Source organism: Toxotes jaculatrix, chromosome 7, assembly GCF_017976425.1.
Source record: "Toxotes jaculatrix isolate fToxJac2 chromosome 7, fToxJac2.pri, whole genome shotgun sequence".
NCBI classification, from domain to species: Eukaryota; Metazoa; Chordata; class Actinopteri; family Toxotidae; genus Toxotes; species Toxotes jaculatrix.
Window position 1 is genome coordinate 24,742,777 of NC_054400.1, and position 60,804 is coordinate 24,803,580.

At 40.5% G+C, this 60,804-nt stretch overlaps 2 protein-coding genes across 2 annotated transcripts; one reads left to right on the plus strand and one right to left on the minus strand.

Moving 5' to 3' along the window:
* Positions 1-3,487: 3,487 nt before the first annotated feature.
* tacr1a (tachykinin receptor 1a) lies at positions 3,488-33,248 on the minus strand. Its single transcript, XM_041042223.1, has 5 exons — positions 32,694-33,248; positions 20,665-20,859; positions 8,793-8,943; positions 7,137-7,333; positions 3,488-4,331 (listed from the first exon to the last, which is right to left on the minus strand). The coding sequence occupies exons 1-5, from the start codon at positions 33,095-33,097 to the stop codon at positions 3,986-3,988; spliced, it is 1,293 nt and encodes a 430-aa protein (XP_040898157.1). The 5' UTR covers positions 33,098-33,248; the 3' UTR covers positions 3,488-3,985.
* Positions 33,249-45,556: 12,308 nt separating this feature from the next.
* Positions 45,557-58,295, plus strand: zgc:110329 (uncharacterized protein LOC550500 homolog). The gene is made up of 8 exons (XM_041043334.1): positions 45,557-45,856; positions 50,740-50,925; positions 52,636-52,710; positions 52,891-52,986; positions 54,358-54,474; positions 55,817-55,867; positions 56,020-56,136; positions 57,235-58,295. The coding sequence occupies exons 1-8, from the start codon at positions 45,770-45,772 to the stop codon at positions 57,568-57,570; spliced, it is 1,065 nt and encodes a 354-aa protein (XP_040899268.1). The 5' UTR covers positions 45,557-45,769; the 3' UTR covers positions 57,571-58,295.
* Positions 58,296-60,804: the final 2,509 nt, after the last annotated feature.

Here is a 60,804-nt window from a genome sequence, read left to right on the forward strand (position 1 = left end):
TTTTATCCTTCATCTTCATATAGCTTTGCAATCTATAATAATTGTGTTACCTTGATTGTCCACAGTGTAACTTTACTCTGTTGCTCTATTCTGTATACATGGCACATATCACGTCTGTCCATCTCTGTTGATTGTAGTGACTAGTTTTTTGTGTTGATTCGAGGGTCTGAGGACAGATTGTGTTGTTTGCTGTGTAGACCTCAAAGCTCCATGAGGCAAATTTGAAGCACACAAGTTTTTTTGCAACCTTCAGTGTCACTCTATGGCAGGCCAATCAGTTGTTTAACTGTGCATTCAGTCCTTGTTAGAAGGCAGAACTGGGGCCAGCATAAAGTAGAGAAATAACATAATGCACAGCAAACCACATGACTGATAGATTCTGGCTGCCTTTCATATCATTTGCATAAAGCCCACTGAGCTTAAATCACTTCCTGATGCCGTAACTGTTTGGCTTAGGTGTCTCGAGAAACTCGGGCAAAGTCCCTGCTGTGCCCCAACTGCTGCTAAGAAACAAGTCCGGTTACTGATGCATTGCCTACATTATGCAGCTGTTTCATTTTCATCTCAGTATCCTTAAATATGTGATAATAAGCTGCTTATTGGTGAAACCTGTGATTTCAGGTCATCAAAGGAACAGCATACTGATATGGCTTCTTTCTTGAAATACTGTCACTTTTCTCTTAAATTTATAACTTTATTCTGGTCACGGGAGATTTTTTTTTCCTTACCAGTCCATAATACTCAGCTGTACTGTGTCAAATGATAAAGTTGATGTCACAACCAGTAAACTCGCTCCAATTTACCACTGGTATTCACCAATTTGTTGATCTGTGACGTCCTTGGGTAAAATGTTTGGCCTTTTCATTTCTTCTTATAGTTTGTACAGTCTGCTGTCACTGTATTCCATATCCTCGTGTTCCCATCCTAACGATAAACCTGGTAATGCATGCTTTTGGTAAAACTGATGTACTGACTTTTAGATGGAAGTTATCACTCAAGACAGTGTATGATAATGTGTTAGCAAGCAGCATCAAAGCCAGTGATCTATGATCTATGAAGTCCAGTAGTTCATCTCCAGCAACCGAGTCATCACTGAACTGATGAGCTGGCCAAGACATTAATCTCCCTATAGCTCTGTGGGATGTATTACTTTTATATTCAAGCCTCGATGAAAAAGTGGAATGTCAACGATGGTGATGACAAGTAGATTTTTTTTTAATGCTGTCTAATGTCTGTTGAATGTCATTCATTTTCAGTCCTCACTGAATGTGTCCTCCTGTTGTTCCTGTTCATACTTAGTGTTGCTGGTATGTTTCCATGTCAGCAAGACAGTTAGTAAGTCCTGCTCTTGGTGAATAAACTGCTATAATACCGATCATCGTTGTAATGCCAGTAAAGTCATGTTGCTTCACATCTGCTTCTCAGTTTCATGTCAGCTGACAGTGGAATTTATAACAACAGGCTTTATGTGCTGAGAATAGACCAGGCGACAGGAGGGTGAATGTGGTGTGTGTGTGCGTGTAAGTGGAATGATGGGTGTCAGGTGATCATTCTCTGCATGTGTGTGCATGTGTTGTGCATGCACACTGCAAAGAATAACTATCCTGAAATATGATTTAATCTAGTCAGTCTCAAACATGTCTCATATCACGTCTCATCATACCTGATAAGGACGTGAGACTACTGAAGTGATTTCAAACGCAAAACAAGAACAGGGAACAGTTGTAAAAAACTTGTTTCTCTTTTTTCAGGAAAAACAGGATTTTTAGACTTAAATGCTTCACTCACACATACTAAAATGGATCATTTTGTTCTCTGTATGAATCATTGTCTGATAAATTACAGCTTTGCTGTTTGAAGTAAATGAGCCTGTGTGTTTGTTCTGTCCTCAGCAAATATGTAAATCTTGTGGATTTAGTTCTTAAGCTCACTGCAGGATATTTGTAGAAAAATATTCTGGCTTTCAATAATTAACTCTTAATTTAATTTAAAGAAAACTATGCTTGAAGTATGTGGCAAGTGACTATCTTGAATAGCTTGAAATAAGTTTCATTATCATGTTATAAAGTTAGAATTGTTGAAACTATTCAAACTATTTGCCACAGTATTAAGGCAGTTTGACTGAGAGTCCTGCCAAGCGTGTCATTTGTTACAGTGGTAGTGTGTTCCTGTGCATGTGTGAGTGTTTACCACTGTAGGAGGGTCAAGACATTTTGTCCCAGTGGGCTTCTGTACCCCCTGTTATCTAACCGTCCTTTTCCTGGACCCCCACCTCACCCTTTTACAGACGTTGTGTTTTAGCAGCAAGGCACATCACTGCACATTAACATGCACCTTGCATAGCTGGATTACATTTTTTATGGAGCGACAGAATATAAAATGTGAATATCTGAAAGGACTGAAGAAGTGATCACCTAAACCATCCGCAGAGGAGGTCAGAGGTGAGTTGTTAACAAGAGTGAAAATACCAAGAAAATGCACACAAATAAAACAGTGTGGACTGACTACACATTAATGTGAGGTACAAATGTAATCCAGCTGAGTCGCATCGAGGCACAGAGTGCATGCTGCTGCCAGGTGGAAGGCTGGAGCAGCTAATGAGAGCCACATGAATGTTTCACATTTTGAAAGTGGTGCCTTGCATTCAGATCACGACCTGATGTCCTGTGTCTGATACAGGTGGAGCTGCTTGGACAGACAGACAGGCAGCGGATGGGGCAGCTATTATTGTGAAACTGAACGGACTCTGTAGTAAACTGAAACATTTCATCAGCTCTCGTTTGCAGATCAATCTGAGAGCTGCCCCCCAGTGTTGTTTGGGTTTAGTGGTGTCATGGAGGACTACATCTGGGATTCATGTCTTATATTGGGCAGTTTAGCTTTTCGTAAAATGCTTGCATTCACTTGAGGTCTTCTGTTGCCTCTTCAGTATTTGAAGCACCTCTGCGTTTCAGAGATGATACTCCCAGCTGTTGAAGTCAGTGTTTAGACAGATGACAGCTGAGCCAAACACTGCTGGCGTTTCAGGTGATTGCCAGAACTTTTCAGCAGTGCCTGCAGGGGATCCTTAGAGCACTCTTTCAGCCACACAGGCACTCATTTTTCACATTGGATTGCTGAGGAACTCCTGCTCAGGGACATGGAGCTGGCATTCTGATCAGCTCTCACACACACACACACACATGCGAGTGTGCAACACACTAGCACATACAGAGTTCAGGGTTTATACTTTGTTGTTTTGTGTCTCCATCACCTCTTCTGGGGAAGCCTTTCAACTGAAACAACACATCTGTCTGTGTTTCCAACATGTATCTTCTGGGGAGAGAGAGAGCTCCTGTAAAATCCTGGTTTTCTCCACTAGAGGTGTGGAGAACTTTCAGAAAAGCTGGGGTCTCCGAGTTCCGACTTTTTGCAGAGAACACCCCTGTTAAAACCAGAAGCTGCTGTGTTCACAGCATGCTGGTCTCATGTTATGGCTCCTCTCTAAAATAGATTGTGTGAAGTCACACAGCTTGTGCGATTGAGGATGTGTGAACCTTCGCTCTGCGCTGAGAGAGGGCTGGTGTGACAAGCAGAAGCTGTGAAGCTTGGAGGTGCTAGCGTCTGCTTCAGTCTAGCTTTTGAACCTCAGTGTGCTCATGCTGTCGGAGTGTTCACCGTCACTTTTTGGCACAGAGCAAACTTTTGTAATGAGTTAATGATCATTAACCGTGAGGAGCATGAGTATTTTATACAGAGGGCATCGTGGGTGAAGACAGTGCTCAGTGAACTGGGATTTAGTCTCACATGCAAATGATCTAACGTGACTTTTTCTAGTGAACTCACTGGAAATGTATTCATCAAACACTCAGTCACAGTCACTTGCAGACAAACTCACACTTTCACACTGTACTTGTGTGAACACAGGCAGGCAAAAGCAGCAATCTGAACAGTCAACTCACACTCTCTCCCTGCTGTCCAGCAAACCACCGCCTCTGTTCGAGATCTATTCCTGCAGGTTGTTACTGGAGTAGAAACTAGACGTCTCTGATACCGTTTTGGAGACGCTCCAGGATGACGACCCATTCGAGGTCAGGTCCAGGGAGGAGCTATGTGGCCTGGCTGCGACCGCAGCCCCACTGGGCACTGCACCTGCTGTTGCCTTGACCTTGGGCTGCTCCATGTCATCCCCAACCTGGAGAACAGTCGACACAGTGGTCTCCATCCGGCTGGTCTTGTAAACGCTGGTCTGGGTCTGAAGGTAGCGTGTAGACTTGAGTTCCAGGCCTTCATAAGAGCCTTGAGGGACGCAGGGGCAACAGCGGAAGGCTTGTTTAAAACCAGCACGAAACCTGTGCAAGAAAAGTGGCTCAGATTAGTCTTATTTAGTTTGGTGCACATTTACTGCTGTGGCTAAAAGAAATCCTTGCAACAACCATAACCTACAAGGGTTTGCTCATATGAAAGCTCCTCTTTCATGCTGATGAACTTCCTTTACATCCCTGTATGTTTCATGTGCTGCCATGTGCAACACGCATCAGATCTACTGGTTAACTTGACTGTATCTCCCATACATTTGTACAAGTCATTAGGTAAGTGCTTGTTCAAATGGGCTGTAACAAACCCACATGTGATTATCACCAGAATCTGTAGTTCTCCTTCAGCTCACTGTTCTGGTTTTACAGCCCTCAACTTCAGTGTTTTGATTCAGTTCCCAGGTGCAGCAGGCAGCTGTTTTCAGTCAAAAAGCTGATAAGCAGCAGCAGATCACACCTGGGTGTTTTATCTTGTCATTTGATACACTGATATTATAAAAAAAACTATCAATAGCTGCTTTAACAACCAAACACAACCAGCATGCATCCGATGCTGTTCAAATCCTCTAGATATTATAGATGCAAAAAAAAAAAAAAAAAAAATTCATGGGAGGATTGATTACTTTCAAAGAGAAAGAAAACCCATAATATTAACTCTTCTTTTCCTGTTCAAAGTAGTTCTTCACCAAAGAGAATACAACATTATGGACCTCTATAACCCACATCACTATCTGTCAGTGCCGTGCAGTGGATGAAGATCACAGATGAGGTCACATTCATGGACATACCACATGTCTTTTATAAACCGGCCTAGGACTGAATACAGGTAATAAAAACAGAGAGGGAGAGAGAGAGAGTACCTAAAAATGCTATTGTAGGTGCAATGTCATTGTGTTAGGTGATCATGAAATGTAGTTCACATAAATCACAGATAATTAAAATCCCATGACAGTAAAGTGATCCCGAACCAAATCAGTGTTTAAATCAGTATTTACATCTTCGGCTGACAACGTTTTTTTTTCACACAATCAAAAGCAGCCAGTTTGGAAATCTTCCCAATCTCACAAGACTGTTTACTATATGCTACAGCTTAACATAGAAGCACAGGAACAGACAGTGTGGGAGACCGAGTGGTAGTATTTATGTTCTGATTAAGGAGGATAACAGAGATATATACTGTGAAAAAATAGTCAGAGAGCAAAGAATGTGTGTGAGTGAAGCATTCTAATGTTAATTAACACAACATGGTGCATGTGGCATTTAGTGGCGACCTTTATTGGCAGAATAATTTCAGACATTTCGCATAGAATTGACAAACGCCACAGAAGGAAGAGATGAAAGAAATAAGCATTTTGAGTCTGAAATGTAGAAATCAGGAAGGGCTGGCAACTGATAGGAAACACCTCACCTCAGTAAACACACAAACACACATGAAGCCCAGACAGAGAAGTGAGGAAGGGGGGAAAAGGGAAAATGTCAATCGTTAAGCGCAAGGGAGAGATGAGAAGACTGATGGAAAATAAGAGGAGGGGCCCGTCATCGGTCATGCATTTGAATTTAAATCGGCTGAACTGAACTGAGACAAAAGCCAGTCAATATCCCGTACAGAATGATGACTAAACCTCAGCTCACCGTGGTCCAACCCACATATTTTCATTTTTAGAACTTTTAGAAGCGAAAACACCCAAGTGTGAAACCTCATTTCTCTGACAGCACAAAGACAATTAACAGGTGGCTGCGATGCAGAGACAATGGGAGATGATTGATTACAGACAATAAGCTGTGCTGACCGTCTGCCTTTACTCTGCCAAATAACCATCTTTAAATTCAATGACATTTTAGTTGACGTGTACCTGTGTGTGTGTGTGTGTGTCTGTCTGTCTGTGTGAGAGAGAGAGAGAAAGAGAGAGTGATTGGCTACGGTCCTGAAGGACAATATGATTGCTGCTAAACAAGAAAAAGCCTTTTCCCCTCTTTGGAGATTTTCTGTCTTTTCTTAAAAAAAAAAAAAAAAAAAAGTGGACACATGGACATACATGCACTACTTCATCTTGTCTAAGGACAGAAAATACAGTGGACATTTTTTTTATCCTATAGTGATGACTCAGAAATTGGTAAATGGTCTTTTGAAGATCTTTTCTTTTAAGTCTACTCAAGAACAGGATTGCCAGTAAGGGATCCATAGTGGAACTGTAGTGAATAAATGACAATAGTTAATTTCATGATGTTGTGAATCAGGGTGGCATGTGAGAAATTAGTAAGTTTCATCATGTATTTCATGTATATGAAGAGACAGAAGAAATTTAAATATAGTGTGTTTTGAAAAAAAAGATAAAATTTTTCTTTGAATTAGAAAAAGGAAATTCAACCTTAAAATAAATAAAAAAGAAGAAAGAAAAGAACAGAACTTTGAATTCCAACTCGTCCTTTCAGACTTAATGGACATTTAATAGATATTTTCTCCCATATTTGAGTTGTAGCTCCAAATTACTCTGAATTTATAAAGACAGCAGGAAGACATGATACGATTGTGGAGTATACATTCACAGCAAACAGCAGCAATAGAAAACCAAAATCAGATAATATATTTTCTTTCCTCTGGTCTCACATTGTGCCTACACAGGAGGCACAGTATTGCGTGTAGGTCACTTGTGCTCAGAGCCCAACACACAATCACTGTACTTAAGCACATAAAACATACACCCTGGGCTGTGTATATGAAATTTGAATCCATTTTCAAATAAAGACCTGGTTCATCTTGCTAAGTTTCTGAATATTTGAGAATTTGCTGTAAGTGAGCAGTGCATCTACATATTTGTGCATGTGCGTGTGCTGACTGACCTGTCGTTGAGGCAGCAGTAGATGATGGGGTTGTACATGGTGGAGCTCATGGCTAGCCACATGATGGCCAGGTAGACCTGCTGGATGAACCTTTCCTCAAACATTTCAGGGAAGAACTGGTGCAGCAGGAAGTAAACATGGTAGGGCAGCCAGCAGATGGCAAACGTACACACCACCACGATCATCATCTTCACCACCTGTTGGACACATGACAGCATGATTTTTATTTCATTCTGGATTTGACTAATTAATACTGCACCAGAAAGGCTAAAGGGTGAGAGATGTTGCAGATTGCTGCTCATTATAAAAAGACATCAGTACAATGAACCTGACCTAAAATGCATAACATGTACTTGCTTCATAAATAATCTATAATATATATAGAACCAATGCAGGAATACCACCAGTCACGTCAAAGTTACAGCTTGTATTGTCAGTGCTCTGCTTGTTTTTGGTAATCTTTAGATGATGAGACATGCTGCACTGCATTGATCGTCTCCTCTGAGGACTCAGCATTCATCCTCTCTTTCTTTTTAAGCCTCTCTGCTGGACAAACAAATGGCAACAAATCTGTCTGCCCAGAAAAATGCTCAGCTGCTTTGAACTTTCCGTCTGTCAAAATGGAAATCTAATGCAAACAGACACATTATTGACATTGTCAGTAACAGACGGTGAGCACTGAGCATGGATTAAAAAATAATGTACATGGACAGATGTAACAGATTTATGAGGCTGTGTCATCAGAGTGGGAGGTGGACTGGTGTCCTTCATAGGTATCCTGATGAAATTTGTATGATCAATTCAGCACTCTGAATAAATGAAAATGAAAACAATCGTGGCTTTGGCTCTTTTGGTGTTTTTGCAGCATGTTTGTTCTGAAATGTTGAATGTCTGTACATATGTCTGCAATCCATCCAGTAACTGAAATTTCATTCTGTACAAAAAGTGCCATCCATGGGACCATGTTACTTGTATAGTTTTAAAAAAAAAAGATTAATAAACATATTAATCAAAGCAAGACATAAAGTGAAGGAGCAATCGAAAATACAGAAAACTACAGTAAAATAGCGTTAAATCAAGTTAGTGAAGATAATGCTATAAAAAAACTATCAAAGTAAATGTTCACAAACTAACCTGCAGGGCCTGATCTCATCAGTGCAGAGACACCCTAGTAAATATGTCTGTGTAAAGCTTCACAGGATTCTCATTTTATGGTCCAGTGTCAAAAAGACAAGCCTCTGCAAGTGTCTGCATTAGGAGAGTATTTTCTAAGGAACTGCAACCCTGAAACTGTGAACACACCTGACAAGCATGGGCCATGAAAGATAACTGAAAAAAGTGAGAAACAGGTAGAGGAGGAAGAGGAGGAGAGCTGATGGTGAAAACAGGAGATGAAGAGACTATGGTGGGCTCAAAAGACAACAGGTGGGCTGGAAAACCACCAAAGAAGAGAGGATGAAAAGGAGAGAAGCCTGGGATTCAGGTTCACGCTTTGATGATTATTTCATCACCAGAGGAAAAATGAAGAGAGAAAAATTAGGAAAGTGCAGCCACGTCCTGTTCAGTCCTGCAGTGTACAAAAGTGCAAATGACAAGGCTGGGGTAATCTGACTGGTAATCTGAAAGCCGTGGCCTGCCATCGAAAGTGCGCGTTACCTTGCGTTTGGCGGTCAGCTGCTCCTTGTAGCGATCAGAAGAGTCTCCGGGGATCTCACTGGCCCAGAGGGTCAGTCCCACCACCAGATAAGCACAACCCATCACCAACAGAGGAAGGAAGTAGATCAGGATGGCCACACACACATAGTACCTACAATGACACATGCATCCCATAACACATGTAAATCACATAAATGGGTTGCCAGTTGGAAAAACAAGGGCAGAGCTGTGGATTATTCCTGGAGAACACAGATCTCTTGGCCATATATACACATAACCAGATTTCTAGTCCACTGGTAACACATATGCGTGTGCGTGGGTAGAACCTTTTTAGAGGAAGTCGTAACCATTGGATGTAGAATTACGAGCAGCAGCGGGGGCACACACTGTGTCTCACATTGTGAAATCCTATTTTGTATTTGGATGAGAGCAAGCGCTGCAGCAGAGACATTTTTAAGAAGCTGTTCCAACACTTGCTGCAGGAGGGCTACAGAAGGACCATCGGACAGACTCAGTGGTGTTGGAAAGGTTTGAAGCAATACTACCACAGCATGAAGAAACACACTGGAGCCAGTGGCTGAGGCCTGCCTAGAAGTCACGACGCTAATTAGAGCAGTGAACCACAACAGTGAAGCTGTGGGCAGGAAAACCAAAATAATTAGCTGAAAGATGCTAAACCACTCTGAAGAGGTATGGGGAACAGTAGAACTGGGTGTTCGTTCTCAGTGAGCAAGAGTAGATTAATGACTATAGATGCTATAAATAAGGATTTAGAGATATGGTGAACACCAAATATAAGCACTGTCCTTCATGCAGCACTCAGCAATGCAGTTTAATATTTAAGAGCATTTCCTAGTTAATAGAAGACCTGTGAATCTATTTTCCATCCTCCCCACTAACCCTGAAGCACTGACGCAGCAAGTAATCAGACAAAAAGTTGCTCATTTGAGTCGAGGGCTGACCCTATCGTCATTAGTGCGTTTGCCAGAGGAATGTACACATAGTCTTACTTTTAACACAGTTTAAGATGTGACAGGCAGCAGTACGACCTCTGCTCCAAGAACTGTCCAGTGAATTTAAACCCTTTATGAAATAATTAAATATGACAGTTTCAGTATCTAGCTAATGATTTGCTAATCTATCACAGACACAGTGTTTGATCTTGTTAACTCCCTGTAAAGTATGTGTGCAGTAATATGCAGTTAATATACTGAATGTATGTCTGTGTGTGTGTGTGTGTGTGTGTGTGCATTAATGTCAATTAAAACGTGGCAAATTGTATTATATCACTTTGAGCTGTGTAGATTTAGTGTGTGTATATTGTGTTCAGAGGGGGATGACCCCCTGACTCCAGCATCCGCAGAGGGACAATCTGTTTTCCCCTCTGTGAAAGCTGCAGATGAGCCTCACAGGCCATTTCCTTGGCAATTAACTACAATTATGTTAATCCCACTGAATACCCAGAAGCACAGGAGCTTTCATCAGAGTAAAGATGACCACATGCTGACACACGCTGACACACACTGACACACACACACACACACAGCAAAGAAGGTGTATTACCCAATCAAAGGAGGACATTGTGTGGACGACTGATATCATGTTTAGTGTGTAGCCTCAAGGGATCTCATGTGCAGTTAAAACTTATGAGATACTCATCTGCTTTAAAAGTCTAGCAGTGTGGTGCACTTTTAAAATTGAGCCTTAACTGCAGTGAAAGAGTAAGCTGAAACAACAGTCATGTATGAAGGTCCTATATGGGAAATCTACAGTGTTGTATGGCTACTATCGATGATTTGATTTATGCTAGTTACAGTTACAACATGCATGGTATCATAAAATAAAACCATGGATCTAATTAAAAAAAAACAACAACAAATATACCAGTTAATCCCTCTCTGTGGGAAAATTGTTTTTGCCAGTCTTTTTTCTCTTTTAAAGTATGTTTGTCCTCAACTCAGCCTCTTCTTCTGAACTCTTTCATCCAAGTCCAGTAATTACTATTGGCCTGTTGTAAAATAAGGAAAACCTGTTAAGTCAATTGAGTATCCTCCAAAGTTCTTATTAGATTGTCCTTTAGGAAGATTTTTCTTTAACATCATAAGGAACGTGTACAGTCTACAGTACTCTACAGGCTATATTCAATAAAAACACAGCTGTGATATGTGATGGAGCTGTCTTATCCCTTAGAAACTGGTCATAACCTCACAGATGTCTGAAGATGGCTATTGGTTTAGAGACACTGCCCTGAAAATCTCCTCTGTTCGAATCAGGTTTTAGTCTTTATTGGGAACTTCAAGGAATCATAAAGAAAATCAAATTAGATACTACAGAACTGCCTGATCTTGTTAGATGGTAAAGGGTCTGAAATGGTCTCACAGGTGTTTTCAATTACTGTGGCTGATTAAAGCTGTGCTCAGGATGAATTTGAACAACCATGCTGAGGATCACAGGATGTCCAGTCATTGTACCAGTTAGAATGATAAAGGTGTAAGCTGTCCTGCCGGGAAAAGGAAAGGTACATCAGGACTGAGTTCAAGTTTGACAAGCAAATTGGACAAGGAGAATTAAACTTCAGCAATGAAATGTGTGCTGTCAGCTGTCTGAGCTGATGTTTCAGAGAATGGAGGGCTGGAGTTCACAACAGAGGAAGAAGTGTTGTGTTGTTCGCAAACGTTAGGTTCAAAAGGACTAATCTTTTAGGTGGTGTGTGTTCAAGACACGGCTGATTCAGGTTGCTGATATTTATCTGCAGGGATTCAACAACATTGGTCTTGAACTGCAATGCAGATATATGACCTTAGCTAGACTGATATTCTTTGCATAGGCAAACATTTAATTAACAGACACACTTAAAGATACTGTCTTGAAAAGAGGACAGCTATATACACTCACTGAATGGAGTGTGTGTGTGTGTGTGTGTACGGCACATTTACAGAATACAAGGCTGTCTCGGACACAGCCAATTTCAATACAGTCTTTTTCTGCTTTAAGCTAAGTGAGCTCATCACCCTGTGGTGAATGTAACCTTAAGATGAGGTGGAAGCTTACAGGTGTGGTAGGTAGGTAGGTAGTCGACAGTGGCTGAGTTGCTCAAGCTTTTCCCCTGTCCCTCTCCCTTCCACTCATGTCTTGAAGTCTCAAAGTTTTATTTAATAATGTGGTGTTGCAAAAATATACATGCTGCACATAACAGGGTAGGGCTTTGTCAGAGCATGGGCTTATTCTTCACGAACGACCGTTATCAGTTCACTATTTAGCGAGCTGAACTGAATGTCCGACCATGTTTCAGTTCAGTAAGTGGGATTACGCAGTCAGAGCTATCACTGCATGATTTGGTGAATTAATGTTTTGAATTAAAACTTTGAATGAACTGATTCTTATGATTCATTGCACTGAAAATAACTGCTTGGCCCATCACTAAGAGGAGGCTATTGTTGCCTGATAACTGTGTGGTGCCTTCTGCTTTTATTTAACCTCCTCTGTAAAAAGCATAGTTGCTCCACAAATGAGGGAAGCTCTGCAGACTGAGACAGGAGCTGATGGTAAAAATGGGTCTTTTGAATTAACTGTGTGAACCCGTTCTTTGATAAGTGTCTGAAAGCTCAGCTGTTGCTCTGTGGAGTAAACTGTCATACAGGTAGTCATAGGTGAGTAGCATTAGCCTGCTCCTGGCTGGATAGCCTCTTAGCTGTTAGCTCAACAGCTACATTACTTAACGGCCCTACGAGTGGTCTCTACATTACCAGACTACTAACTGCTTGTTTTTGTTAAGATGTCAAATGATGCAACAAACTAACAGCAGACAGAGAGATGCTGCAGTCTGTACACTCCCACACAGACCTGAGAAAAGGTCTAATCAGGTAAACTAAGTGAAAACACCTGTGTGGGTTAACCATGGCTGTGCAGGGGCTCCTACAGTTTGTAGATAAATTCTTTAAATGTGTGTAGAGATTTGATCACAGTGATGGTAATGTAAGGGTGGACACTGACAGTGGACAGGTGAAGGTATATATAAATATGTCAGTTAAACTTCACAAAGAGAAAACATGTCTTTGCAAAGGTTTAATGCTTTTTTAAAATGTTTTTCTTGAGCTGTTTCACCACCATCCATTTATTTTAGTAATTTTCAGCTGGGAGCAGCATTCCATTTGCTTTTTGCATTGAAAAGCTCACTCAGAAATCAAGCGGGCATTCTGACTTTTATTTTTTTTTTTGTATACTTCGACCATGGCTGTGCTCAGGGGCACAAATAAATCCAACAGAGCTGTTGTTAATATTATTGGTGACACCTGTGCTTTTTTTTCACACACTTTTATTTTTTTTTTTGTTTGTTTAAGTGAGTGGAGAAGAGAAATGCAGTTAAACCTAATCTTGTCATTAATTAAACCAAGCGATGTCAAGCAATTTGCCTCACCTGTGTAATGAAACACTACTTAAAGTGCTAACTAAAGCAGGAGGGCACACAAGCAGCACAGAGAGCGCTTACCATGAGGCTGAGGAAAATCAATTCAGAGAAAACGGAAGCTACAGCAATCCACTCAGTAGCAGAAATGTGATTTGTATGCACACAAGTGCCCATAGGAGTAATGAGCTTAGAGGAAAACTCTTAAGTAAATCCTTTTGTCTATGAGTGTGTTTGTGTGGGTGTGTTTGAGTGTTGTTCTCAAGAGTTCAGATTTGAGCAGAAGAGACAAGAAACTGTGTATCACCGTTATTTGCTGAATACAATTTAATTTCGGGTAGAAAAAGCAATAGTAACCAGATTAATTTTATCTTTTGCTCTCTCTTTGGCATCCTTCATTGGATTTGTTGTCAGAGAGGTGTGAAATTGGCTGCAACAGCTTACTAATACCCTAACATGAAAAAAGATAGAGTGGAAGAGAGCTTAATATAAAGGAGAACAGGTAGTCAGCATTTGTAATTCATCAGCATTGCCTAAGATAAATTTCTTTAATGTTTGCACAATTGCTCACACAACAGCCTCAAGGAGGAGAAATGCAGGGCTGGTTAATATATTCTGGTCTTGTAAAAGCTAAAAGAATGTTAAAAAGAAGAAAAGGCATTGGGCCCCATATTTCCATTCTTGGCTCTTCTGTTATATGTGTGTCATTTTTCAGCTCTCAGACTTTTTTTTTTTTTTTTTTTTTTGCAGCTAGGACACAGAGTTTCTTTCCTGGAAAAAAATCAGGTGTCAGTGTGACTTGCCAGGATCAGGCTGTGGGTAAAGATATTGTCACAGTCAGTTCTCTGAGACTCAGAGAGGTCCTCATCACGGTAATGCTGAAAATGACACACTCATGACACCAGATGTCATGTCCATCTAAATGGCATATGGACTCTTTCTGAAGTGCTCCTTCCTTCTAACTCCTCCAGACAGTGAATCATGAAGCACAAGTGTAAATCATGCATAAAGCTGATGGATTGATTTTCGGATCCTACTGATTTGCATGATTAAAGTGGCTTTGTAGGTGGTATGATGGTTGGTACCAGATCCAGAATCACAGAAAAAACAGCCTTTGCTAGGATTAATAAAATAATAGTGCCAAAAAAAAAGAAGAAAAGATTGAAAGAAGAAAAGAGATGATTGAAAACAACATACTTTCAGTGTTTTATTTGTCCGTTTTATTCTACAAGTTGACTCACACGTCTTTATGCCTTTAATAATTCCACAAACACAATGCTGCTGAAAGTGTAGAGGTATTTTGATAATCACTTTATAGTTCAGAAAACATGTCCAGTATTTGGAGGTAAAGTAATCATCTGGATAATGTGGAATTCTGACGGCTGAAGCAAGACTTCCCAACCTCACAGAGACTTCTTAACATGGTTTACTTCAGCAGTGTTTTTCGTCTGATGTTAGGACTCACTGTGTGTGTGTTTCAAAAACAAAAAAAGCACAGGGAATTCAGTGTACTTGCGTGGCTTCTTCTGCTCAGTTTGTCAAAGAGATGAAAATCATGTCTCTGCCAACATTTTCTTGACAGACACACTCTCACAAGTGTAAAGACATTTACTATGCGGCTGCCTGCAAACAGACGCCATGAGCTACAATTCACGAAAAGTGTCTAAAGACGTCTTTGCTGATGTATGTTGCAGCGCTCTGGGTATAACTGATGTAATAGCAGAAATGTATTTTTAAGTATCAATCCTATGGTCACTCGGCAGAATCTTGCTGCAGGGAGCTGCTAGGATTGAACAGTCTTCACAAATAGTATGCAGACTGTCTCAGACTGGTAATGCATGCTCTTTTTGGCATATTATGTTGCTGGTTCAACACTGATACAAAATATATACAATTACATTTTTTTCATTAATGTGTAAGCTGTGTTTTACTGTTGTACTTGAGGTGGAGCTAGCGAGTTTCGTAATGCTTTATTTTCCTGTAATTTCCCAGAAAGGTACAGAACTGTAAATTAATCAGGAGGTTCCTGGAAAGAACTGTGCAGTTTGGCATTTATACTATAATGACATGAACAGAGTTTTCAGAATTAATTGGTTCCAGTGAATTGTTAGTGTAGCCCAGTTTCGTATTGTATATTCTCTTTGTAGTTCTCTCTGAATTGTGGTGAACTAGAAGTATGAAGTGGCATGAAATGGAAATAGTCAAGTAAAGTACAGGTACTTTAGTACACTACTTGAGTAAATGTACAATGTGCCTAGTTAAATTCCATCACTGTTTATTTATGACCCTATTTGAAGTCTCGGTTTCCTCATTTTCAGTGAACCGACTATAGCTGAAGTATCACCCTGTAAGAGCAGAGTGACTCCCTGACAGAGTCTCCCTAGGGGCCCCCAGCAGACCCTTAGCTCCCACTGATGGATGACGCTTTGGGGAATAGACACTGTACTATGTCACCTTGCTGTCATACAAGCTGAATCAATAAAGCCACAGTCAGTAAAGGCCACAGAAGCTCTAACAAGTTATTTGCAGTAACCTATGTTGTTTTAATATTTCGGGCTCCTGCCTTTTCTCTTCCCCCAGTGTGTGTGTGTGTGTGTGTGTGTGTGTGTGTGTGTGTGTGTGAATATGCTAGTGTGAACATGAATACAAATGCAAACGTGGTGAGCAAATATTTAATGCATGGCAGCAAACAGGGCTGGCTGAGCTCACCTTCAGTTCAGTACCATATCACAAAATGAATTGTATGAACACCGACTCTACAGTAGCATTAAAGTGCAGATTACATGAAGGAAATGCATCTTTATGTGCATAATCAAACTGTACAAGCTCCAGCTTATTTAAACATGTGGGTGTTTGTTAGTATACATAATTAATGAATGTGTGTGTGTGTTGGGAGGAAGGGCGGCTGTTCTTTTGACTTTGCCTGCCAGCAGAGGCAAAAGAATAGCGGAGGTAACAGGACGCCTCGCTCCATGCTGCCTTACCGGCACTAATCACAGGCTCATGTCGCGCAAAGCCCAATTTAGTGGAGAGGAATCACAGAGGACAAGGTGTGCTCAGTCTAAGTACATGTGTGTGTGTTGGAGTGTGTGTTTAATACCACATACTATGCATATCCACATGTGTGAGTCATTCTGTTTTGTGAGGTGTTCTTGTATTTCTTTTCTTACGGGAAGCAAACAGTCTCACAAGGATAAAAAGGTGAGGAAGTTTCTCTGAGATGAGAACATTTTGTTAATTCTCACTAACTTCATGGAGTTATCTGGTGTGTGTTTACTGTTAAAATTAGAACTAAGATCAAGGTTTATTTTAGAGTGAAAGTTAGAGGTCGGGGTGTAGAGCACAGTCAGTCAGTTAGTCAGTGGAAACCCCATTTAACCAGCTGCCACACACAATGGCAGTGACTCAACAAGGAACCTGTAGCATCCTGGTGTTGAAGCTTCAATAGCACAAAAGGCTATGTCTTTAGACCTTGGTTGCCAAGTCATTCAGTTTCATCCTCTGATGTTGTTCCTCTGATCATTCCTGGGTGATTCTTTCACACTGACAGGGAGTGTTAAAAGAGCCCAACCCCTCAGGGCAGCACGAATGAGGTTAGGTGCTTTTAATAAAGAAAGTCTGATCTCATGTTAAGGATCAGATCTAGAATCAAGAGGCTAATCAAGGTATCAGAGGACCTTGTGGGACACCACCCAAGCCATTAGCACCTCCTCCACTGTGGAGCTGTAACCTGGAAGATGAGTCCATCATCTGGGGCCACAGTAGGAACAAGGATTACCCAGCTCAGACGACCTTTTTCCACTTCAGATGGTGCAGATGATGAAATCTCAATGGCCCACTCAGAAACCATGAATTGGCCTTTACCCCTTGTGAAGGTCTGCTATTACATGCCACTCCAGGGACAGAGGAATTATTACGATTCTGAGTAAAAATTGCATGCCATGGTTTAAAAACTCCATTATAAGTAAGTATACTTAAGTAAAATAAATATTTACAGAAGTTTAAGAAGCAGGAAAATGTATCAGAAATACTCATTGTGCTTTGTACTTATGACACCATCCAGTGTTATATTTATCATATTTGATATATAAGTCCAATAACATGCAAGCATTATTTTACTTTTGTCAAATGAAGCTAAATTTTTAACTTTATATACCATTGGCTAGTTTGAGCTACAACAATGCATCATATTTTATAAGCTGATCATGTTCTGCTTATCAATAAGCTGATCAATTCTTATTCTCACCATTGACCAGTGACTATAACTGAAATATATGTAGTGGAGTGAAATGTTTAACATTTGCCTCTGAAATATTATAAAGTAGAAGTATAATGTATCATAAAATATTGGCTTGAAATGTGGATTGTGTGGTCTGGAGGTAGCTGTTGTACCTCACAGCCGGACTGTGACTTGGTTCTGCAGATTGGTGATTACTTGTTACGCTCCCACATAGCAATTTTTTTGTTAGTCTTCTTGTCTTGAAAAAGTCCAACAACACTCAGGCCCTAAGTGACCCATGATTATGTCATTTTCAGAGTTTGTTGCATCAGTCTAATCAGTTTACATACAATGCAAGTGTGGAAATTAAGTAGCTGCTGCAGGCTCAATTATAGAGACATGTGAGAGGACATGGAAGAGTTTCTGTACTTCTGCTCACTGAGTGTAGGAGTACTGGTCTTTCTGTGCAGGTGAGAATGTACAATGGGGTTTGTGTGATGGGGTTGAGCAGTTATAGAGTGTATAGTGTAGACAGTGAGGGCGGCGATGGGGAAACGCCTGCAAAGAAAGGCATGTGGGACCAGACCCAGGGTGAGCCTTAATCAGATGTGTCATTTACAGCTTTACCAGCTGAGCTGAATGACTACTGCATTCTTATTCAGCTCCTATGTGCCACTGATTAGCGTTTCATTAAAAAAGTAATATGTGCAGCAGGCATCCCATCATGAACAATGAAATTGCCGTTGCACTGTTCATAACAAACTATATTTCCATGGAGAAATGCGACGGAGGCAGTGGAAGGGGAGGGCAGCAGCAGGCTGGCAGCAGAGCAGGGTAAACACTGTTGCTGATGAACTGAGAGGTTGCCATCAGCAGAGCTGTGCTCAGAGCTGTGTGTCTGAGTGCCTGCATATGTGCGTCACTGCGTGGGTGTTTTTTCTATGTTCGCTGAACTAGTATTGTGTGTGCGCATTTGTGGACATGTTACCTGTGTTTGTGCCTTCTTCTGTGTGTGTTGGCCAGTTATGCCAGCGGGATTACAAAAAGACAAATGGAAGAAATGGGAGGTTACTGGGGTGGTGTGAAGTATGAATAAATCACTTCCAGGCATGCTGCATTTATCCTGCTTTTCTAAACCAGCTTCAGAAGTTTGTTTAGCACAACAAGGTCTCAGTGTGTGCAAGGGGAAGATTAACTCATGCACTTGCGCAACGATAAATTCCCTCGGCTTTTTCTTTTATAGTAGATCATAGGGCGGTGGACAGATGAAATAGGTGCGCTTCTTTTTGCTATTTCCTCTGCACAAGCAATGCATAAATACACAGTGTTAAAACGATTCACTTTCATGTTTAGCCAGTGGTATGATATTAAAAGCCTGTGGATCTATTTTAGCAGCCTGAGGAAAGATGATATCTGGAGGAAAGGTGACCAGTCGACCCTGGCTGTCACTGAACTGCCTGACCAGGGTCACATAGTGCCTGAAAACCATTCTTGTCGCTTGTTGTGACCTTATTTTACCCTGCTGCGTCACAATAATTTGAATTATGTCAGGCAAACGTCTTGGCAGACCTCTACAGCACTCAGAGTTTACAATGATATGCAAAGTGTACTTGAATCTGCCCATGAGGAAAATCACACCAAGGTTTGTCTGAGCCCTTCTCCACTCAAAAAATATGTTTTGCTTATTGTCACTTTCTGTGCAGAGTTTGACACTAGAAGGTTGTTTTGTTGTTCACCTGCTGAAGTTTCTCTGTGCTTAAATCTCAGCTGAAGACATGTACTCTATGTACGAGCTTTGTGACGTCAGAGCTAATTTGGGACAAAGTCGTGGTCCAATATGAAACTTACACTGTGTGATGAGGAAACCTGAAATCTCCAGGTCACGTATGCTGTAAAAGGACTTTATGTTGAAGGATGAGACGTGAGTCCTGCTGTTAAACTTTCGGATAAATGACCCGTTACAGAGGGTGTATAAAAATGAATCAAGGAAATAAAGTGTTTTGCAGCGTAAGGGAAAATGAACAAAAGTAGAGAGAGAAAGCACAACATGGCTGTAAACTGAGGGAGAAAATGAGTTATTGAATAAGCAGTAGATCAGACTTTGACCCTTCGTGACTCTGAATCAGAAAAACACTCTATGCACAGTAAAATTTCCCTGAACGTTGGTTATAGTTTAGAAATGTACATTCTGTGCAGCCCTCTGGCTGAACTCTCTAAATCTGCTGCTACTCAAAGGACTAACAGAATAAAACCAGGTCTGTGTTTGGCTACTTAAGGGGATGATTGAACAGACTCTTTCATTTATAGATTCAAGGCCAAATTGCCAAGTCGGGCGGCTGGCTTTTAGAGAAGTTGCAATCACTAGTGCAGATAAACACAGGGCCAGGCCTCCGAAACACACTGCACCTCCATCTGTTGTGGTTTGACAGAACATCTAAAGCGGGTCTGATATGAGCATCTCTCTTCACATATTCACACTATTTATATAAATATAAACCATATTCTGCTGTGGTGTTACATGGGAAGTTTGCCTGAGTGCTGACAGACTCAGTTCCATTTATTTATTTATTTATTTATTTTACAGCTTGCTAAGTGAGGGTAAAAGTCACAACCACATGTTAGTGATCTAACATCAGTGTGAAAAGCTGAAGTGAAGTGGGAATCGTTGCTCTCAGCTTTGATGTGAAGAGCACTGATTTATGAAACACTGAACAGAGTAGAAATCATGTGGAACCAAGACAAAAATTATATTGAAAGTGAAACACCTAAATGTTGATAAAAACATAAATAAAAATTTAAAAAAGTGTCTTTTTATCTTTAAAATTGCTTTTTTTAAATTATTGATTTATACACATTTGTCCATTGTTGTCCTGACTTGTTGTCTAGATATTTTTAGCTCTACAATGCACAATGTGGTAAACTGCTCTTGTGGTTTCTTAACCTTAGTAGTTGTAAAAGTGGAACTACAAATGGAAAATGAATGGTGGAGTAAGGCCTCAATCAAATCTAATTGTCCTTTTTTTTCCTCAACTCCAAGTGTGTGCCTTTCAGAGGAGGAAGAACACAAATCCCCTATGATGTGCCTTCAATTTGTTCACTACAAAGCACAAAAAGCTTCTGTGCTCCTTCGCCTCGCTCTCTCATTTACACTGAATACAAACAGCATCCTCCCACATTTGCTGCCAATTCAAAAGCAATTAACAACACTCATTGACTATTTGAAAAAGCTGTTCCACAGAGAGACTCACATCTTTTTGAAGTCGCACACGGTGTATACGGGCCAGTCGATGTAACACACCACCCGGCCGGGGAGCTGGTCCGTGTTGGAGTAGTAGTACTGGGGGAAGGCCAGGAGCAGAGCCAGCACCCAGATCACACCCACCACCACTTTGGTCTCGGTGGACGACATGCGCTGCTGCAGAGGGTGGATGATGGCCATGTACCTGCAGAAGGGTGAAGGACAGAAGACTCAGTGATGCTGAGAAACACCTGTGGAGTAATGTGGGCCAGCATTTTCAGGCTGACATGAATTAATGTTATGTAGTATCATAAAATGCCCCAATTAGAAATAAATGTAAGGAGTCAGTGAAGCACTGAGCTAAACAAACATCATTTCTGAGAGACAGGGCTGCCAAAGAAATATGAGTATGCTCACATCTGAGGGACCCCTGCAAAGGATTTAACGCATATTACTGAATATAGTGACCTATTTAAAGTCATATTACCTTATCCAGTTCTTTTTTGTCTCCTAATCGAGCGTTTAAGGATAGAGGGTATATAAATAAAACTGACTTGACTAAAATTTCACGCTACAAGTCCAACACAGACACATCTGATGTGGAGGTAAACACCGTCACATTAAAGCTGAGCCAGCACTTTAACCTCGTTTTCACTGCTTCAGCGCCTGCATGACACAAAAAGTATTATAACCAGTTTTTCTTTAATGAATAGATAACTTAGAAGCAGAACTTGTTTCTGATAGTACGAGGGTATTATATGTATGATGATTACTAGCCGGTGTTCACGGCTCTTTATCCTAAATAGAGAGCTGTACAGAAGGAGGATTCATTGTTCAGTGTTTAGGTCCTCGGTGTAGGCAAAGTGTAAAAAATAATGCTCATTTGTGACTGAGTCATAGATCTAAAATAGAGTTCCTGAAGGGTAACCGAAACTACACAATGAAACACAACCTGCAGGATGTGAACATTCGCAGACACTCGCCCACGCAGCACCATCTGAAACATTTAAAAGGACTCTTCTTTTTTCCAGGTCAAACCACACAGTAAGCTTTGATTTGCCAAAAGTTAAACTGAATCACTTTCCGTGTAAATCCATACAGACCGGCTCATAAAACAACCCTCTCTGAAGAGAAACCAACACCAGACAACACAGTGTCTGCCATGAAGTGGGGTTATAGTGAGGTGGTTCCCCTCTGCGTTTGAGTAATCATTTCACATTGTTATAATCATGCTTCTAATCAGAGAGACAACGGAGTGCACGAATAACTCAAAATGACCTCGTACATCATTAACGGTGAGTCTCATCAGGAAAATGGCTTAAAACTCTTCTGCTGACAGAATCCATTTCTCCTCAGTAAAAATACGATACCTGAGGGTGTGAGGAGAAAATCAGATGCTTCATCTTGTTTTTCTTTTGCAACGATTTCAGACTCAGGTTCATCAGAGGTTTGGTTGTATTGACGTACTTTAATTTAAATCCCTTAAACATTGTTTGCTCTTCCTAACAACTTAATAACCTGGAAGCTATATTCATCCAGTGCAGAGCTGATTGTATTTAAAATCATTTCTCGGGGACACATTTTATTTATGAACTCAAATATTATTATACAGACTATTTCATATTGTGTATACAGACAGTACATGGTCTGGAAACAGGTCCTGTACACTGTATATTAACGACTATAGAGCATTAACATCAGTGTTATTATTTATATGGCTCCCTTTTATGCAAAGCTCTCCAGTAAAATGCCATCCTGAGCCAAAGAGGTCTAATTAAAGGCTTAATCCCACTAATAACCCAAATGAATCTGCTAAATGGACGTTCCCCCTCTAATTATATCAGAGACAAGAGGAGGCCTTTGAAATCAAACGCTCCCAGCGGTCTGCTGAAAATGGGAGATCACAGTCTCCGTTTTACTTTGGCTCTGCTTCAAATGGCGCTGGCAGCCATGCGTGTGGCTTTTCTTCATGTTAGGTGAGTCACAGTCCGGCTGTTGATGTATGAATCAAACACACACCTGCAGAGGACAGTGGTCTGCTCACTTGACAGCCCAAATCATCATCACCCCTGCTGGCACTGAAGCACTGCACTCAGACTTATTGCATCCCAGGCACCAGCGAACCTTTTCAAGTGGACTCGGGTCCACTTGAAAAGGTGGTCTCGAGTGCAGTTGATGTTTTTGTGTAAGGTTCACATCAGGTGTGAAAACTACTTTACTAAACACAGAAGTGGACTGCTGTTTAAAATGTGATGTAATAAATGTTTGGGGATCTCACTGCTCTACTGAAGAAAGGAAGCGCATGCTTGAACTTTGGCCAGATGAAAACATACACTCACTAGCCACTTTATTAGGTACACCTTGCTGGTACCAGGTTGGACACTCTTTTGCCTTCTGATCTGCCTTAATTCTTCGTGGCACAGATTGAACAAGCTAGCATCACACAGTTGCTACAGAGTGTAGGTCGACTACGTTGCATTGACTCAGGATCTTGTGATTGGAGTGACAACAATAACGCCACGTGGCTGTTGATGCAAGTGTACTCTTGCTCTTCTTTGTTTTTATTAGTAATTGTACTTGGGCACAGAACATGTTAACATGTTACATATGGTTTGTTTAATCCATACAACAGGTAACATGTAAATACAACACTCAGCCATTTAATCTGGGTTATGTGCTGAACACGTGCTGAACACATAACCTGCTTTAAAATAACCACAAAGAGTGACTGTGATTTTGTGTGAATCAGCTACATTATCTCTCCAGAGCCTTGTAGTGGCAGCTGTGGCTCCGGAGGCAATCGCCAGGGGTCTCTGGCTTTTCCTGTCCACATATTGAAGTGCCCTTGTATAAAATGTTGGATGCACTATCAATTAACATGCAGCCACGCTCGAATACATGAAAAAAAGTCCTTCAAATCCCTGAGGGCAGCAGCGTCTTAGATGGTTTAACTGTAACAAATATTACGATTTATAATTTGCAAAGCACTTTGTGACTGATGTCTGCTGTGCACATTCAAACTCTATTTTACTTTTCATCTAATTTCAGTGTGTTTCAGTTTGAGAGCATCAGCTCTGTCTGATTAACTCCTTTGCCTACAAATAGAGAATAATCCATACTCTAACTCCTCCTTAGCATAACTCAACATGAACACTGCTTTTATTCACATTAAAAAGCCAGTCTCTGCATTCTAATGTCCCAACAGCCACTGAGAGGTAATTCATTTGGTAGAGAGCTCTGCTTCCCTGTGTTCCCCTCCCTTTGATTTCTCATCTTGGAAAGCACACCTTTGAGACTTTGGACTTCAAATATATGGAATATCTGATTCCTCTGTACAGGATACCTCTCACACGGTGGCAGGCAGCACGTGCCGCCTGTGCTAGACTGCATGGGTGAAATACAACTCCAATTATCCCTTAAACCACCATGGCAATGCAGCGGTTCAATATAAACACCATGAGGCTCCCACAACGCTTTCCTGAAGAGAAATAAGCGTTTAAGAAGGAAGCAGCTAAAACGACAGATGAAATTGCCTGCCTTCAAGCCTGCCAGTGATTTTTTTTCTGTTTTCTTTTTGTTTTCAAATTGCATTTGAAAGTAGCCTGTGGTAATTTGATCATGAATTTGTTTCCCCTGGTTTATTGGCCTCGCAGGGGGTTGTTGTTGTGTTGCCGAATGTTACATAAAATTTCCATCAACTGTTGGGAGGAGACAGGCTGAGTGAAGGTGGCAGAGCTTGGGGTCTGTGTGTGTGTGTGTGTGCGTGTGTGTGTGTGTGTGTTGGGTAATTTGAAGGATTGTCACTTGTTTCCATTATTGTCCACATGCATATATATGACTCCTTCAGCCACCTCTGTCTTATTAATAACCAGCAGACAGTCCTGTGTCCTGTGCAGAACCAGCATCCACCTGCTCACCACAGCATCACCTCTTCTCTGATTGTGCGTGCAGCCTTTGTGTGTGTGCGTGTGCACATAGAAATGCCCTTAGTAGGAGAAGATGAACTTGCTTGTTGAGGTCAGCCTGATCTTATGGTTGATACTTTATGTGCTGGTGAATGATTGAAAATAATTCTCCTGCTGCTACTGTGACTACAACAATGACTACTACGAATAATAATGATAATAAAGAAGAAAAGATGAATACCTTGCTGCATGAACAACAAATAATACCTGACTACAACAAAGTAGATGTAGATATTTAATCTCAGTGATTTCATTCTACACAAATGATGGAAACAAATATAATGTGTCCCAGCTGTGTCTGGGAATGTTCATCACTTTTTAGTGTCCCCAGGAAACAGATGCCTTCTAATTTCCGTTGTGATCTACAACATGCGGCATTCCTGTGTTTGGTTGTGGTTTCTCTCTTTTGTCCAAAATGGTGTACGTGCATTGTCAAACTGATCAACATGTTCTCTTCATTAGTTTGTATTCTATTTCTATTCTATTTGCATCTGTTTTCTTAAGCTGCAGTACGTTGAATAGGAAAAAATGAAAACTGTGCTTAACAAGCAGATAACACTTCAGCCACCAGTCAGGCCAAGTGTCCTTAAGCAAGGCACATGCAGCCTTGCAGCCATTTTTCAGGCTGTAGTTGGAGTTGATTTTTCAGTGACAGGAAATGAAAAGTGTTGATTGGGGTGTTGTTTACTCACACAGAGGTGGCATTGCTCTGAGGCGGCTGTTCAAAATCATCTGGATGTCTGACACTGACTCTGATCGAGGTGGATTTATTGAAGCGTCGCTGAAACGCAGTTTTCATTCTCGTGCCACACTATTACATCTTAAAAGGCATAATGTGAACATTAGAATCAAAATAGCATATTAGACATTTGTTCCATACATTATATTAATAATACTGGACCAGTCACTGTCATCTGTTGTTGCTAGAGTATCATCTACGAGTACCAATAAACCTCAGGTTCTGTTTCATTCTGACATTTCTGTTAGTAAACTTCCTGTATCATCATTAATACAGTGTCATTATTAGTATGTATGGTGATGAAGAATAACAGACTGGGTCTCCTTGAATTCATGATGGTAACATTGACTTCAGGAGTGTGTGACTGCTGCCTCCACAAACACTAACAGTAGAACAAACACTACACTATCATTACTGGCCATGCTCCTGAAAATGTGTGTATTTTCTGATTTACTGAACACTAGTCAAATGTTCAACATGACCATAACACAGGACCAGTGCGCATTCATGTTAAGTGGCAGAAGCGCTTCGAAACAACTTCTGCTACTAATGAAAGGAAATAAAATGAATTTATACAGATATTCTTGATGCACAGAGGAAGGATCCTAATGACTTTGGAAAGTGGATTTTAGTTTATAACGTTCTAAAACTAACCAAGATTATCAACAGAATGTGAAGAAATGACAGTTCTGACGTTAAAAGACAAAGATGTCTACGTGTTGTGTTGCAGTGATATCTACTGAAGTTAGCATGCTAACGAGCTAGCCTCAGTTCATTCAGTCTCATAACGCTCCTTGTACCTAAAGAGGTGATAGTGAGTCACTGTAGCGTAGCTGTGAGAAGGCTACATGGAATTATAGATGCAAATACCTGAGCTAACCCAGATACACTGGCATTGGTATAATTAAAAGTCACTAATAGATAAATGCATAAACAACCAACCAATCTTTGGACAGCTCCCTCCAGTTCCAGGGGACACATCCATCATTTTTCACACTGAGCTGTATTCATCATGACAAAAAGACCAAACCCAGTGTCTAAAATCCCCTGGATTACGATGTTTTTGCAGAACCATAAATAAATAAATCACAATAAAACTAAATAAAATACATTTGTGGTTTGGGGAAGGTTACAGTCAGGGTCAAACGAGAAAAACCTTAAAGCTACAGAAATGAAAATTTTAACTCGCAGTAGAAATTTTCATGGTATAATTTGAAAATCAAAGCCACAGAGAGCTGAGGCAAATTTACACCCATCCACTTTTTCTTCTTCTGCACATCTATGTCACCCTATTGCCTGCTCCTAGTCATGTCGTATAATCCTTTTGTAGTGAGAAAACACATTCTTCCTACTTTTCATGTACAGAGCATGAATCACAGAAAGAACCAGAAAGGGAAGAGTGGCAGAGGCCAGAATAACTTCCCATGATGATCCCTCTGGGGACAGCAGATGGAGGAGAGAGAGGAGGAAGTGAAAATTGGAGGAAGGAGGTGAGGAAGCTGGAGAGGAGGCCACCATAAGCTGTCATTGAAATGCTGTGCAGTAAGTCATCTGCTGCCGTGAGTTAGACTGACTGGGACAAACTGGATGTGTTGTTCAGCTGCAGTAGGTGGTTATAAATGGTCCAGTTCTGGGAAACATTAGCTGACCTGGTCCAGCCTCAGTCAATCATTCTTTTATTTGTTACTGAACTTGCTCCTCAGTCGAATAAGGGGCAGCATGATGTCTGAGAGGCAGGCAGGTGGTCACAACACTTGCAGACTGTGATTCTCTTAGTGAATGAGTAACGCTCTTTATTCTCAACACAACGACCGCTGAAGTATCCTTAGAGGAGCAATCCATCTGTGAGCGCTCTTACACCGACATATATCACCAATCTGTGACACTCAGCTCTCTGCAGGAATCACAAAACACTGTAAATTTCCTTTAGGTGCATCCACTGCCCACAGAATTTTTCTGAATGCATTCCAGTACAGGTGGAGCAGGAAAATTAGACTTTTTAGTTTTTAGTAGACAAAAAGTTCATTCTTGACCAGAGTTCCCAACGAGGGGGTCAGGACCCCAAGAAGAGGGTGCAAGACAAATCTGAGGGGTCACAAGATTATTACCGGGGAAGGAAAGAAAATTTTTAAAACTTTTTTTCCTAATCTTTGCCTTTGCCTCACTGTATAATTATTAATGTATAGCTCAGGTTGAAATCATCTGGAGAGGAAGCGTGCCAAGAAAACATCCCTGCACCACCCTGATGTTTGATGTGGACACTGACTGAAACTCCTGATCTGTAACTGCATTTCAGTATTTTAACACTCAGTGTGAGTGAAAGTGTAAAGTTTGGGGCTAGACTTTTTTGATCCTCTGTTGACTAATTTTTTTCCCCTGCTGTCATATTGAGCAGACTTCTCCATAGCAGGCTGCCAGGCTCTGTGTGGTGCTGCCTTCTGTAGCTGTGATTATGTCGGTGTGTGTCACTGGTGCTGTCTTTTTTGCTAAATATGTGCCTTTGTAGAATCAGGGAAGTGGCAGTAATTCACTGCTGTGCAATAACCTTCTCTTTAATGTGCTGTCAAAACCACAACACTTAACACTGTTCAGCTTCATCCACCAAAGTACCTTCAAAACGAAGTAACAGGTCCCCACCAATGCTGCTGACATGTACGCTTCACAGAAATATCTTCAAAGGGGAGCTACAGGCTGATGCTTCTTCTTCTTCTTCTTCTTATTATTATTATTATTAATAACAACAACAACAATCATTTAAAAATGAACCACAAAACAACACAATCTTACAGTTAATCAGCAGGATTTTCAGCTCCTGGTCCTCATAATGTCAGCGCTGAAAACTACCAGTGCATTTACAGGTTCAGGAAGATCTTTTATTTTTACTGAGCAGCAATGACGTGAACTCTTTTTCATCAAGTAACTTTTAGTTGGTCCAAACATTGCTATTATTAAAATAGAGATAACATTATGCTGATTTGATAGACTTACAAATACATATGCTAATTTGCACATATGGCTCACTCATCCCATCCAATCACCCTAATCAAGAGTTGCTTTGCACAAATGAGCACTTGGAAATGCACACTTATGGCTCATTCTGAATGGTTAAACTGTCTCCACAAAGCAAACTATGAATTGATCAGTTCAAGCATTGCTGAAGGCTGAACATAAGACAATGTGATCATCAGTGACTCATACAAAGGACCGTGCGGCTCCCTGTGACAGCCACAGCGGAACTAAATGGCACAGAAATTATCCCAATGAGACAATGAATTTCAGTCACATCCTCCACACTGCATTGAGCACATTGAACCATGGTCGCTATTAAACAATATCCATCAGTCCATTCTATATGCTCCCTAATCCCTGGGACCTAGAGCCTGTCTCCGGATGCAATTGGCAGACGGCAGAGACATATTCTCAGTGACCACTGCAGGACTGCAGTCTACTGCAGGACCATTCTCTATAGATAAATATATTAACAGATGGGTACTTCACCTCAATTTCACAGTCGCATGTCTGTGGACCACAGGAGAGTGGTTCACCTCACACAGTCACAGGAAGAGCTCCTGTGATTGGGGTGCAGGAGTTGTTCATAAATCTATCACTAAGTATGTTTGTAAATGTCCTCATGTACTCGACTGGCACGATGAATGTTATTAGCTTGTAAAGAGATAATTAACGTGTATATCATTGGCTAAGAAACATCTGCGGTGCCATCCACTCAAAAGGAATCCACTGTAAACAGGGTGTCGTAGCATTACAAGCTGTCACACAAACACACAAACTGTGCTCAGACCGAATGCAAGGTGAATTTTAGAGTGTGAATGTTTATGAAGTGACTGGAAAGCAGATGCAAATTTGCCTGAGGTGGTGCAAACTGAATCAAAGACACATCCTGGGGCTTTATGAATCTGCTTCACAAATGAACAGAGATTAGAGGAAAAAGGAGAGAGACTCAAGGTAAATAGAAAGAGAAAGAACTGGAGTTTCATCCAACATACAGGTGAACTCCCACATGAGATCAAAGAGCAGTTTAAGTAGAATTTGACTTGGGACCATTTTAAATGACCATGTACCATAAATACACATACACAACCTGTTGTTTTGCTGAAGGGTCACCATTTTGGCACAGTGCAAGTGATCCAACATGAGTCGCAGATGATGCTTATAAACATACCATGAGCTGCTTGTGGTTGGTGCAATCAGATGTTCCAGTTAAACCACATGAATACTACTCTTATTTCTCAAAGTAATTACTTTTACAAATGATTTGGGTTTGGCAGTTACACACCCCAAATTGTTACTTTTAGTCATACCAACAGTGTGTGACCCAGAGTGTGGTAAGAGATGGCAAAGTTGGCCTGTCAGATGAGTGTTACATTACTGTGGTCCAGACTGAAATATCTCAGCAACTAAATGCATAAATTGACATGAACTGAAATTGAAACTGAAATTTGTGGTCCTTCAGAGGATGTGACCATTGGTGATCCCCTGATAGTTCCCTGAGCATCACAAGAGATTATTTTATTTTATTTTTTGGTAATACATTTCATATTTTTATATATTTAAATTGGATGGATTGCCATAAAATTTGGTACAGATATTCATGGGATATTCATGGTGCAATCTTAAAGGTAAAATTCTGACTTACCCTGTGAAAAATTTCAACATCTATGGACCAAATTGCCAGAAATCTTTCTCACCACCATGAGGTTGAAATTTATGGTTTAGACTGAAATGTCTCAGCAACTACTGGATGGACTGCCGTTAAATTAAGGAGATGCATTCGTGTTCTCCCCTGGATAAATTGTGACAGCTTCGTTAATCCATTCTCTTTCCAAATAGCGCCATCATCAGGTCGAAATTTGTTTTTGTCAAACACTTTTAGTGCTAACCAGCTAACATGGTAAACATTACCTATACATCAGGCTTTTTTCTTGTTAGCCTTGTATGATCACATTAGCTTTTAGTTATTATTAACCAGCTTTAATTTAGTAATATTCAAATCTGCACTTCTTGAGACACTTATGCTATAACTACGTTTGAACTAGGAATGAACAGCTGTTGCAAGCAGCACCTGAGGCAAACACATCTAATACTCACCCTAATTCTGAAGGGAAATGATCATCTTAAGTAATGAAACCATAAAGAAACTTTCAGCTTTTATTGTTCCATTCCATTTTAATGTTTTCTACTCTACTTTGATCCAGGATTTTAAGCAAGTAGTGCCAATCCCAGAAAACCCAGGTTCATCAACACATTACCAAAAGGAAAAGAAATAATACAAAATAAAAGGGTTTTCTAAAGGAAGGTGGATTGAGCTGAGTTATATAATTTTATAAGAACAGGTTTTTCTTAGGATCAGCATCAGACCCAGCACAGTGGCAGCAGCCCTCAGTTGAGTGCTGTGCTAGATGATCTATGGGTTCTGAAGAGCAAGAGCCACACCACAGGAATGATCGCAGCAATGATGGAGATGACAAAAATGTCTTATCAGCTGCAGCGCAGCACTCCGTGCCCCCTGAAGAGATCCTGCAGATTTGCTCTATTTACCAAAAGTTATTTGATGTCTGGTAATTAATGGGAACTCTTCAGCTCGCATAGGAAGGGGTGAATGAAAATCAAAAAGCGAAACATTAACTGGTGCCTAAATAGCTTGGAGAAATGGCTGCGTGTGATGAATCACAGTAGGAGAATCTCTGCCTTATGCTCCTCCACCATCATCATCCCCAACGCTTTCAAAAAATCAGAAATACCATTTCCCACAACAGCCAGAACACTATGGTGCCATCAGTGTGAATTTAATGCTTCTCCACAGGGTTTTAGATAACATCTGCATGTGGCATGGACAGGGGTCAGTGGAAAACAACGAGATTTCTAGATCTCCTGAATGACAAATTGGGCTGAATGGCAAGTTAGTAATGAGCAGATTGAACGCATATGGTGTGTGTGGCCTGTTGCCATCTTAATTTCATTCTCACTTCCACTTGCTCTAAAGGTTTAACCTAATATGACAAAAGGTCACGTTCATTGTTCTCTTGCTGAAAGAGACGGAATGCAGAGAAATTACAAGCATTTATCACAGAGATGTGGAGGTTCAGACGTGGTAAGGTTCAGGCAGGATGGATACAGCTCTGGGTGTATTTACAGTCACACACACACACACACCCAGAATCAGAATAACAATGAGACATACATGTACACATTTTGTGTTGAGACAGTTAATTACACACACACACACATATGAACAGATGTATATACAACCACACACCCCACCACACATGGACTCACACATATAGACGTACACGCACACATGCTGAAACTCGTGAACACGTAATGACACACACCCATACTCAGTCATATACCTATAATCTGATGCACACATGCACGCACACATAAGCATCCACACACACACATGCAGCAGTGCACAGGATTTTATGCCTTTAATATCAATTCGGCCTCATTGTCCCATCCCATTGATGAAGTGGGCTCCTACACACATGAATGTTCACTGAGACGGAGAGAGGCCTGGGATATAAAGATATAAATCTCCATAACACCATATATTCTCAGCAGAGTCACTACAGTATAAAGTCCGGCATGGACAGATATAAAACCTAACATACTGTAGCCTACGGTTTGTAGCCCACAATGGCTGGCTGCTTGGAGAAAAGGCTTTTTTTTTTCTCACTAGGACTTGATCGAGTCCTATTAAGTCCTTGCATTATTAGGCTGTACGCAACGGCCCGGCAGGCAATGAGCCATTAAACCACGGCTGTGCTGGTGGTTTGTTTGGCTCACTGAGTTACACACAGCTTCCTCGACCATATGGAAATAAGAAGGGATTAAATGAAATAAAAGTTTCTTTCTTTTTCTTTTCATTCACAGAGCACACAACCAAGGAAACAAAGTAATATCACAGCCTGTTCTTCAACAGGATTTTGGTGAAGAGTCAGCAAAATCCTCTTAGTTATCAGCATTTTTTTTTATTCCTAAAGTAACCACATCACACTTAACTTTGGTCTTTATTTGGCACGACTGTTATAACATTCTTGAGTTTTCCTATGATTTAGGAGGAAAATGGGGGTGAAAAACCCTGACCATGAACGATCTGTACAAACCTGAACCTGAACAACTGATGATGGTTTTAATGTGCGCTTTTTAAAAAAAAAGAAATTGTTAAATTCCTTTACATTAATTGTTTAGTAAATGTGAAGCATTCGATTGGATGGTCCAATCTAAAGTTTTATAATATTTTTCAGTGCTTGGTGCCAGAGATTTTTTCATTTTGCCATGTATTCTTTTTAATACACACGGGAACTCGCAGCTTACCTGTCCAGAGCGATGGCAGTCATTGAGTAGATGCTGGCAAAGACAGCCGCGATCGGAAAGAAGTTGTGGAAGCGGCAGTAGACCAGTCCGAAGTACCACTCATTGTGCACGGCGTAGGTGAAGTTGATCACCGTGTTGAAGGCGGACATGGAGGCTTCAGCGAACGCCAGGTTCAGCAGGAAGTAGTTGGTGACGGTCCTCATGCGTTTATGCGCCATAATAATCCAGATCACTGTAACATTACCTACCACGGACACAATAACTATACAGCTGTACGCAATGGCCCAGAGGACGATTCTCCAGACTGGCTGGACAAACTGGTTCCAGTATATGGTCCCGTTATTGGTGTCGTTGGAGGTGGTGGTCCAATTTGGCACATCGGTGGAATTGAATAAAGGATCCATTTCGCAGTTTAAGACCGAAAGTCACACTAAAGCACTCGATATAAACCTAAATCATGACACAACAAAGTCAAAGATCCCGTGCCAAATGCAAAGACAACTATCGAAAGTTTCAGAAAGCTTCACCGCTGCACGCTCATTTGAAAATGCACAACTGTAGTGTGCGGAATGTTCACATGAAAACGACACTGTCGTATTAAAGTAAATTTGGAAACTGAGTAAAAATTGTCTGCTTTAAGCGGTCATTTCATTATCAGCCTAACTACCGTTTAAACTTTCACCCGTGCGTAAAAAAGAAAACGCGCCTTTTACGCACATTACAGCACTAGAACAAGTCTCTGTTCCCTAAACTGGTCACACATATGAGCGGGCTCTGCACCTTCCTCTCTCCCTCAGCTGCTCTGTGCTCTTCTCCTGCTCCTCTGCTCAAACTGAGCGGCTGCACACCAGCTTATGGAGCGAGCCGCTGCGCACCCGTCCAATAGGCAGCCTCTGTAATTATGACTATGGATGAGCACAGGTACGTTATTCATCCAATCTGAGTCAGACCGCGCGGGGCAGACAACAGGATTATCATGCCTAAATATCTCTTTATCTGATTTCATTTGCTCATAATTCCTTTATTGGCAATAACAAACAGCACACAAGCAGGAGAATGAATGAACGAATTCAGATCATGAGAAATAACAACAACAACAATACCGATAATAAATATGTAGATGTCACAGGGATGGCAGGAGACGCATCACTGTTGTCATTCATCTTGAATACATTAATAGAGCTAATGTCCAAATACAACTTAATTTGTTGGTGGTGTTAAATGTGGTGAGGAGCCACACTGATTGAATGTCCCTGTCTTCCCACTCACTGCCCCCTCTTGTGGCCTCGCAGGCTGGACTTAACTTTAATACTCTTTAGCATCCATTAATATAATAATTCCATAATAATTGCTTGACTCATGAAAAAAAAAAAAAAAAAACCACTACAACAGGAATGCTTCACAAGAGCAGGGCAGTCCCTGACATTTTTCCTCAGGAAACTGCTCTCTTTTATTGTTTACAAACCAAGCTTTATATATTTTATCACAGACATGTTTCTGGCTCCATGTCTGTATTTGCAGGGGTTGACCCAGGAGAGCAGTGCGAGAGGATGAATGAGTTCATTAAGCGCGCTACTTCCAGGCTTGCCACTGGACCCTTGACAGCAATAAAAGCCTGGAGAGTTGAATGATCATTCACACACAGGTTTCACAACTGTGAACCTGAGAGGTTTTCTATTATTTATATTATTGATATTGGTATTTCAATCAGTGTTTGTAGGTTATGTATATAATGTACATTCATGGTCCTTGTAGGATGAGTCTTGATGACTCTGGTTTTCTGGAGTTTTTCTGTAGCACCACTGTGAGGTTTGACATTTGTGGTTGGTGAAATGTCTCATCAACTATTGGGTGGAGCCATGGAGCCATGGAAAGGCAGGACTCCCCACACCTCATCTCATCACATTTTACAGGGGCACCATCCAAAACACCCCGACACACAGCTTCACGTCCTGCAGGGCCTGTCATGACTAGCCCCTGAGGGGGCTTTTGTTATGTTATGATCTCTTTTGTAGACATTTGAACCTTTTCGGATTCTTGTATAGTTTGTTAAGTTTTGTTAGTAGTTCCTGTTTTATTTTGAAATCATGGCCTTGTGTATCTTGTCATAGTCTACTTCCTGTCTTTGTCTAGTTTAGTTTTGTGATTGTCTGCCCCGTCCTAATTGGTGTCACCTGTTTCCCATTACCTTGTGTCTATATACTGTCTACTTCTCCCTTTGTTCTGTGCCAGTTGGTCTTGTCTCTCGTAGAGTGAACTTATCTTAACTCTTGTCCTCGTAAACTCAAGCCAGGTTCTGTATTTATTTGTTACTGTGTTTCTTGTTTGGTTTTTGCTCCTTATTCAATCCTTTTTCCTCGCTAGAGTGATTTTGTGTTCATGTTTTGTACTTATGTTTTTTGTGCCCTTTTGCCCTTTATGGGTGACTCGTATTTTGCTCCTTTGTAAGAATAAACTTCATTACTTTTGATTTTGTCTGTGGAGTCGTGCGTTTGGGTCCAAGTCCTTGCTCCGTCGTGACAGGGCCCACGAGCAACAGGATTGTTAAGACTGCTATCAGAACTGTTGCTGCCCCTCTTCCGTTCCTGAAGGAGATCTACCAGCAGCGCTGCATACGCAGAGCAATCTCCATCATCACTGACCCTCACCACCCCTCCTCTTACATCTGGCAAGAGGTACAGGAGCATCAGCTGCAGATCCAGCAGGATGCTGAACAGCTTCTGATGAGCGGACTGTGCCCCCTCTCCATCCATACACACACCCACGCACAAACACTGCTGTGAGACAGAGAATGTCACAATCACTTCAGTCACTTTAAGTTACTGTGTTTTGCTTTGTTTTTGTTTTTTTTCTCCACTATTTATTTATTTTGATTGTCAGAAGCTGGTGAGCATTTTGTTTCAGCCTGTGTATCTTTGTAAATACCATGTGAAATGACAATAAGGAACATCTTGAATCTTGAAATAAACTGCAAAACTAATGACATTCCCGTCAGCCTCCTCTGGACTTTGTGTTCAGAGCTAATTCTTGCACATTCTGAGTGAATTAGAGCTTACATTAACATTTAGCTCAAAGCAACGCTGTGTCTAAATACGGAGCCAGTAGCATGGCTGGGGTTTATTAGGCTTGTCAATGTCTCCGGCATTACATTAGAAATTCTAAGATATCAGGGCTGAACTTGACTTTAATGCATCTTCATTTAACAAACTAATACAGCTTTGTCTCTAGAGCCTGCGGTTCACATTAAAGAAAATATCGTGCTGGTTTTTGTATGTACCTTTTTGCTGACGGAATAATTCCCTGTGGGGCACAGTCGCAAGCAGGTAGTCACTCACTCATTCATTAAGACGCTCATTAGAGCTGCATGTCCATGAGCTCAGACCTCACATGAACTGCATCAAGATGCTTTAGAAGTAGCTCTCTTTCTCTCTTTCTCTCTTTCTCTCTCTCTCTCTATATATGCACACAAATAGGCTGGCAGGCTCTGTGATGACAGGTGTGGTGAACCATCCAACCCACACAGAATGATAAACATCTCAAGGCAATTAACAGTTATCTCAAATAGTAAACGCACAAAGGCAACAAATCAAAGTTATGACAAGACACCAAAGAAATATCAACAACACATCAAAATACCAAAAATATCAACAATTTTAGTTTGAGAAAGCTAGAAAATTTTATAAAGTTTTACAAAAAGCATCTTAAACTGGATATATAACCCCATAAAAGTCACTTCAGAAAATCTGCATACATCACTGCATGTATTTTTAACATACACAGTGTGTGTGATGGTTGAGAACAGGGCAAGATAACAACCTTCAATAAGTCTAAATATGAATTTACAAAAAAAAGTTTTGTTTCATACTCCTGAGTCAGCCCTGTTGGTATTAGAGTTTGAAATTGTAGCCCTGTTCTTCTTGGAGATCTAACATGCTCTATGCTGACGTGTCTCAGAGAGGACAGTGGAGCAAATTGCAAACTAGAGCAAATTGCCGAACAGATTTGGATAAAAATGTCCAGAAATTTAAATTTAAATGGTTCCTTTCTCACTTGAAAAAAATATTTGAATTTAATAAAGAGTAGGGCTAGATACATAAGCAAAAGTATCTGTTCTGTTGCTGTTGCTCCAAATCAAGCCAATCACTCCCACTAACATGTCAGAGCACTCACAGTGCAGCATTTCTTCTTTTTACACATTTTCTTTTCATTTGTGCTTTCTCTCTGTGTGTTTGTCCTTTGTGGACATCATACTATCAGAATAATACTGCAAAAAGAGAGTTTTTTTTTTTTTTTTTGTCAGACACTAAGGCCATAATTTACTACATCAAACTCAGAGCACAGAAAATCATGCAATTCACATCTCTGACACTCCATTATTTTCTGCCTCTCTTCTCACAGCTCATATTAATCGCACTGCAGGCTATGGCTTTCATACAGGCTTGTTCTGTGTCAGTGCCAAGTACCCAGAACCTCATGTACCTCTTGTAGGATGATTTTGTGGGTTGCTGTTTTGACCAAGGCTCACTTGAAAAAGGAGACAGCAATTTAATGTGAGTATTGTAATTAAATAAAGGAAGCAGTTAGTCAGCCCATCCCTCCAACTGATTGTCCACCACGAAAAATATCTCGACAACCCTTGGAATTTCACATAATTGTGTCCTTTTTTTTCGAGTGTTATTAAATCAAATTTACCTCTTGACAAACACTTTGGTCCATGACAACTCTAACACCTGAATTTACATGAAATTTTCTGTGAATTCACAGCCCCCAGGGTGACCCTAAACTTTCCTTTAATGATAGCATCAGGTCAAATTCATTCAAAAATCATCAGATTTTATAACCATGACTGCAGATTGAATTTTAGCTAATTTTTGGGCAGGAAAGTTAAAAAATTGTATTTGCATGAGGCCCGTGCACTGTGCTAGGGGTTGTGACAATGGTAACACCCACTGTAGATGTCAAGAGCTGGCTCTTAGTTGTTCCCCTCCGTCCTGTAATTTCCTCTGCTTTACATGTAATGTCACTGAACTGTGTCCTACCCGGGTCAACGGTTCCTCAATGACACCTGTGACATACAAACCAAAAACATTATCTCCCCCCCAGCAGTAATTCAATGTTAGATGGTGTCCAGTTGTGGCAACTCTGCTCCTCCTGCTCAAGGACATTGTTTTTCTCCTGGGAGAAGCTTCGATCGACTCTGGACTGTCCTCTTCGTCACAGCTGTCAGAGCTCCATGGTGGAGAATGAAATGCTGCATGGAAAGCAAAACAGGTAAACAATACCAGTCTCTTTCACACGCTTAAAAGCTTAACATATTCCCTCTTATTTCACCCCATTTCCAATTCCATCACAGTTACACCGCACAACTATGGCCATGAAATCCCCAAATCAGCCACAATAACCTGTATACCAACCATGCACTGTGAGACAGTTTCACTATATTTGCAGAGTGCCCCAAATTCTCTGACTCCTAATTAAATTAAAGTGTGTAGAATTTAGGGGGCTCTATTGGCCAAAACTGAATATAATATCCATAAATATCTAATTATGTTATGTAATTCAAAATTATGTTTTCATCAGTGTATGATCACATATAACTAAGAATCACTGTGATGTTGTTTTAAATGCTTTAAATGAGCCCTTCATTTCTACAGAGGAAGTGGGTCCTCTTCTACGTGGCCTGTCCTGTTTCACCGCCATGTTTCTACAGTAGCCCAGAACAGACAAACCAAACACTGGCTCTAGAGAGGGCCTTTCTTGTTTTTATGTTACCTGCATGGAAAGTGAAGATTGAGGGGAAGGGTGTTCAGTTGGTTGCAGTCTGGAACCTCATCCACAGACGCCACTAAATCCTCCACACTGGTCCTTTAACTGTTCTTGCTGCAGTGTCACTTGGATTTATATGCCATTTAATTGACGTTTCACTTAAACTGCACATGTCAAGAGAGACTCCCATTTGTTGGTGGTGTGTGGTGTGATGTGTGGTGTGGTGTGATCACTCTTCAAAGAAAGATTTTTATAGTACCTAAAACACTAGCTCACCTTTGCTGAGTAAGAGTGGTATTGTTGACTTTATTTGATGCCGTAGAGAGACAGGACAAATTTGACCATGAGGGGGCTGACGTGCTTCCCAGACTGACTGACAGGATGCCATGTGGTTATGTGATATAAGCCTCAGACAGGAGAAACCAGAAGGCCACCACACTTGTTCAGTGTTGTCCTCCAAACACCGTAACCACTATGATTTAGACATGTAAATAAAATTGAATTGAATTTAAGAGATACTAAATGATGACCATCTGTTTACCCGTAAAATAACCTTAAGGCACTGTGACATTTCTTTTTAACATCATCTATGTTGTGTCACCTAAATCAGACAGTGTATTTGTCGACCCTTCCTCTCTTCTCTCGTTTAGCCGTACAAGATGTGCATCTTCTCCTCACTGAATCAACATGCCACTTACAATACTTCATCTGTCAGATGTATTAACTGCTAACACGGCCATCTTTCCAACAAGGTCAGCTGGAGTGAAACCAAATTACACTGAGGTCAGATCAATTCTACATCCTATTACCTGCAAACGACTTCTTTTTTGTCTAGGATTTGACAGACTGCATCAGTATGGCTGTCCATGTCTGACATTATTTAAATGAAATCATTCTATCACACTGAAATCTCATATGTGTGGGTTTGATCTCTGATGATTCAATAATCCAGTTTTCGTTTTCATGTTTGAAAGTGTTATTGTCACAATTTAGATTAAAATTTACAGTGAAATATAATCATAATAATAATATAATATTAATAATATTATATAACCTTGGCCGATTTATAATGATGTGTGAAACAGACTTATGTAGCATTTTATTTTTAAATATGCCAACTATGTGCTAACCACATGCATTAAGTGATTTAAGATGGGTGGAATCAAAGCATACGTGCAACTTACAATTATAATATCATAACAAAAAAATCAATAAAAATCAATATTAATCAGGTGGATCAGTTACTTGAAATCTGCCATTTGTTCTGTGTAATTTAAGGGGTTTGGTAGATCCAGTCACAGCCAACAGAAAAACAAGTCAGTGTCAGGTGATGCAAATGAGGTTGATTGTGATGACAAGTTGTTTTCTTCACCACTCCTGGTGATATGATCCTGTCCAATCAGCAGGTGCTGCTGAAACTGAAAGCTATTTTGCTCCTTCTGTCATTGGGTTTTGAAAATATTTTTTTATAAAATCTATTAGTCATATCTATTTTTTCAAAGTTAAAGAAAAGCTAATTTCTCTTTAGCCTCCTAAAGTTGTCATCAGTGCTATAATGTGACTGACACTGAGCCTCCTTTCATGGCTGCTGGCACCGTCTTATCACCACCTGCTGTGACGCAAAGGAGCATTGTGTGAGTCTGAGGTGAACACAATAACACCGGGCAGTAAATGCAGCATAGGCAGAACTGTACAGGAGCAGGAAAAGGGCAAAATATGACAGCTGCATCTTTGTTCTAATAGGTCATAATGCTAATTGCTTTAAAATGACTGTCATCAGGCTGCAAACAGTACATTCTGTATTTATATGAACATTACTCTGTATGAAATGCATTTTTTGTAGCACTCAACATTAACCTAAACACTGTGTAAGGTTTTGCTTATTCGTTATTTCAAGAAATAACACATCTCGGCAAATTACTCAGCAAATACAAGTCTGCCTCCTCTCTGCAGTCTTTTTCCCGTCTTGTCTCATCATCTCCATCGTCCAACCCTTGATTCCACTCAAGCCCTCCACAACAGACATGACTGTGTGATTCAAGCAGGGCAGTTCCATCAGCCCAGACAGAAACACTTCAGGTCCCCAGGGACTGAGTACTGAAGGGAATCTTGTGAGCCACTGACAAAGGCAGGCGACCTGCTCCTGATGAGAAGTGCCAGATGGTATGAATCCTCACAGAAGAAATGAAAAAGGCAAGATACTAACCACACTAACTAATGATTTACCATCTGCCAGAACATAGTTGGGCAGTATCCCAGAGGTTTTGTTAGTATGATTGCCGGAGCTTTTAACTGTGCTCCTCAGTCATTAAAGTAAAATTGAAAAATTATCAAAATGCTGTGATGGAGTCAGGGATGTAACATGTAACTGCAAATTACTTTCTTTGAATGTCTTTTCATTCTTTCTAGAAAAATTATGGCCTTATTACAGCAGATAGAAGAGAGATGACAGGAAATGAGGGGAGAGAGAGAAGGGAATGGTCTCAAACTGGACTCGAACTGGGGATGTTACTGTTCATGGTTGACACCTTAACCCCCAGAGTTGTTATGGAAATCGGTCAGACAGAGCAAGAAACAGAGCAGTCAGGTGATCTGGCAAGTTGCAGACAAACCAATAGCCCGATTATCTAAACCACATTATCTGGAAGTAAAAATGAAAGCTAGCCCACCTAAAATGTGTCACCATAAAGGAAAACCGTTTGCCAGTGAAAATACAGTAGGAAAGACAAACCAGGACGTCAGTGTGTAAACTATGATGGACACTTGCAACAGACAGTTAAGGGAATACACTAATTTTATTGTTTACCTTCATTTTCACTTTCAAATAGTTTTGGCTTGGGAGGAAAATGAGAGAGGAGAGGAAAGACACAGAAAGACATAAGAGGGAATGACAGGACAGGGATAAAAAAGAGACAAAGACAAGAGAGAGGAGACAGAGCAGAGGAGAGAAGAGGAAGTCAGAGAAAGGATGAGAGAAAGGTGGGAAGAAGAAATGAGATGGAGAGAAAAAAGAGGAAAGAAAAAGAGGAAAATGGCAACAGACAGGGAAAAAGAGGGGACACATAAATGACCACTCTTCTCCCCAGAAGAGGGGACATGCTGATGCTGACAACTCTTAGTAGCTATAAGAATCAGAAAAGCTGTCAGATTGGCAATGCAAGCAATTTGACTTATATAGCAAATTTCATTACATGTACATTCAGTGTGCTTTGTATATTAAATTCATGTGCAAACAGCCACCAGTCTAGGCACAATAAGAAACCCACATCTACTCCACAGACATACAATATGTAAACCACAGACACAGACGTGTGCATGCTAAGGCCTTTGTGTTTTAAAGCCACAGTGTGTAGAATGGTCAAGTTACACACAACATCATAAATCAGACACATTTAATCCACATGTTGGATGAGCACATGCAGCTGAAATACAATCTCAGCAACTAAATCTGGACAACTGCACTCCAGGCTTCGCCTTTATTAATATACTGCTCATTTCACATAACATCTCTGAACCTAAAGGAATTAGGACACTGTGACAGCAGGCTCAGAGGAAGCAGTTTTTTAAAGACTTAGTCTATGTGTAACATGCTACACTGTCCTTTCAACTACCATGTATGGAGCAACAGTGAGGAACCGTGAGGCGAGTACTCTCTTTGCCACAGCTGAGGAGCCATGGAACAGAGGACATTGCAGTAAAATGTTGGTATGCTCCAAATGAACTAGTTTGCACAAAGTGTTGTCTGACCAAGTCAGAAGGAAAAGGTATTTATAGCTATTCTGAACAACTAAAAGACACCTAAAAACACAAAAAAATGACAAAAATGGTTATATAAAAACATGGAAAAAAGGAGATACTGAGAGAAAATGCCAGACCTTGCATACTTTCTCCCCCAATTCTGATACTGGAAAGCTGGAAAAATGCTACTTGACCATCTGACAAGCTTTGATTTGAGCATAATGACACCTTTAGCCATCGAGAGCAGAAAGTACTTCCACCTATATTTCAAAGCACATTGCTTTCACAAGAGCTGGTGAGCAGTCCCATAGTGTTCACAGGCCTCCCTGCTACAGCGACGAGCTGGCAGCTGCATACAGACCTAGGCTGGTAGCTCCCTGACACCATTACATCGACATCGGTGAGATCCTGCCGTCAGAAGCCTCAAAGCAGCTGATCAAAGCTGGTGATCATCAAGAGGCAGTGGGCCAGATATCACAAGCTGTGAGAGCAGTGTCAGAAGCAGAAATGGAGAGGTCACTACATACCTATAAAGGTGGGTTGTAGAAGCCTTTTTGGCTTCACGCTCTGTAGAACATTCATGCTGCTGGGCATTGTGAGGGCTGCAAAGTGGAGAGCCATCAGGTCCTCCTCAGAGACTGACTGCGTACATGTATATAATGTATAGATCGTCCTTTGCTACTTGCCTTTTTCTCACCATCATGACATCAATATACAGATCTACTTCCTGCATCACAGTATTGTCCTGATTATGCATCAGAGATGTAGTAACACCATTTGCTCCAACACTGCCTTTGTACAGACAGAGGGTTTGTAAGTTATCAACAGATGTTGGGTCACCTGCAGGAACTGAGCCTTAAGAGTTAAGCCGCATTAACTTTCAAGGCTTCATTTACTTCCATTGCTGCAGCTTTAAGTTAATCAATTTCTACTTTTCCAGGGAATTTACATGATTCTCCAGTTTTTAGTGACTTTTTTTTTGTTGTTTTTTTTTCAGTTTATCTTTTACCTTTATGACACTTAACTTTATTAACTGGACTTTAACAGCTTAAATTTCAATAAAAAACTTTTGACCACTATTGTGTATAACAACAATTACTGATGCTGAAACAATTTATGATAGAGCAACAGTTGTTGGTAAAATCATTTTTATCTTTTTCACTACATCAGCCAGCTGAGGGTCCCTTTTCACAGTTGTTCCCACAACTTAAGTCAGCTACTCATCTCATTTCAAGTGAGGAAAAAATTATCTCACAGATCCTACTGTCGTGACAGCAAGGAGTTATCGAAGGGGTAGCATAATCCTAAAGTGATTTTATACCACCGACACACATTCATATTGACTTCACCAAAAGGAATAAATTCACTAAATAAAACATGTTAGTTTTGTTACATTGGAGCATTACAGCATCATTGTATAGAAATTCTTACATGTATATATATATTAGCATAACGACAATTTTAAATTAGATTTTGGTGAAAATTATTGTTATCATGATTATATGTCACTCACAGAATGTGATGGCAAAAGGCAGTGGCTGTGTGTGTATGTACTATACGTGTGTGTGTGAGGAAAGGAGGGTGGCAGAGGAAGAGCTGGATTCAGATGACTTAACACATGAAATGAGCTGAGTTTCTGAATTTACAGTCAATTCAGTCCATGCAAACTGTCTCGAAGGCTGGCTGATGATCCTGAGGGAGTCGGAGACATGAAAACATTTCTGAATTCCAAAATGTTATTTCGGCCTTTCAGATTGATTGGCTTTCGGTAGCTTGGTCTAAACATTCCCCTACCTCCCACTGAAAATTTAAACTCAATTTTTTGTGAAGGATGTGAGACACTGAGTGTTGCCTCTGATGAACTGCTGACACATAAATGACCCTCAGAATGTGCACAGGGGTGATAGATTTTAATTCCTTCAGCAAAGACCAATGAATATGCTGATGAGTTAGAGAAGCCGCTGGAAGGATGTTTGGCAGTGTGGATCCGAGCCGTGCACGATCATTCATTCCTTTCTTTGCCTGCTTATTCCTGTTTATTGTCATGCAAGAATGGATGTGATCCCAGCATGCATCAGAGATACATTACCCCTGCATTACAGGGCAGTGCATGATAACATAATATTCTGTTGATCCCAGTAGAGAAATTCTTGCTTTGATTCCCCCTCACAGGTCAGGGTCAGCCACAGCACAGCCATGTCTTGCTCAAGGAGACATAGTAAACGTGTATGTTTGCACAGAAAGAGGATAACATTGGTTGAAGGACTTCAGTGATTGATTAAATGTAACCTGATGACTGATGTGACTTATAGCTAGCTCATGCTTCTTTCTGTGACACATATAATGGAGTGTGCACAGTGGATGAGGTTGCACATCACCTGGAATATGAAACAAAGCACCACAGCTTGGTAAATGTACCTCTGAGAAAATTAACTGGAACTAAAACTATACTGCAATAGCAAATAAGAACCCAAACCATCTTCAAAAGCTGTGAATCTCAGAAGAAGAAACAGTTATAGTGCTGATAATCACTCAGGTCATCTAACACATGGCCAGCATTTAAACCTATTAGTGAATGCATCAGTAATGTCACAGGCGTGCCAAATATATCCAACAAGTGGTGGAGACAACTGATGCAACTTGAAGCAAGAGCTGGGATTAGTTGTGCACTGAGTTCAGAAGTAATGCATTACAAATACTCTTAGTAACGACTGCTACAGCTGTCTGAGGGTTGCTTTGCATTCAGACTCTCTTCACTTGTAGTCTTTGTTTTTCATTCATTTAAGTATGTTTTGATTTACATACATATTGTGGTCATGGATATTTGAATATCCATCCTTACATGCAGTTCACATTCAAAGAAATGTAATGCAGTAAGAACTGTATCACTTTTAACAATCCTCACTGACTGAATGCTCATTCATAGTCTATTTTTTTTCATGTAATCTTTTATTTTATTACCACTGTGACCCAGTTTCTTTAGGGGGTCGTTATAGTTTTATTCTGTTTCATTTCTCATTCTCATTCTTTTTCAAAAACAAAGTGCTTTTTACTTTTGTATGGGTCGATGTCTGCCCTCTCTGTCCACCTAAGTTCCACACCTGCTTTGCTAGAATGATAATGCACTTCTTTACTCAGTGTCGCAATTTAATGGTGAAATTGATTTATGTTGTTATAGATGTAATTCTTTCATAAAAAAAAAAATCAGAAATAAACGCCACAAGAATAATCGTTTAAACAAAAAAATAATTAGCAGAAAATAATGTTAGAAATAGACCGTGGAGTCTTAATCCAATTAAATAATGAGGTTGTGTGCTCTGCCCCTTTAAGAATGTAGTCAAAACAAAGCGTGGACTGACCGGTCGCACGGAAGTGGTTTCGTTTCGGTGGCTATCCACAATAGTATGTGAGAAATGAGAGCTGCAACATATTTAAAATTTAGTTAGCTCTCTTATAATCGTTTTTCATTTCATTAACAATAATTTATTATTCTTTAATATTATTTTGATTTCCCCTGAACACGAAGGATAGCTAGCAAGCTTGTTTAGCTAGCTTCATTAACGAAAGCAGCCATGCCGTCTTACTCTGATTTGAAGAAAACCAACCACTTCTACTACTTCATCAAATTCACCTTAAATGTCTACTCAATGCTATTCTCGGTAAGTTTCTGGTCAGTTTATTGACATTAGCACTCTGTGTGCCATAGAAAGTTCGTTTGAGTTGAAACAGTGTCTGCTAATTGTAGTAGTATGACGCGAACCACCCAATAGCATCAATAAGACATCACTCCAAACTTCATTCAGAACAAATGCGTTTAAACGTACTACTTGCTCCAGGCACACACACACTATGTAGAAAATAACCTCAGGCATATTGCAAATCTGTACGATATACTATACAATTCGGCATGTACCCCAAACAAACACCCCAAGTCTTTTGGTTACAATTTTAATGTAAATCGCTGACTCGCCTCAAACTCCAGCGAACTTCCACCCAAATAGCCTAACGGGGGGAGACGGAGTATATCTGAGATTTTATTGGAATATGTCACCGTGTGTTTGATTGAACATATTCCGTATTTACCAGAAGACTGTAATGGATAGAAACCAGTTCTAAATCTTGATTACAACTTTGTGTAGTCGTTGTTGAGCAAATTAATAATTAGTTACTATATCTGTAATGGAATTTGGTGTGGAATTCTCTGGACACTAGCTAGCTGGTGGTAATGGTTAGCTTACAATATAGACATTACCACTTAAGGCTACATGTATTCTCCGAAATTTAATCTGCTCTTAATACAATAATTGTGGGCAATATAATGATAGAACAGTATACTGAAATATGAGTAATTGCATTTGGATTTGAAGCGATAAACAGCGATCACCGGCTAACAAACAGCACGGTGGTGCAGGGCGTTGGATCCAGTTAAAGGGATGATACTGTTAGTAAATAGATCTGCCGACAGAAAATATGAGCTGACTGAAAGACTCCTTTGTTTGTCTTTCAACAAGTTCAGGTTTATATTTTAATTTAAATTAATGATATACTTAAAGTAAAGAAATATTGATGATTCATCGTTGTTTGATCCCGACCTTTCTAAGATGTTATTTTAAACGTGTAAACAGGTAAAGTTTTCTTGGACAGAGGGAAAATTATTCCAAACACAGTTTTAAAATCAGGTCCTGGCATGTTCAGAGTGCTCTGGTTTATTTGGAATAATGTGGGCAATAAACAGAAATTTATTTCAGTGAGGTTTCACTGGTCACTGTTTTAATTTGATAGTGACTTTAGCACTTTGGCAGGTGAACAAATTTAAATTTTATGGCGCCAAGGCCATTTTGAATGTGATGACCATGGTGAAGCACAGATTTAAGCAAGGGTGATATGTTATAACATATCTCTCTCTTCTTAAGCTACCTAAGAAAACACAGATTAATGAATTAGATTCATGAATGTAAACTTTGATTGTGGCTGCAGAGTTTGTCTGTGCCACCAAGAGCTCTGGCAGCTGAATAAATGATCTACTCATATACTGTACTTTGGTCATATTTCTATTTGTTTTTAATGGCGGGGAGTAATTTGGGATCCAGCACCTATTTTAGATACTGAACAGACCAGTAAGAAATAAAGATGAGTGACCTTAAGCCTTCATCACTGCACTATGTTTAGTCTGGTTTCATGCTTCTTCCCTCTCACCCCTACACCACTTTCATCTCCAGGAACATTGTCGGAATAATGTTATATATACACCCTCACTCACATTATTGAATATGACTCCAAAACATTAGTAGTTTGATTCCATTAGTGCTCCAGAGTCCCCTTTCATATGATCCATCTCTCCCTCTCACTGCTGTGGTTTAGGACAGTGTGGTTCAGCTCAGCTCAGCTCAGCAGACAGAAGCTCTTTTGGACCCAAGCTAAACATGCAGACTTAATTGAAGCCATCTTTGCTGTTGTAATGTTAAGTTTGGTTAATGTGATTTAAGTGGGATTCTTATCAAAGGAATAAAGCTGCAGGAGCTACGTCACCTCATCTAGTGGAGTATGAATAGGTCTGACCGATTTATCTTTTACTTCTTATTTTCTTAAGGTTAGTTAAAATCATACAATGTTTTAGCTCATACTACAAGTAAGAGAAATAACTAATTAACAATTACTAACGTAGCAATTTATTACATTTTTGCAAAGGAATGATTGCAAGTTTCAGATTCATGCTCACCAGTGTTTCCCACAAAATTAGATTGTATTTGTGGTAGTAGCTGACAGGGGGGCTAACATTACGAAAACAATCTTTGTGGTGGTAACCACAAAGATGGCCACCACCACCCGTTTGCCACTGCAAATGTCTTCATTGACAGCGGGTTGACTGCTATGCTCCTCCTCCTCCTCTCCTTCATCTCTCTCTTCATTAGCGACAGCTATCCCTTCCTCTGCCTCTCTTGCTGCTGGTTGAAGCCTTGAAATATGCAAAACAAATTAATTGGATAGCAGATCACTCTGTTCAGCTTTCCCATGCGTGTTTTCTTAAGGTTCTTCCTCAGGGCTAGCCCTTCTGAGTCTTTGAAAATATTTTTAAATATTCTTCTGGGTTGCAGGAGCAAACATTCAGTGTCAGAGTTAAAGTATTAACATCGATGTTATCCACCTGCATGAGCAGGCGATATTGACCAGCAGTTATGCTAATGGTCTTTGCTGCTGGGAAAAGCCAACAGCAATCCTTCCTCCTGTGTAGGATCATGTGTTCAGAGAGGACGGGCTATTGGCCAAGGTGACTGACTTAGTTTCTTTTTCTTCAAGGTTTCTTGGCAGTTGTCAAACAGCTTATTTTGTTTCCGGGACATGATCTCTTCTTCTTCTACTCTGTTTATTACAGCCACCTGCTGATGACACTACACAGCCTAATTTATTTGCTCCAAACAGGTTGATGGAAACATGCTTAATTTGTGTTTTCTCTCCTTCACTTCAAGTTTGTTTGACAGTATATTACATGGAAACATGACTAATGTGTTTGTGAGACAGGGAGAGAGAGCAGGGCAAGGAGGGACTGAGTGAATCAATGCACCACACACAGCTCTACAGTCAATTAAGATTTTACCCATTTGAAATAGTTGAAAAAATAAAAAAAGAACATCAATATGTGGCAGTCAGTGTTGATATTTTGGCGGGCCACCAGTGAGAAATCAATGGGAAACACTACTTACTATAAAGCACATACAGTTTAGGGGTCAGGCTTTTGCTTGTGCCCCTGTGCCTTTGCACAGTGTCTGTCCAGTGTCTGGACCCATCAGGATCCAGCTAACAAACCCTTAGACTGCAAGGCTTGCTGTCTTTCCAGTGTCCTCCAATGACGCATAAAAGGCCAGTAATTCTTGTGTTTTGTCAGGATGATATCAGATCCCCGTCCACACAGTCTGTTAATCATTCTTATCTTCATTACTGCAGCAGTGACGGGAGAAAGGGCAACTCTGGAAGTGGGAACCAAGCCAGATGTATCAGCTAATGCTTTATGAAGGGTTGTGAGCAGTAAACGGTGTTGAAGTAGATGGGTTACAACTCTTAAGATAGATTGCTTGTGTTTCCAATTGAACATCAATAGCAGGGAAGTAAACACTGTTTATTACTTCTCTTTTTGTAGCACTTTCATTAGTTTAATATAAACAGGGTCGTGACACACTATCTGACCACTTTGTCTACATGTGCTCTAAAGATATTTTCCAGGGTTCGACTTATCACTTAAATGTAAAACACTTTATGACTGTGGTTCACTGTGAAGCACTGTGATCAGCACACTGAGCAGCTACATGCAGTGGTGGAAAGTAACAAGGTACATTTACCCAGGTGCTGTACATATGTACAGTTATAGATACTTGTACTTTACTTGAGTATTTACATTTTATACTACTCCTACATTTCAGGGAGATATTGTACTTTACTACACTTAACTGACAGCTATAGTTACCAGGCACTTTACAGATTATTAAATTAAAAATAAAAATAAGAAATACAACACATTGTTAAAGCAGTGATTCACAACCTTCTTGGCTTGTGACCCCTTAGAAATAAGCAGTGTCTTGTGCAAACTGCGATTTCCCCTCGAAACCTTTCAGATGGTTTTGTGGAAATTCAATAAATGACAGTAAATCTCTTTCTTCTCTAATAACCGATTAATCATCTCAAGACCCCCCCCCCAGTTTTATCTCGACACCCTTTGGATGTGGCGGATGCCAAGGTTAAAAACCACTTGGCTGAATTACCTAACACTGTATTTAATGTAGTTGAACTAGCTCCACCTCATCCAGTTACAACAGAAAAACATACCTTTAACATGAACCCTCATCACTGTGCATCACTGTGAACAATCTTATAGTGGAATATATAATAATGAGACACAAGCTCCATGTGTCTGAGCTGAACAAGTTTCTTATACTTGAGTTACATTTTGCTGAATTTTTTTTTTCGATGCTGTATCAGTGCTTAAGTAAATGATCTAGGCATTTCTTCCAATCACTGGTTTGATGTCTAAGTGTAGAGGAAGGCTGTGCACGGGATGCACTTTGGATCTGGTCATGATTGTGGTGATGCAGTCATATTACACCAACACCACATTTTAGCTCCATTTTTCTATTTTCTGTGTCCCTAGTCATCCTTTCACGTTTTTTTAGCCTTCACCCAACATGATACAAGTACTCGGCACATTTTGAGATTTGTGTACTGGGAACAAAATAATCTAAACCTGCACATATAATAAACTGGGAAATGAGTTCAGGTTTTAAGCTAAGATTTACTGATAGATTGCCTGAAATAGGACTAATGTTAGGAATTCATGTTGAGTGTTGTGATGTGCAAAAAAAAAAACAGTGGAACAGTATTGAGTTTACAATCACATAAAGGTGACTGTAATGTCAGACACTGTCTTCACACGAATACTACATCCCCAGAGATGCATGAGAACGACTACACGGTTCAAACAAGTGTCACTATTTGTTCTCCATACTGAGGATTATCAAGCTATTTATTGCATAAACCCTCTCTCTTCCCCCAGCTGATGGGTCTTTGTGTGCTCTGTGTGGGGGTGTATGCTGAAGTGGAAAGGCAGAAGAATCGAACCCTGGAGGGCCTTTTCCTGGCTCCCGCTGTGGTGCTCATCCTGCTGGGCCTGGTGATGTTCACCGTGTCGGTGGTGGGCATGGTTGGATCCCTCAGGGACAACAAGACGCTGCTGCACATGGTAGGGATGATGGAGGAAGAGGACGTGGGTGCGAATGTTTGTTGTACATGATATACACTCAGTTGGCATTTTACCTTTAGCTAAAACTAATAAAAAGTCCAGCAATAAATCCACCCTTTATGAGGGTTATTGGAATTGTTTTAGAGAGGATTTGATTGTCATGGAACTGTATTACATCCTACAGAGAGGTGCTTCTGTTATTTCGCCTGCCCTCACTGATAAAAAAAAGGTCTGGACAGAAGATCCTTCTGTATAATGCAATAAAGATGCAATAACAGTTCGAAAGCTCCACAAACCGCAGGCTCCAGAATGATCATACAGTTGAATCAACACCTCACTGAAAACACAAACTGAACATCATGAAGGGAGCGATCGCTGGACTGCTGCATTGGACAGCATCAGCTTTATCTAGTTGTACCCAATAAACTGCCATCTGTGTGTGTCTGAGTGTGTAAAATATATATTCAAGGGTACATCTACAAATATGTGCTTGAACATATATTTGTCAACAGTATATGTGCAGTATATGTAAATACTGTATATAAATGGGTACACAGCACAGTTTTTTTTTAAAATCAAAGGCATTTCTGCTGCTTATTCCTCACTGAAACCACAAAATGTGGTAATGTGATAATATAGAGCTTAATTCATCCCGGAGGAAAGGTTTACTCTTTTATGCTCAGCAGCAGAGGAAATGCAGTTAGTTATGGAGTTAATGTTAGTTAAAGGAGTATCTGACACGCTGAAGTAACAGGTGTAACCTACTACGTTTGGCACACTTTTTTTTTTTTTACAGGCTACATGATATAAATGCTGAAGTCCTGGGTTTGAAAAGGTTAATAAACTTTAATTATTCATAGTTTGAGTGGAATTGATGGGTCTACAAAGACACTCAAGTATATGCTGAAGATTTTACAGATTCTTCCCTCAGGAGTGATCTTTGGCTGAGCACCAACACCAGCTTGCAGAGCGCATTCAAACCAGAAAACAGCCCAGTTTCATGTTTGTCTGTCATTAAGTCCTTCATGGAATTAACATTAAGACTCAGCCACATTTTATCCACAGCATGGAGACATTGGAAAGCTCAGTGAAGGGGCTGTGTGCTGCTCTTTATTGGAGGGGGCCATTTTAACCAGATGTACAGTGAAGACCAGGAGTGTTTGGACAGTTATGCATTTTTGTGCTTCAGGCTCTGTGCCTCAGCTCATTGAATTTGAAATAAAATAATGGATAATGCATTAAAGTGCCAAGTCTCAGCTTTAGTTTGAGTCGGTTTACATCAATATAGAAAGAACTGTGTAGGACAGAGATCCTTTTTAACATACAGTGTCCACAGTTTAGGGGTTTGAAAGTAACTGGATTCTGAGTGAGATTGGTTGTCTGTCTCCGTGTGTCAGCACTGTGATTGATTAGTGACCTGCCCAGGGTGGATCCCACCCCTCACCCAGTGTCAGCTGGGACAGGCTTCACCCTCCCATGATGCTCTACGGGATACGCAGACATAGTTGATGGGTGATACCGATCTTTAGCATCAGCTTGGGACATCTGTAGTTAATCATTATGTTATGCTTTGTGTCTTTGATGTATTGAAGAGGAGCTGTTGAATTTAGCAGCTGAGTTTGTGTCGGTCCGTTTCAGAATCACACCTTTCACCGTTGCTAATCACATACCATGGGAATGCTTTATGAATCTCGTCTTCTTCCTCCACAGTTCCTGTGTGTTCTCTGTGTGTTGCTGCTTCTCCAGGCAGTCGCACTCACCACAGCTCTCATCTTTGAAAAGAAGGTAAACGTCTTTGTGTCACTTGTTTACACGTCCTGTACGTTCCTGTATACTACCCCTAATGATGCCCTGCAGTCACAGTCAGGTCACTTCACTGTACCTTCTGACTGGCATCATCTTCGTCAGTGCTAATGACAGTGACCGCCTCTCCTCTGTGTTTCTGCCTCTCTCGGTTTTATCCAGACCTCAGCCTTGTTTCAGAGCAGCATACGAGAAGGAATTAAACACTACTACGATGATCTGGACTTCAAAAATATCCTGGACTACGTGCAACAAAAGGTTAGATGATATTTTATCTAGAAGATGTGAGCAGACAGGAAATATATTTGGATGCATTAGAGATACAATTAATGCATTTGAGAATATTATCTTTATAATATGTATACAGTCAGTTCATGCTTATTGATTATCTTTGGTGGGAATGTTGATAAACATCATTTGCATTATTAGAAATATCATGTTTTTTCCAGCAGCTCTTTTAGTTGTGGCACAGTGTCCATTAAAAGAAAAGCCTACAAACATACAAACAACCTTTGAAACCCTTTACATGATCATTTCACAACATACTGAAGACATACATGCAACAAGACAAGCACTGTGGGGTTATTGGCTGTTTTCAAACATGTTAGCAGTCTAGACAGCGTGAAGGCTTGGCAGCTTTCCTAACGAGTGAACTTCCTGATCTGTCAAGTAGACTAACAGGACTGTCAGGGTGATAACTCATTCTAATGATTCAGGTGACTGGATCAAAGATGGTTCTTAGACATTAGGAAATCTGCAGGTATCTGTGTAGAGAGGGGAAAAACATGGACTGCAGCTAGAGGTGGGTATTAAGAAATGTTTCTTTACCTCACAGGTTTCAGATACATATTTCATCTGTGCTAAAAAAGTAGAACTTACATTAGTATCAGCTCCTCAGAAGTATATACTGAACTTTAAAATGAATGGCTGTAATGAATATTTAATCTTTGACCCTGAGCTCAGAAGATAGCCACTTGCCTCTTGACTAGCATTTTCACAGTTTTGAACTTTTCTTTCAAGGGATCCTTGCGTTTTTGTTTTTTTTTTTTTCATTACCTACATCAATAGCAAGGGCAGTAAATCCTGCCTCCTAGCTGGTGTGCATCCTTTTTCTTTTTTTTTTTTTTTTTTTTTTTTTTTTTCACAGCTTGTAAAAATGTCTTATCTGCCCAGCCAATTTGGTGCCTGGTTTAACGGAGTGCAGCTGTGGTCAGGCGATCACAAAGATAGAGGTGTCCTTCATCGTTAAGGAAAGGTCTTAGCATCTTGGACACTTGATTGAATTTTCTCTGTGAAGTACTTTCAAATGACAGCCTTTAATTGATTTTTAGAAGCTCTGCAGCCTTCACGTTAACAGCTGTTTTCCTCTGCAGACATTTCCACATCGACTTTAGTTTTCTGTAGGAATTGGATATACAGAAAGATAATTAGTCTGTCTGTCTGAGTGGGAGGACTGAGGTGAAGCAGAGGTGTTGATTGCACAGCAGAAGCTATAACTCAGTGGGTTGTTTCGTTTTCAGAGATCTGAAAGAACTCCAGCTTGTAGTTTTATCACGTTAATTGGCGATGAGCCCTTGTTTTCGTAGCATGCTTGGTTCCTAATCGCCTTATCTTCTTACTGTTTTCCAGTTTTCCTGCTGTGGAGGGGATGAGTATAAAGACTGGGGGGTCAACCAGTACCATTTCTGCAATGGTACAGGGCCGCTAGCCTGTGGGGTTCCATACACCTGTTGTGTTCGCCGCAAGGTGAGTGCCGGTAACACACACACAGAGCAAACCGGCCTTCACATGCCTCTTAGTTCAGGTCCCGTCTGCTTCATGTTGACATTACAGGGACATGACAGGGAGCTCTCTGATGGGACGGTTTTTAGGACTACATGGATGCACATCAGGAAATCAAATTCCAGAGACAGACAACACGTTACGCCGCACGTTACTGCACCCTGTGTGTCTGTTTGTGCTGACCAATAAGTAACTGATTATGGGCATTCATAATCAGGACTGTAGCTGGACCTCATATATCATCGTTGGCAAACTGGTCAAAACAGGACAAATGAGCATTTTATGCTGTAGCACTGCAGGGGAGAGTGGTTTGTGCTTCACTCACTTTTTATTGGGGAACTGCTTAGACACACACACTCAACACATTTGTTTAAACTGCTTTTTCTGTTTAATTAATGCATCTTTGGTTGCTTGGAAGGCCACAGTCAGACTGAAAACAAGCACTAGACTGTAAATACACTTAATTTGTATCTGTCTCTGTTTGCACAGACTTGATTTCTAGTCTAAGATGAGGACACATTTCACGGTAACCAGTTCAGCCAGTTAATTAGCCAGTACTGATACCATGTGATCCAGAAGGACAATCAGTGACGTTACGTGGGCCTGCCGCAGACACCCACCCTGTTAGATAATCCTAGACCCTCCTGACAGAGACTGTTCAGGTCCAGAAACTTTCCACTGAGTTAGTGACGTCTCCTGTTTCATCACAATAAGAAGGGACACTTATTATCTACCCTGCAGAGACGTAATTCTTTGTGAGAGAAGTGCCTCGTCCAGCTAATAGGAGACGTGCTGTGATTCAAAGGTGTGTGTCTGTGTCTGTGTGTATATATATATAGAAATTCTCAACATTTTATTTATTTAAAGAGATTTCTCTTTTTAAATGAAATGTTGGTCTCTCGTGCCCCCCCCCCTCCTCCCTCCACATGCCCGGTATCACTCCTGTCCCTCGGCTCAAAGCACTGATACTGTCTCTAGAAGCAGTGGAGCTGTGCAGGAGAAATTAAGTCCAGAATCATCCAATGCTCATACACACACACACACACACACACACACACACAACAGAGATAGAGGAGGTGATTGGAAAAGCTGAACATTGGCTAGGTTTCTGCTGTTATCAGTTCCCACCTGTTAGGGTTGAAACCACTTTGCAGATGCTTAAGTTCACGCTCTGGCTGGCAGGGGACAGGTACACCCTCCTGGTGAGGAGCATCACTTTCACATGTGTCCCCATGGTGTTGTCTCTGGCCATCTTAGCTCAGTTAAATCTTGTCTCTGACTCTCTAAATCTTGGCTCCTTGCACAGGTGGGAGAGGTCATCAACACTTTGTGTGGTTACCAGACTCTGGATAAACAGGTAAGTGTCCTTTTTTTTTTTTGTCTCTCTAACTCCCAACACAACACTGGTGTGTTTTTGCAGCAAAGGTTTCAAGAGACACTTTTATTTGTCAGTTTGAGTTCAGAACTGAAAACTTTGCTCTTGTCGTCTTCCTCTGGTCTGTGCATCAGCGCGAAACCCTGCATGAGTTGATCCATGTGCGAGGCTGCATCCATGCAGTCAACCTCTGGATGAGTGACAACATTGGAATAACCATTGCACTCTGCTGTGCCATTGGGCTGCCACAGGTAATTTCAAACTCACTGCACTCACTGAAACTAAAGTGCCCTAAAAAAACCCCTCTTTTTTTCAACCAGATGCACCTTTCCAGCTTGGCCTTATTTGAACTTTAAACTTCCCACTTTCTGTGACAGACTCTTCAAACTAAATTGTCTTCCCAACAAAACTGCCTGGTGAATAAAGCCCATCAGGTTTAACATTCCCAGATTGTTAATAGAGACTGAATTGATTTTGATGTAACTTTAAATCAAGAAACTTGCTTTTTGACAGTTTGTTCACTTTATACATTTTGGTAGAAATGAATTTGTCTGCAATTCATTGCAGTGAATCTGAATACCAAATTTAGGCCCCTTCAGAGAGGTGTAATTGCAGTAATTACTTTTCTAAAACGACTGCATAAGTAGCATCGGTTTGCTCCAGTACTACTGCTTCAGAATAAATTTTACCTTTTACAAGCTGCAAGACGTTTTGGCCAAAAAAACAAAAAACAAAAACACTATTTTTTCAGTTAACAGTGTCTGTTTTCAGAAAGAGAAATCCACCTCTTACTTTTTCTCAGCCCTGATCTTATCTTCATTAATGAGAATTGCCTGCTTTGGTTCCTTTGAATTGTTGTGGCCTGATTTCTTCCCGTGTGTTGAACTTGTAAATACATGTTTCTGTACACAAACAGCAGTGTGGCTGTTGGAGACACTGAGTTACTGTGGACTGAGTAAAAGCTTGAATCAGAACATAACTTTGATCAGGTTGTTCAACAGTGCAGCATCAGAGTCGATCTGAGACCTGGTTTCTCACAAGGAACTTGATCTAAATACTGAGGGCGTTATTCAAAAATATTCAGTTTATAAGTTCAAACTATTGATGTTATAAAAATGAAAGATTAACTGGGAGAATGTGGCTCTTGAAATTGGTGTGAAGCAATCAACTAGATAAAAAAACACATGACTCTGTTGTTGGAACTAAAAAACACTTGGTCCGCTTGTGACTGCACAGAGACCACAAAAAATCATTATCAAAAATTTCTGTTTAATAATTTAGGTTTTGTTTTATTACTTAATTTTGGCCTGACAGTATTTGTACGAACAAATTCCCATGTCTCCCTGCAGCTGCTGGGCATCATCCTGAGCTGCGTCTTCTGGAACTTGCTGGTGGACATGAGCGAGTCGGCCGACATGGTGGACTTCAAGCTGAAGAAGGCCGAGGTCGAGTACGGCGAACTGGACCTGGCTGGCGCCGGCTGGTGTATGTGCCTGCCGAGGGACGGCGGCTACCTGCCCGTCCCCGCCTCGGAGCCCGAACTCGACCCCATTGACATTCACCTGGAGAAGCTCAAGAAGCAGCCGCCTCGCACGCACTCTCAGCTCCGTGAACTGCAGCAGTCCAGGTCGGCCACCGGGCTGGACGAGGTGGACGTTGGCCGGAAGCAGAAAAGGGAACACTGAGTGGTTGTTCTGCCCTTTCTTGCCTTTTGGGTTTTTGCCTTTTTTTTTTTTTTTTTCCATCATCGTGTTCATTGCATTTGTTGGAGTTGTGTTGCACTACTTAATGGTTGAACATGTCAGTCATTGGATCAAGAGAAATTTGGTCAGCTGAAGGGATCAGAAATACTTTGGCACTTTGTTGATACTTAGTTTACAACAAAATTTGAGGGAAGAACATGCAACATAAACTTTTTTTTTAAAAAAAAAGTTTCATTTGTCTTGTTTGTGACAGTTCTTATTCAAAGATTTTATGGCATTATATCACATTTTATTTAATTGTTTTGGCCTTTGAAACTGAGCTATGTCTCATGTGCTAAAGCTTACCTCAGGCTGTTTTGAAAATAGCCCAGTAGTCAGAGGACAGTACTATTTGGTGTGTAAATTAACGGTAGCTTGAAGGTTTTTCAGTGTCGGAGATATAGGAATAGCCAAGTAAGTCTTGCGTGTATCGTCTGTGACGGATGTATACGGTTTGTGTATTATTTCTTTTTGTCATGATTTCGATTTGATTTTGTGCAATCAGTGTACATTGTAAGACTGATAGTTGTGGAATAACATGGGATGCATGTATGTTTTTTACTGTATTTGAAGTAAGTTGAAAAAAAAAAAAAACTCGGTTTACATGTAAGCTCTCATCAGGGGGACTTCAGTCTATTCCATTTTTAAACTAAACTTTTTATTCCTTCCATCTTTTAAAGAAACAACTAAAGGGATTATCCAGACTACAAATTCAATAAAGGCTGCTCTGATGGTTTTTGTATCTGAGTTATGCACTGTTTTGAGCTTCCCCCAGCTCCTGCCTTGTATCAACACTACTGTTCTTGTCAATAAAGCTGAATTTGTCTACTGATTTTTTTGTGTTGTGTTGCTGCTTCATATGTAAACATAATGAATGCCGAAACATTTATCCTACCCTCCAGAGGACTGTTTGCCAGTGCCAGTTACGAGCTCACACTTGAGTCCTGCCAAAGTTTTCTACAATAGTAAGGAACTTAATTGCTTTAAATCTCACTGGAAATTCTTTTTATCTGTTGACATTTTCTTTTTTCATAACTTCCTTTTTCAGAAACTGATTGAAGTAATAAGAAGTAAACAGTTTGAATGCTGTGAAATCCAGACTTTAATTAGACCTGTAGTTATGTATACCAGGATCAATCAGGGGCAATCAGGAAGCTAAGAGCATCAATGAGTAAAGTGTAAATAGGTGACTTTAACATTTGTTACACCTTCCACTGGGGCACACTGCCAGGATATAATCCTGTCTCGGACCACAAGAACTGTTAAAAACAGCATTATAACCACCTCTGTTAGTTTTTTAACTTTTGTCTTTTAATGTCTGAGAGAACACACATTCACTTTGTTGCTGAGAGTAAGATGAAAAGACTGATTTGATTTTTTGCTCAGGAACAGTGGCTGAGCAGTGGAGACACCAGGAAGAAACAGGCCCCTGTGAAACTGCGATTTGTCTGCGAGTGGAAGTAAACATCAAAAACTTTAATATATACTTTACAAAAGGATTCAGACCCTTTGCTGTGGTGCTCCAAACAGTGTCAGGTGAATCCTGTTTGCTTTAATTATCCCTGAGATGTGTGCAGAAGTTGACTGGAGTCCACCTGTGGCAAATTGAACTGATTGGACAGAGTTTAGAAAGGCACATACCTGTGTATCTGAGTTCCTACGATTCACAGTGCAGCTCAGGACAAAGGCATTTATCAAGGCAACTGAATAAACTGAAGTTAGTGGATAATAATGGGGAGGTAGAGCCTCAGTGAGATGATGAAATAAGACTCACTGACAGTCGTCTTCTTGCTTGAACTGGCACTAAAAGCTGCATTTGCTTTGACTCTTCCCAGGAGCACAGAGACTTCAACAGTTCTGAAATGGATAAAGTCTGGAACCAGCCAGTGAACCTGAGTAACCAGACAAGAAGGGCCTTGGTCAGGGAGGTGACCAAGTCAGTTTAACAAAGCCTGAGAAGTTCTCTGCAGAGATGGGAGAACCTGCCAGGGCTTTTACAAAGCACTGAATTAAGTGTCTGGATACTTTTGTCAACAAGAGATTTCAGTTTTTGATTTTTGACAAATTTTCTAATATTTCTAAAAATGCACATAAAATTGTCCTTTAGTTTAAAAATGGCAGTTTTATTGTTTACAATTAAATCTACACAACAAAGTGAAGAATAAAGAACAAAAGTGCCTAAATACTTAGGTCAGACGTAGGTCATGTAGGTTTTTTTAACTGTTTCACAAAGGCTGGTGTCTGCCTTCTTTTGCCTTCTTTTGTATTTGCCTCCCCAGTTTCACACACTGCCTCCTTAAAGCTGTCTCTCTCTGGCAGAGAGGCACCAGCCATATTAATTCAATTCACAAGCTGTGCATTAATGCTCACAGCTCTTTCTTCTCCTGCGGGTCATCTCTCTTCATTCACTTCTCACCTCTCTTCCTCCCTCATCGTGATGATCAAGAGACAGCGGGTGGAATAATGAGATGAAATGCGTCAGCTAAAGAAAACAAAAAACAAAAAACTCAACAGTCTGAGTTCAGGATGTACGCACATCCAAACAAGCTGTTATTATGATAATATGGACATGCGTTGTGCTGTTACAATCAGAAGACAAAACACACACACACACACACATTTTCCACACCCTCATCTGTCAGACAACAAGCTCGGGTATTTGCAGACTCAGTATCAATATCACTTGTTGCAAAGAGCACATGTATTGAGCTCAGATAATAATATGCAATTTCCAAGATTCTTGGAAAATTGCTGAAATTGCACCACTCACAGCAGCAGCCAGCAGCACATATTGTCAACAACCTACTGCCATATGGTTGCGAGAGCTGGTGAACAGCAGAACTACAGATAGATTATATAATTTTGTTTTTGATCATTACACCATTCCCAGTTTTTCAAGCTGTTCAGACAAGAATGTGTGGATAAAGAAAAGCAGTGTTCTCTAAACATTATGTCTGAATAGCACCACTGATCAACAATGACTGATGATGACCAAGAACATATTATAAACAATGATAAACTAAAAGATGACACCAGACTGTAAGCACGAAAAATAAAAACATCGCTGTGATTTTTTTCTGATGATGCTTGTTTGAGCCCTGCTCTTTGCAGGGGGGTACATGGAAAGACTGGGGATGACAATTTATTTCCAAAATGATGAGAACATTTTTCAAGTAA

Coding starts and splice junctions, on each gene's coding strand:
- tacr1a (XM_041042223.1), bottom strand. CDS start 33,097: ATGGATCCTTTATTCAATTCCACCGATGTGCCAAATTGGACCACCACC. Junction 7,334..8,792: donor AGCTGACCGCCAAACGCAAG/GTAACGCGCACT, acceptor TGTGTCCAACAG/GTGGTGAAGATGATGATCGT. Junction 4,332..7,136: donor TACTGCTGCCTCAACGACAG/GTCAGTCAGCAC, acceptor TTTCTTGCACAG/GTTTCGTGCTGGTTTTAAAC.
- zgc:110329 (XM_041043334.1), top strand. CDS start 45,770: ATGCCGTCTTACTCTGATTTGAAGAAAACCAACCACTTCTACTACTTC. Junction 50,926..52,635: donor ACAAGACGCTGCTGCACATG/GTAGGGATGATG, acceptor CTTCCTCCACAG/TTCCTGTGTGTTCTCTGTGT. Junction 52,987..54,357: donor TGGACTACGTGCAACAAAAG/GTTAGATGATAT, acceptor ACTGTTTTCCAG/TTTTCCTGCTGTGGAGGGGA.